This window comes from Hydra vulgaris, chromosome 13 (genome assembly GCF_038396675.1).
Source record: "Hydra vulgaris chromosome 13, alternate assembly HydraT2T_AEP".
NCBI lineage: Eukaryota > Metazoa > Cnidaria > Hydrozoa > Anthoathecata > Hydridae > Hydra > Hydra vulgaris.
In genome coordinates, this window is record NC_088932.1 from 50,191,849 (window position 1) to 50,263,937 (window position 72,089).

General features: G+C 29.1%; 2 protein-coding genes and 1 long non-coding RNA gene across 3 annotated transcripts; 2 read left to right on the top strand and 1 right to left on the bottom strand.

Annotated features, from left to right (window-relative positions):
- Nucleotides 1–12,433: 12,433 nt before the first annotated feature.
- On the top strand, nucleotides 12,434–15,179 carry LOC136089977 (uncharacterized). The gene is made up of 3 exons (XM_065816080.1): nucleotides 12,434–13,601; nucleotides 13,763–15,077; nucleotides 15,149–15,179. The coding sequence occupies exons 1-3, from the start codon at nucleotides 12,434–12,436 to the stop codon at nucleotides 15,177–15,179; spliced, it is 2,514 nt and encodes an 837-aa protein (XP_065672152.1).
- A 3,468-nt stretch (nucleotides 15,180–18,647) lies between these two features.
- Nucleotides 18,648–51,341, top strand: LOC100204118 (prostamide/prostaglandin F synthase). The gene is made up of 6 exons (XM_065816565.1): nucleotides 18,648–18,747; nucleotides 39,744–39,948; nucleotides 40,156–40,207; nucleotides 40,493–40,556; nucleotides 44,978–45,143; nucleotides 51,124–51,341. The coding sequence occupies exons 1-6, from the start codon at nucleotides 18,700–18,702 to the stop codon at nucleotides 51,189–51,191; spliced, it is 603 nt and encodes a 200-aa protein (XP_065672637.1). The 5' UTR covers nucleotides 18,648–18,699; the 3' UTR covers nucleotides 51,192–51,341.
- Nucleotides 37,117–37,427, bottom strand: LOC136090134 (uncharacterized). Its single transcript, XR_010643196.1, has 2 exons — nucleotides 37,397–37,427; nucleotides 37,117–37,172 (listed from the first exon to the last, which is right to left on the bottom strand). It is a non-coding gene; the product is annotated as an uncharacterized LOC136090134 (long non-coding RNA).
- Nucleotides 51,342–72,089: the final 20,748 nt, after the last annotated feature.

A 72,089-nucleotide genomic window follows, 5' to 3' on the forward strand; every position in this document is an offset into this window, starting at 1 on the left:
CCCAAGAGCGAGTCCCTTGGTTTTTAAGGCATTGATCACTGAACTACTTCCTTTTTCAAACAGTTTTACTTTTTTTAAAAAATAGAGGACAGATTTTATGTCCCTGGCAAAAAAGTTCGAGTTGTCTGCGTACAGCTGTAGTTTAAGGGGTTTCATTGTTCCTGGTAGTAGGAAACCCTCTATTCTGCTATCCACTCTAACCACCAAACCAAGAGCTTCGGCGAATAGCAGAAACGTATAGCAGAAGAGAGAGTGGGTTGCTTTGTATGATTCCTCTTTCTGTTGGAAAGAAGACCGACAAAAAAACTGCAATTCAGAATAGATGCCGAAACTTCTGAATATAGGGTGTTAACAAAAGATACAAAACTTTCTCCGAGATTGAATTTTCGGAGAATTTGCGGCATAAACTCACGATCGACTTTGTCAAACGCCTTTTCTTGGTCTATTGATAAAATGAAACTAGGAAGATTTTTAAGTTCTGCGTAATCTATAAGATCACGGATAAAATGCAAATTTAAAAATATTGTTCTACCTGAAATTCCGCAAGTTTGATTTGGTTATGTCATTTTCCCATTACTTTTGCAAGTCTTAGGGCAGCGCTTTTGTGATTATTTTGTGATCAGCGCCGAATAAGGATATGGACCTCCAATTTTTGCATTCAGTAAGGTCTCCTTGTTTTAGAATTAGTGAAATTACTGATTTTTTCATAGAGTGGCTAGTTTGTTTCTCTACAAAAAGTAAAAATTTCGAAGGCAAGTACTTCAAAATCTTTTTCTAAAATATATCAAGAAGTTTTGTAAAATTCAGCTGGAAGTCCGTCATAGCCCAAAAATTTTCCGTTTTCAAATTTAAAAAGGGCTTCTTTTAGTTCCACGCCGGTTAAGCAGGTATTTAGAATTTGGTTTTCATTATCACTTAAATGTTTAGTGATGTGTGACAAGACATAGTTTTAACTGTCTTTGCATAATTTAGATTTGGTATAAATATTTTTATACTATGAAACCAGAGTGTTGAGTATTTCACTAGGTTCACTCATCAATGTGCCGTCATTCTTACGAATTTCTGCAATTGACTTGAGTTTTTGAAGCCCGCTGTTGAATTTTTTCCAAGTTATACAAAAATTTTGAAGGTTTTTCTCCTTCTTCGATTAGTTTTTTTTTGTGCGAATAAACGCTCCTCCAAACTGGAGCAAGAAAAGAGCGTTGCGTTTTTCTTTGATGCTATCTAAACTTCGGTTTGCATTTTGTCGTTTCCGTTGGATTTCGTTTTCAATCCTTTAGGTGTGTTTTTATTTTTCGCACTTTCCTGTATCGATATATGTTGTAATTCAGCCCTAACAAAAAGTTTGCAGTCGTCCCACCATTTTAAAATTGACTTACAGGACCGTTTTTTTCGTTTGCCAATCTTGAATTAAGAGTTCAATTTTCTGTCTATGCACCTCTATTTCCAAAAAGAGAACAATTTAATTTCCAGTATCTTGGTCCTCTCCTAGTTTTACTAAAATTGACGGTTGTTGTCACGAACTCATGGTCGGAAAAGGGATTGGTGAGAATTTTGGTGTATGTTATATTTTTGGCAACTTTCTCAGGGCAGTAGATTCGGTTGAGTCTACATTTTAACTTCTGATTTCAACTTGCGAATTCTCTTTTATTAGGGAATTTAGAACAAAAAACATCAACTAGGTTATACTTACTTAGGAAGTCCCCGAGTTGTTTGATCCCGTAAGTGTGATATTTAGCGTTGTTTTATCCTTCTGTGTCGAGAGGCAGCTTTCAACCATGTTGAAATCTCCACCAACAGGACGGGCAGTTCTCCTGTGTCCTGATAGAAGTCTCCAAGATCGCCAAAAAAAGGCACATTAGGAGCGTAAATACTCAGCACCTGTATTTTGTTTTCATCTATTTTTATCATGATATTTAATACTCTCCCGTTCCTTATAATCTAATATTCTCTTGTGTCCCATTTTTAGTTCGTTTAAAGAAGTGTTGGATTTAGAGAGAACCGCCACCCCGCAACAGCTGTGACTTGGACCGGAGTTCCAAGTAGACGCGCTAGTCCATTCGTCTTCCCGCTGTTTGACAGTGGATGGTCCAGATTTTTTTTCCAGGAGGAGGATGAGATCAAAGGAGGATTTTTTAAGAAACCCAAAAAATTTGTTGAATTTGTCTTGGTCATTTAGACCGTTTATCTTGCATATTAAAATATTAATAGTCATGATGGAGAGGATCAGCTTTTCTAGTTTGAAAACTCGTGTACCTTAAACAGAAATATAATAATTTTAAACAGATGGACGAACTGGACCATAAAATTTCATACAGAAGGGCGTCCTAAAACAAGATGGATTATAACAGCTTACGCGCTGAATAAAAAATAGAACATAAATTTTTTAAGAATAAAACGTCAAAGAACCAAGAAATTATAAAGATTTGAGAAAAGAAAGAAAAAAAAGTTTAAAAAATAGGAAAAGAGAAATTTAAGAAAAAAAGAATAATAAAATAAAAAAGTAAATGTTACGACATCTTCTCCGCACAATTTAAGGTATTGTAACTTTCAAAGTTAAAAATTAATTCTTGGTCGTCTTCGATAACACTGTCTGTATCCATCTTATTTTTTCCAACCAATTCCACGATATTTGTTTCTTCAGTTTCAACTACGCATGACCTATCACTGCTGCTTTTTTTAAGATTTTCGTTTCAAAATTTTTGTTTCCTTGCTACACTCCTTTTCGTTGTTTATTAATAACGTTTTTAGTTTCGTTGGCTTCAACGTCGGTCTCCACAATTTCGGATTGTGCACTTGACAAATATTTGTTATTTATTCGTTGGTATACTCATTTCAATAGAGACTTTTTCTGAAACCTCTATATTTGTCGGTGCCCTAGAATTTTCAGATTTTTGGTATGATTGTGGTTGCCCGTTGTGTCTATTAGGGTAGACCATTAAAAAAAGTTTGACTTTAAATAGTGATAACTTGGCTATAAAATTTAACCTTGATACCTTGTAAAATGTTGCTTGTGAACGATAAAAGTTAAATAGGAAAAAAAAACTCACTTTTTTTTTGTCTTCATTTGTTGCTAAAAGACAAGTTGTTATAACATTATTTAGTAATTTTTGTTCTAAAATTATTAAATTTTGTTTTAAATTGTGATAAATTGTTATTAATGGATGATATAACAAAAAAAGAATGGTAACCAAGTTTTTTTTGGCTTTCTTTTTCCGTTGGGGGACTTATATTGTGCATTTTCAGGCTTTTTATTGGTATTTAGGCATTGGTATCTGATCATAATTTTTTCAATGTTTTCCAAAATAAAGCTATGGCTGGATTTATAAACCAGTATTAAATTATAAACTAATTATCTATGAGTAATTCAAACTAGCTCTTTATATTATTATTTATTTATTTTAGGCATTTTTAGGCTTTTCTTATTGTTTTAAATTACTCAGTAATTTACTATTTATCACTATATAAATTGTAGCGATTCTAACTAACACTTTTTAAAAATATTATTTATTTAAAAAAATTTGTAGAAAAATTTACTATTTATGAGTATATAAAGATTAGTATATTATTAGTATGTAAAAATTGTTGTATTATTAATATTATATAGATTACCAATATCCACATATACAGTACTGTGAATAAGTTTTAGACCACTTACATTTTTTCAAAAAATCCCGGAGAATTCTTCTCTAATATTTAAGTTTATAGTTCTAAATTATAAACTTATTAAAACACACGTATTTCACACAAAATATGGAACAATTACAAACTTTTTAAGGTCAAACTTCTTAAAACTCTTAAAATTTACTATGTCCTCCTTTTGCCTCAATCCCAGCCAATATTCGCCGGGGAATAGATTCATACAAGTTAGTTATAAAATCCTGGGTTAAGTTGTGCCATTTTCTTTGAAGTAATTCAAAACATTTTTCAGCATTTCGGGGAGCATGTTTGACCTTCTTTCTGTCCAGGTAATCCCAAATATGCTCAATTATATTCAAAACTGGACACTGGGGAGGCCAGGTCATCAATTCCAGTACTCTTTCCTCCGCCATTTCATTTACATAATTTTTTTCCACTTAGGAACAATACTTTGGATCATTTTCCTGCTGCAGAATAAAACTATTAGTCTCATTCCGGATGATACAGCATGGTGCCTTAGGATATCCACATAACGTTCCCCGGTGAGTCTCCCCCCCCCCCCCCAATTTTAATCAAATCTTCTATTCCAGATGAAGATAAACAGCCCCAAACTTGTAAAGAGCCTCCTCTGTGTTTAATAGTAGGGTTTAAACACCTGGGCAGATAGCATTCTTCAATTCTTCTTCAAACATATTGGCGTCCTTTCGTTCCAAAAATTTCGAATTTGGACTCATCGGTGTACAGAGCCCGATTAAACATTTCCTGGGCCCAATCTTTGTGTTGTTTTGCATATTTAATTTGTTTTTCTTTATTGCCACACCATAATAATGGTTTTTGAATTGCAACACACCCTCATAATCCCGATTTAAGTAGGTTACGTCGAATAAAAGTAGAGCTGACATTTTTCCCAGTTGCTGTGTTAATGTTTTTTGCCAGCTCGGTTGATGCTTTTTTTGTATTTCTTAAAGATAAGGTTTTTAAATATTTATTGTCATCTTTTGTTAGCTTAGGAGGTCTACCTCTTTTTTTTTTATCTTCAAGGGAGCCAGTTTCTCTAAATTTTTTAATGATTTCTGTAACAGCATTCTTCGAATATCCTGTTTTGGATGTAGTTGTTATGACACATCGTTTTAATAAATAAACAAACTAATCCCTCATGTTTCCTCATCAGTTTTGTTTATTTATTCAAAATAATATATTCTTTCAACTTTTCTTATATATTATTAAACTTAAGTACGCTTTAAAAAAATTACATATAAAAAAAATTGTATATACGTCTAATTATACAAGTGGTCTAAAACTTATTCACAGTACTGAATATTAAATAAATGGACTTTGGTTTATGATTTATTGAATTTAAATCTATTTCTAGAACTTTGTTTTTTGAAAACCGAATAAAACTAAGCTAATATTTAGAAAATTTAAAGTATTTTGATTTCTGTGGCAAACTATGGCTGTTACTAGAGCACAGCTAACTTGTCCTGTTTTTGGAATCAAATACGAACTTACTACTCGCAAACTTCCAAGTATTAAGGAAGACATGCAGCACTATTCTTTTGTTAATTACAACTTCCTAGGACTACCATGTCAAGCACAATAGTTTCTAGAGTTTCTGAAAGTGTTATGAACGATTGAAATCTAGTATTCCAAATGTTACAATGGGAAGAGTGCAGCAGAAAGTAGAATCTTTGCATAATAATTTGAGAATGGTTCTTAAAAGAAAAAGTGAATCAAAGACTTCAGCAATTGCTAAGATGAAAATGTTTTGTTTGACATTGCAGCATAAGACAATGACATGTCATTGTCTTATTTTAAGTAATTGCACATGCCCGAGAATATCAAAAGTGACAGTACTTGAGCATGAATTTTTAATGGATCAAAGAAATGAAAGAAATATGGTTATTAGTCCTTTAGATAAGGAGAAAACTTTTATATTAACCAAAGAAGCACAAAGAGACAGAAATGCTATGATTTTTTTTTCGTCTCATAAAAGCAGTCTGGAAGCATCAGCTAGTATCACTTCTGATATAGATGCAGAAATTAATTCTGGTGAGGAGGAGTTTATAAATGACACTCAGAGCAATGTTGATGACAATCATTTGTCAGATTTCTGTGAATTAGATAGTGAATCTGACAAAAATGTGATAAAGTTTCCAACCATTGCCAGAGAATGTGACAGATATTGTGTTTCTGATGTTGCTTGACCTGCAATTGCAACTTTTAGATTACGGAAGTATAAAAAATCATAGACCAAACCAAGTTTGGTCTATGATAGCTTATCTAACGAAGAACCATCTGTCAAAAACCGTCTGATTTCTGTCAAAAAACCGTCTAAGACAATTGCTTAGAAATACATTATTACACAAAGCAAAGTTAGCTATGTGTTCAGTAGGCTCAAAATCAAATTTCTTTGATGGAAGAAAAGGTAAAACTTTTAGTGCATTAACAACTAGCAGTAAAAAGATAACCACTCAGGAACATATCACATTAATTGAAGATCCTCATTCCGTTTTTCTTGGTCATATTTCTTTATCAACATAGATCATCCAAGTCATATTTTAAAAATCCGGAACGTTGTTTGGATAGAATATGCGGAAAAAATCCGGATTATTTTTTCCCTAATTTTCATTTTAATTTTGCTTTTAGCTGAGTTGTTTCTAAGTCTTTTTTCAAATTTTTTTTAATTTTCCTTTGAGTGATGAGTGAAAAAGCTTAAAAAATAAATACATTAAAAAAATGTATACCTAAACTTTCATGTGTTAAAATAATTATCTGGAATTTCGGAAATATCCAGAAAAAGGTAATCTCTGCATCAAGTGCATCATCAACAAATATCAAGAATGCTATTATAGATTTTTTTGATGAAAACAAAATATCACTTGATAATGTGTTAGCTATTGGCGCTGATGGAGCTAACGTAAATACTGGTGTGAACAATAGTATATTAAGATTGCTGGAACTGTATTTAGGATATTTAGTTCAATGGTTAATGTGTATGTTCCATTTTAATGAGCTACCATTGAGAAATTTAGTATTGCATTTAGATGGCACCACATCAGAACCTATTACATTTAGTGGCAATATTGGAAAAGCACTTGCAAAATGTAACGAATTGTCAAATTTAATGCCAGACGGAATAACTTACCGAGCGTTCTACATGAGATTGTGACAAACAATATTAGTAAAGATCAACAGTATCTGTATAACATATGTGAGGCAATAGAAATAGGTGAGGTGAAAGAAAGCCCAAAAAAAAATCCTAACAACAAAGTTATTACATTTTTTGTAGAGCAGAAACTTTTATATATCATATACTGTAATATCAAAAATGGCTTATTTTCAGTTAGACAGCGGCAAGGGAAGGAGATAATAACTTTAATTTTTTTTTTCTTTCACTGATATTTAGATGTTAGAGCAACATTATTTTGCTATCCAAACTAATTTGAACGAAAAAAATGCAATGACGATCTACCCTAGTGTCTATACCTCAAAGTGTATCCATCAACGTTTTGGTATCTTGGTAACGGGTTAAGATGGTTTTGGCAATTCTTGATTACAATAATAACGTTTCCAGTAAATATATTTACACCATAAACATATACTTTTTGAAAGCTGAAGGATTCAAAAACACCTCTCCGAGCAGCGAGATATTTTCCTAATGTAGTTAAGGCGGTCGAACCTCCATTAACTAACAGGCCGATAAGTATATTTTGAACTAAAACATGGACACTTCGAGTAAACTTATGGGTAATTGATAATGTAACATTTTTGATAACTATTTCTGTTTCGAGAAAATCATTTACTTTACTCGGATTACTAACGACAAACTCAAAGAAACAACTGTTGTAATGTCTAGTAACACCCCAGACATAACACAGAAGACTTTTTTCGGTAAGAGCTTCTAAAAAATCTTCAACACTGCAGTTTAGATCGACATATCGACAAAGCAATACAGGATAAGGGTTGTTAAATGATGTTGATTTAAAAAAAAGATTTACTCTACCAGTTTCACTACGGCTTCCTAGCGCCACCACACTGGCATAACTTTTAGCCATTTCACACAATAAATCAAAAAAATTTTCAAAATTTTTAATAAAACTTGTTGTTAACAAATAAAACTTTCTTCAAATATTTTTCAAATCTTCTTCTTTATGAAGCCTACATTATTAACACAAATAGAACTGTTAGTTTTTGGTGTTTTTTTTCCGTATAATTACTACAATTTAATTCAAAACCGCAAAAAACTGGCCTTCTATTTATTCTGCTTTTGGAATTTTCGAACCTATTCCTTTTTTCACATTTTCGATATTATTCCGGAAAGTTCTTTTTCGACTTTAATCCTTTTTTCACAAAAAAAGGATCTAATTCCGTTTTTTGGATTTTAATTTTTTGGATCTAATTCCGTTTTTTGAATTTTCGATACTATTTCTTTTTCACAATTTCGATATTATTCCGGTAAGTCCCTTTTCGATTTTAATCTTTTTTTTAGCTATTTCGAGGTTATTATGCTTTTCAGGTTTTCGATACTATTCCTTTTTTAACAATTTTAATGAATTCTCTTTTTTAATATTATTCTTTTTTTTTTACAATTTTGATTTTCGATACAATTCCTTTTTTTACAATTTCGATGTTATTCTCTATTTCGATGTTATTCCGGAAAGTCCTTTTTCGAGATTAATCAGTTTGGTAAAATTATAAAATACAATGGCCGTGAACAAAAACTATAAAATTTATATTTTAACACAAGAAATTATATTTCTTGTTTTAAGATATAAGTTTCTTAATCTATGGACAATGGATTCACAATTTTGCTGTGAAGTCAATTTAAAAGAAGGCATTTCTCGGAAAGCTCAATCTTTTACATGATTTGCTAAAAAGACTTGATAAGTATAATTAATTGCAATTTCATTATAGTTTCGAAAAGCATTATTGTGAATTTATTTTGAAAATTTTTTTTTTGTGTGTGTATATCTGGCCCTTGATAAAATGCTAAAAATTTTATAGTTTTTGTTCACGTTACATGGTATTTTACAAATATGTTTTTGACGAAAAAAACAATTTATTTTTACCTAGTGATCGCTTTACTTTAAATAAAAATAGTAAAATACTTTTACATGAAACTTTACGAAGTAGCTTGTAACCTTATGTAGGTTTTTTTTATTTATTTTTTTTTTATTTCATTTAGGTGCCCCAAGAAGTCTTTACGGTCTTATCACAGAGCACCGCGGATGAACTTACTTTTTTATATTATATTTACTAAGTGAGTAGCAATTAACTTACTAGGTAAGTAGCGATGAATCCGAACAAAATATTTTATTGCTTAATATAAACTTTGTCGTGACACTATACATCATCTTCGACGGAACGATGGATGTATCACATATCACTTTTATTCTTTTTTTTTTTGCACTTCGGCTTCAACTAGAAAAGCTAGGAAATAAAAAAACGTTTTTCTTGTGTCAAAGACGTAGAGAGAGAGAAAACCGAGTATTGTTAATTTACGTATAAAAGAAAGGTTTGAATTGAAAAAATGCCGTGGCCAAGTTTACTACAACGGTTTAAATATCTGGAACTTTTTATGTATAAGTTTTATTAATTATTGTAATAAATAAACAAAATGTAAGACTTTTTTTTATTCTTCAGCTGGAGTTCCGCTAGATGAAAGCTTTACAAACTTTGCGATACCAGACGCTAAGCTCAGACTGCCAATTGCAATACGACCACGGGAATCACTGCTGCCTTAAAGCCATTGCTTTAACTTTAGCTAAAATATTGACCCATAATAAGCAGATAACTTTTTTTCTTTATTCTTAATTCAGTTTTTTCAGTGTTGAGTTTCTATGACCATGTAAAGAATAACCCCCCCCCCTCAATTTGAGGGGGCCAAAAACTTCACATGGTCATAAAAACTGAACACTGAATAATTTAAAAATAAAATTTAAAATCTGTCGATGAATACATTAGTAGTTTATATTTAAGAAAAAATAAATTATGCAACTCATTGCCCTCACGTTTAGGGTGGGGAGGGGGGAGATTAGATTTTAGGGTTTCTATTTACTATTCTCCTATCTCAGTAATTTTTTTTTGTGAAGAATCTTTCGTCATACATATGAATGTAAAAAAATTTGGAATACTCTTTTGGTTTAAAAGTTGGTTATTTCAAACATTTAAAAACCTTCCTACGCACTGTATATATCAGAACCGTAACTACAATTTCGATATTAGGGGGGTCAATATTTTTTCATTTGCAGATGATTTTGTTTTAAGATATTTTATATAAAGCTTCTGTTTTATTTTTGATGATTTTTTAAATCCCCTGGTCACCCATGGGTTGTTTATATTTTTTGGATTTAATTTTTTTACAATGATAGGAAAATTAGCGTCATACACGGAATAAAATGTTCCAAAATTAATTATCGTAAATTTTGTCTGCATTATCATTAAAGTTAATATGCGTCCTTTGTAGGAGTGATAATTGGCTTTTAAAATGTTTTTTATTGGTTTGGTTAAAAGTGCGTATTTTAATTTGAATTGATCTGGTTATATTTTCAGAGTTTGATTTAACCAACAAGAATATTGGAAAATGATCAGATATATCCGATTTTAAGATACCTGCTTGGATATCATTGTCGGATATACCTGTTGTAATAATATTATCAATCAAAGACACTGAGTTTTTTGTTACTCTTGTTGGACGATTAATCAAGGGTATTGCTCCAGTTTCGAAAAAAGAATCGTAAAAGTTTTTAATTTTATTATTTTTATTGTATAGAAAACAGTTCGTATTTAGGTCCCCAAAAACAAAAATCTTTTTTCTTTTACTTTAATACCTTTTTTAAAAATACTTTGTTCAAAAAAATGCTCAAGTTCTCACTCACGCCGTCGGGTGGTCGATGACAACAGCTTATTAATAAGTTTTTTGATTCATTGTTTATTATTTCAATTGGTAAAATTTCTTTATCGCCGTCAGATATACTTAAATCATTCCTAACATGATAAACATGATGTTTTCATTTACGTATATAACAACTCCTCCGCCGCGTTTATCTCTGAAGAGAAATTAATTTAAAATGAGAAATATAAAAGTTTAAAGTATTATTTAAATTATTCGAAATTCACGTTTCAGTAAAACAAATTATATTAAAACAATTTTTTGTTTCCTCTAACAAATTGAGAAGTTTTTCAAAATTATTATTAAGGCTTCGAATGTTTACTTGAAGAATTCTAATTTTATTTAAATTTTTGTCGCAAAGTTTTTAAAAACAAACCCTTCTAATTCGCTTGGATAGAGATATGAGCAATCCATAAGCGTGTCGTGGAAAAAATTTATATCGGGTTTTAAATTTTCATTATTATTTATTTCAGAAAAGTTGAAACTTATGGATTCAAATCACTAGTACCAGCCATGCTTTTTTTTTTTTTTTAAGGGGCAATTATTTTTAGAAATTTTTTTTTTTAAAACATAATGTTTGGGTTTCTAAATTCCCTGCAAAAAATTCTATCATATTTTAATATAGTAATAGCTTGTACTTTAGTACTTGTCTTCACTGCGTAGTCTTTTTACTTCCTCCCATAACTTTTTACGACTCTCAATAGTTTCTTTCGCAAAATCTTCATTAATAATATACCAGCTACACGCAAGTTTTTCACGGCCTTTAGAATTTTGTTTTTATCTTGATAATTTAATAGCTTCAAAACTATTGTTCTTGGTAGTTTACTATCTCTTGATTAGTCTACTCGATGCGCTCTTTCCACAACCACTTTTCGCCGATTTTAAAGATGGCAGTCGTTTTTTTGTGAAATTTAATAATAATAAAAACAATAACAAATAATAACTGGTAACACAAAATCAAAGTTTATATTACATAAACATTATTGGATATTGGACTTTTTATTCCCTGTGTAATAATAATAAAATGACAAACCTCACCAAGGCGATGCTTGACCAAATTTTGGCAAGCTACGTCACAAAGACAACGTTAGACAAAGCACTAGCTGAGCATGCATCTGAAATACAAACAATGAAAAACTCAAATAAAAGTATTTTAGATTTGTATAAATCAGATTATGTAAAGGAAATAAATCAACTAAAAAAATGAAAACATACAATTGAGAACACAAATGACAAAACATGAAACAAAACAAGCACAAATTGAAAAGACAGTTATTAGCGAACCAGTTGCATGGTCATCAATGGTAAAGAACAAGAAAAAACACCTAGTAAATGCAGCAATAAATGAACAAAAAGAAAGAAATAAAAGAAAGAAAAATTTAATCATATCAGCAATCCCAGCAACATCGAATGGGACTGATGAGGAAAAACAAGCAGAAACTGAGCAACAAGTTAGCCAAATATTAAATCATATAGGAGCAGTCACCAACCCAGTACATGTCAAAAGACTGAAATTTTTTCAAAGAAGCTCAACAGCAGGCCTACAAACCGAACCACCAAAAGCACGTCAGGAAAAAATATTAGTTATACTAAGTGACGAGTCAGAAAGAAACCCAATATTAGCCAAGGCAAAGAAACTTGGGGATAAAACAAACCCACAGTACAAAGGAGTTTATATTTCAACAGATATGACACAAGCAGAGCAATATGAAAATATGGAGCTCAGAAAATTAAGAGACACCAAAAATGCAGCAAGAAGACAAGATGATCCCTTTCGATATGCTATACGTGGAACCGGACTTGTCAAGTTTAAATGTAACGTTGAGAATAAAAAAAGAACTAAGCAGTACTAGCAAATACCTGCAATGTTTATACACGAATGCAACATCGCTTGGCAATAAAATGGAAGAATTTAAAATCTTGTGTAAATTAAAAAAAGCTAGTATAGCTGGAATCACTGAAACATGGTTTCAAAACTCATCCATTGTACAGATAGAAGGTTACAGGGTGTACAATAAAAATAGATCTGATGGACGGAAAGGTGGTGGAGTTGCCTTATACATTGAAAACAATCTCACATCATATGAAATAAGTATTGGTAATCAGGACAGCAAAGTAGAACAAATATGGGCAGTCGTTGTAATTATGAATATTAAATACCTCATTGGATGTATATATAGACCAAACGAACAAATAGACATGAATGATTTTAGACAAGTTATACACAATGCCAAAACTAAAGTAGATGTTAAAATGTATGCAGATATACTAATACTAGGAGATTTCAATTTTCCGAACATTACCTGGAATAATGGATATGTTGAAAACGTAAATAGCAGTGAAATTTCAACAGAACACATTTTCATTGATATAATAAATGACGAATTCTTAATTCAGCACGTTAACTTTCCAACTTTTCAACTGTCAGACACAAAGGTAAAGAACGCACTGGACTTGATTTTTACCAAAGATAGTAACAGAATATATGAGCTCCAATCACATGAAATTCTGGGTTGTGCAAACAAGGGGCACTTAGTACTTACATTTAAACTTGAATTAGACATAAACCAGACAAGCAGAACACCAAAATATAAATTTGACTACACCAGAGGAGATTACACAAAAATAGACATAAAAGTTAATTCGATCAACTGGAGCTTCTGTTTTCACAATTTAACAACACAACAAATGTATGATACTTTTATATTACACATAAACTATCTGAGTAATTTATATATACCAAAGATTGATGTTAATGCAAAACATAAACACAAACGAAATCCATGGTTTAGTAATAAACTTAGAGCACTAGTACGAATGAAAAAAGATCTAAGATACATAAATCTAGCAAACAAATGGAAAGATGCAGTACAAGTCAATGCGTACAAAACAATAACAAAATTAGTATCCAAAGAAGCCATATTAGCTAGAAAAGATTATGAAAGAAATCTGATTATAAAATCAAAATCTAATCCAAAACTTATTTTTAAATGCGTAAACAGTCAGAGAAATACTAAGCAATCAATAAAAGCCATTTTGAATTCTAATGGTACTGTAACAAATGACCAAAGTGAGATCGCAGATATTCTAAACGACCAGTTTCACAGCGCCTTTGTAAACGAAAGCAGCATTATGCCAGAAATAGCAGATAAACTTATAAGTTGCACACTTGATCTAGACGATAATACGACTACATAGATATTCAGAATCGTCTTGAAAAATGAAATACAGACAAAGCTTGTGGTGTGGATAGTTTACATCCTATTTTACTAAAGCATTGCGCAAAATCATTGGCACTACCACTTACATTAATCTACAAATCATCTTACAATACAAGTAACCTTCCTCTACTATGGCGTGCAGCAAATGTGACTGCAATTTTCAAAAAAGGATGTAAGCTAAACGCATCCAACTACAGACCTGTGTCAATCACACCAATAGCATGTAAAGTATTTGAAGGAGTTATAAGAAATGAAATGCAAAATTTTTTTGACAACCATAATATAATCTCAAAATGCCAACATGGCTTCGTAAAACGGAGATCGTGTACAACAAATCTTTTAATGACACTTGATTTTATCACACAGAAACTAGCAAAAAACATACCAGTAGATGTTATAATGCTAGATTTTGCGAAAGCATTTGATACATTGCCACACAAACGACTTTTATTAAAGTTGAATGCTTATGGAATAAAAGGAAAATTTTTGAACTGGATTGAGGCATTTCTGAATAATCGAATTCAAAGAGTTGTCCAGGGTGAAGCGGTGTCAACATGGAAAAAAGTATCTAGTGGCGTTCCACAGGGATCCATTCTGGGGCCATTCCTTTTCATAACATACATAAATGACTTGCCAGAAAAAATCAAAAATATGGTGAAAATATATGCAGACGACACTAAAATCTTATCAGCTGTATATTCAATTGAGGACGCAAAATTAGTTCAAAGAGATTTAAATATTATAGAAGATTGGTCAGAAAAATGGTTAATCAAACTGAATGAAAGTAAATGTGTAGTTATGCAATATGGAAAAAACAACATAAATTTTAATTACATAGTAAATGGGTCAAAAATTAATAATTCTACGCATGAACGTGATCTTGGTGTAAATTTCGATACATCACTGAAATGGAAGAAACACATAGTAGCGTGTTCATCAAAAGCTAATGCAATAATGGGAATGATAAAAAACACTTTTGTCCATTTGAATCAGCATCTTCTCAAGCAACTATATACTACTTTTGTTAGACCTCTGATTGAATTTGCAGCGCCAGTTTGGTCACCAAACTGCAAAGGTGACATTGAAATATTAAAAAGGGTGCAACACAGAGTGACAAGGATGATAAAGAACTTAAGAAGCTTGCTGTATGAAGACCGTTTACAGATACTTGGTTTAACAACATTGTCAGAAAGAAGGAAGAGAGTAGATCTTATTCAAATATTTAAGATTTTTAATGAGATTAAAGCAGTAGACCTTTTAAACAAACCAGTATTTTCAAAATCATGCAGAGGTCACAGCAGAAAATACAGCAGAGAGCAAACCAAGTTTGTGCCAAGATATGAATTTTTTTTAATTTGTTCATTATTATCTTTAGTAAATTTTTGTATATTTTTAGATTGTCAAAAGCTGTCAAAGTGAGTTTTTAACTCACTCGCTGTTAACACAGCTACAGTTTTAAATACTACTACTACTACTACTACTACTACTACTACTACTACTACTACTACTACTACTACTACTACTACTACTACTACTACTACTACTACTACTACTACTACTACTACTACTACTACTACTACTACTACTACTACTACTACTACTACTACTACTACTACTACTACTACTACTTCGCTGTCAAGTTTAAGTTGTTTTTTGAAAATATTTTTTACTGTATTATCACAGTCACTCCATGTTTCGTTAGGTTTTTCTTTAACTCCATCTATTCGTATATTATTTCGACGAGATCTGTTTTCTAAATCGATCGTTTTTTTGTATAAAATATTTAAATCCTTATCAAAACACTTTTTAATTTGTACAATCTTTTCCATTAGGTTTGTTTCTTGGAAGTTTAGAGTTGTTTTAAGGTCACTTATATCTTTTTGAATATTCATCACATTAGTCTAATGTGATAGGGTCTAAAACAATAACAAATCTAATGATTAGATTTGTTATTGTTTACATAAACAATAACAATTTTTAATTCTGTCCGTTAATATTTTTAAGTTTGTTGGTAATTATTTTTAATGTTTATAATTGAAATCTCCATATTTGTATAATAATTTAAACACGCTGTAGAAAAAAATACGTCTGTTCGCTTCGATAACTTTTAATCATTTTTATATATATATATATATATATATATATATATATATATATATATATATATATATATATATATATATATATATGCATATATATATATATTATATATATATATATATATATATATATATATATATATATATATATATATATATATATATATATATATATATATATATATTTGGGCCTGTATGAGTGCCTGTGGAGTTGGCGTTTTTCATTTATTCGATGGTAGACTCAACAAAGAAAGGTACATCGATATTTTGGAAAACTCGCTTACTCCTAGCATTGATTTATGGCAGTTGCAAGATGGATTTATTTTCCAGCAAGATATTGCGCCGTGTCATAAAGCGCATGTTGTTAGCGATTGGTTCAATTCTAATAAAATTCAAGTGCTTCCATGGCCTGCCAATAGACCAGACTTGAATCCAATAGAGAATTTATGGTCGTGGCTTGATCACAAGCTTGGTAAAGAACAACTTTACAATTTAGAAGATTTGAAATCTTCTATCTATCATCATTTGAAAAATTTGCCTGATGAAGTAATCAAAACTTAAATGAATTCAATGCCAGAACGAGTACAAGAGTGCTTGAAAACAAATGGAGGAACAACACGTTTCTAAATTATTTTTTTATTGCTTTTTGAAATATTTTTGAAACTGGTCCTAAAATTTTGTCCAATTTTTTTTCCCATTTATATTTTTTACTAGTCAATTTTTAATTTTTTAACATTATTTTGTAAAAAAGTTATAAATTCTTTTATAATAAATATAAAATACATAAAAAATTCTTTCTAAAAATTTTTTTATTTTTTTTTTACCTTTTTCAAAATTAAATTTTTAATAAGGTTAAAATTAATTTTTTAAAAAAAAATGAGTGGTCTATATATATATATATATATATATATATATATATATATATATATATATAAATATATATATATATATATATATATATATATATATATATATATATATAATATATATATATATATGTATATATATATATATATATATATATATATATATATATATATATATATATATTTATGTATGGAACAAACTTCTAAATTTGATATGTTTATACTTATGTCAAATAAGGATGCTTAGCAAAAATTGCAATGACTGGAGTCTAGGAACAAACAGCCCTAAAAGTTTGGCCGCAACTACCCCAAACAAGAGACCAACAAGTTGATAAAATATTGTTTGTATTCTAAAATAAATTTATATTCATCAATAAATTCTAAATTTCATACAATATTTTCTTAGTGTTTAAAAGTTATGACTAGACAAAGTTTGAACCCCCTCAATTTGAGGGGGTTACAAATTTTATAAGGTCATTTTTTTGAAAACTAAAAGATTATTTTATGAAATATAGAATTTATCAATGAATATAAATTTATTTAAGAATAGTACAAAAAATATTTTATCAATTTATTGCTCTCTTGTTTGGGCCAGTTGTGGCCAAAGTTTTAGGGCTTTTCAGTTTCCAGACTGCAATCATCGCAATTTTTGCAAAGCATACTTATTTGGCATGAGTATATATATATATATATATATATATATATATATATATATATATATATATATATATATATATATATATATATATATATATATATATATATATATATATATATATATATATATATATCGTCTTTATTTATTTTAAATAATTTTATTTATTGAAAGTTTTCACCTGCATAATTTTTATATTTAAAATTATTACTTTGTTTTTGTATTTTTACATTTAGGTTAAAATTGAAATATTCACTGAATTAGGCAACATATACTTTTTAACTATTTAAAAGTTAAGAAACATTAAAAATGATACTATCGTCGGAGGCAGGTTATATTTTTGATGAAAAAAGAGCTTGTTTGTTGGCCAAAACTGGATAGCAACTCTTTTTGCACCACAATATTTCTAAACGTTTAGAAGTCTTTACATAAGTGATTACTGCAAATAAAATTACGCAAGCCTACAGATATGCGGTCTAAAATAATTTTATTTTTATGGCTTGTTGCGCTTTCGCGTTGAGACTTGCTCAAAGTGGTAACTTGCTCAAAGTGGTAACTTTTTAAAAAAAACAAAGAATATTAATTGGCTTTAGTACATACATCGGCTATTTTATAGCCTGCTGCTACAAGGAAGTGTTACTACATCGACTATCTTATAGCCTGCTTCTACAAGGAAGTTCTACTACATTGACTGTGGATTTGGCATAGAGCAGCAATCTTTTTTTTTTTTTTATTCTTTCAATTAAAATTTCTGCTGGTTAAAAACTCCGCTAACGAGAGCGCAGTAAGCGAAAAAATAAAATTATAATAGAGCGCTAAAATTACATTGCATTTTTTAAGAATTTCGTATTTTTTTATCAATGTTTACCCATAGTTCTTAATTGCCCTGTTGGACAATGGTTTTTTATTTAATTTACGAAGCCTGTGTCACACGTCACACGTCTTATTCAGACCGGAACCGGATTGACCTAAAAGTCACGAATTTCGGTACATTCTCAAAGAAAAGTTAATTTTGAAATACCTTAAAAGTTAATTTTGAATAAATTTGTCAAATCTTGAATGTTTGAAATAGTTAAGAATATTAAAGAATATATAATTATAGTTTATGTAACTTAATGCAAGTAAGTGCTATGTAATTAAGAATCTTAGACTTCTAAATAATTAAGGTTACCTGAGTTGAAGATTTATTTGATTTGTGTTACAAAACGACAAACCTTCCTTTATTAATTTAAAAAAAAAGTTGTTGTATTTGAGTATTAAATGTCCTTATTTTGCATTTCATATAGTTTCTTAGTTGTCATTTTCAGAAAACAATTACAGTTTTGTTATGGAGAAAGTGGCAAATAATTTAATAAAAAGTGTGTCTTCTGGAGAAGTAAGTTTTGTCATATTATGTATATTAAATATTGAGAAAGATTTATTATTGTATATAACATATATATATATATATATATATATATATATATAAATATATATATATATATATATATATATAAATATATATATATTTATTTGTGTGTTTGTGTGTGTGTGTGTGTGCGTGTGTGTGTGTGTGCGTGTGTGTGTGTGAAAAAATGAAAATGAAAACAAAATGAAAATATATATATATATATATTTTCATTTTGTTTATTTCACACTAAATAAATAATAAGTCAAGGCATAGATTTTACATATTAAGTTATACATTAATATTCAAATAGAATGCTTAATTTACCATTATAGTTGCCTTTATTATATTATCATAATCATCTACCATTACAGATAACATAAATTTTTTGCATTCTTTATGATTTTCCAATTTCTGATCCAAGGCTATTGGAAATAAACAGGGATTCATAATTTTGGGATTTTAATAGACTGACCAGAATACTCTTTTTTTTTTGTAGGATAGCACAACATCAAAACTTATTAAACTTAATTTGTTGCTACATTCTCCTTTGTAAAAAAGAGTATTCTGGTCACCCTAGCTCTTAGTAATATGTGTTTTGTTAGATTGTGTTGAAGATCTAACATGTTATTAATTTTATATCTCCATTCTATAAAAATGATTGAACACATCTCTTGTGTTAAGATAAGCATTAGATTAATGCAATTTTAGTAACACTATGTTGTACATATGTGTTCATTAGATATTAAGTTTAGTGTATGGCATAAACTGAGATGCCAAATTACAGCATGTTGACTACAAAAGCACTGAAGTGCTTTAGCAATATTTGCTGCAGAATTGACATTACTATTAAAATGAAAACCAAATTAAAATATACAATAAAAGAATAAGATAAATACAAACAAGATAAATTAGTTTAAACTAATTTTTTAGTTAAATAAGCTTAAATTATAGATGTATGCAAAAAAATATGAACCTTTTTGTTTTTGCCAAAACAACAAAGTTTGTAATTTTAGATATTGAGTGATACACAGTTTACAAAGTTAATGATTCTTTTTTAAATGAGATATTATTATATAAACAAAGAATATAGATAAAATTTCACCTAAGTCAGCTAAAACATTTCTACTTTACAGCTTCTACATTTTTGTTTTTTTTTAAATTGTTATTAAGATCTTTGTATCGTTAGCATAAATTTTTTTCTATATTTCAAAGGCGTATGTCACTTTTCTATGTCTCAATGTTCTGTCTAAATAAAAAGAATTTTTCATCAATCAATTTTTTAAAAAGTTTTTACTAATTATCTTTTGCTTTCTTCTATATATTGTATTTATATTCAGTCAGATTATTCGCTAACTCGTAATGTTTTTTGGGGTCCCTTTGGCAAAAAACTTTGCTAAGCTGGGAATTTTAATTTGAATTGCATATAGTTGTATATAATAACAAAACTTTCAATACTTAAATTCTATTGTAGTTCTATAAGCAGAACTATAATAGAAAAATACATAATACTATAATAAATCGACAAAGGAGAATTATCTGTATTTTTATCAAATAAGTATGGCATTCCAAAGCAAACATTGTATGGATAGTCAAAAGAAAAATACACTATATATTTAGAAGTAAAAAAAAATTAAACTTCTGCAAAAAGAGTAAGGATACAAGTCTCCCTAAACAAGAATTCGGATAAAACATATTACATGTGGTCTTAAAATACTCAAATCATTAATCTGTCATTCTGTGTTGATAAATCTCAAAATCTCAATAAGTAGGCATTTTCTAAAAGTCCATCATAATGAGTCAGACAATGTATATATATCTCTATAATTTTGGCAGCGGTACCCCGTGCCGATGCCAGCCGTAAGGATATTCTCTTATGTAGGCATTTTTTTGCGAAAAAAAAACAATATTTGCTGTAAAAAAAAAAATGTCCTCCACTTCTGAATTTGAATGGTGCCCAAATACCGTCAATGCTGTTGAAAAACATGGTCTAGAATAGCCCTGACCCTTTCACAGTCCAAGTTAACAGGATTCAACTGTATACATATTCTTTTTTTTTTTTTAATTTAAAGGTTTACATAAAAAATTGTATATGCATATGTCTGTCAACCTGGTTATATAAAAGTTTAACAATGTCAGTTTTTATATAAACTATTATAAAAAGAAATGCATTTCAGTTATCGAGAAGCTATTTGTTTTTGAGATATTTGTTGAGAAATTATGAAGTTAAGATATTACTTGATATTTGCTTCTTAAATTATTTTAGTGAAGGTTCTTTTATGACTTCATTAGGAAGAGAGTTCCATTTATTAATTATTTTTATAGAAAAAAAGTTTGTACGCATATTTAAGTGGGAGGAATATTTTTTTAGTTTGAATATATGACCACAGGTAATGAGTTGGTTATCCATTTCAAAAATTTTTTTATCATGATTATAATTATTGCACCATTTGAAGACATTTATTAGATTTAATTATCCACAAATCAGTCTGTATTTTGCACTTGTCATATTTAGTGCCAATAGTCTTTGTTCATATGAAATATTGTTTAAGACTCGTTCGAGATCGTTAAGATCTCGAACTTATTAAGATCTTCTGAACTAACTCATTTAGAAGATCTTCCTAATACATTTTCCATTTGACGTTTGATATGAATTAGGAAAACAAGATGAAGAAAGCAAATTCCAAAGGACTGATGTTCAAGAACTGATGCACAAGATTGAATTTTAGTAGATGGCTTAGGAGACGCTAACTCTTTAGAGCAATGCCCATTATAGTATTTGTAGAAAAGAGAAAGAGAAGCAAGACTACAACAATGTGGTAATGATTGGAGGTTGGCTGGAAGAGCAGGTCCAATTAGAGTGCTGTCCATCATAGACAACTTTTATAATTCAATTGGAAAGGAAGAATTCAATAATCTTAAAGATGTTACCAGATACACCATAAGAAGAAAACTTATGAAGCAGACCAGCAATTGTATCAAAAGCTTTAGAAATGTCAAGAGTGATATCCTTAACCTCTCCACCTCCTTCTAATGCATAATAAAACTTCTCGATTATTACTGTTAGCAAATCAGCTGCAGAACAAAATTTTAGATTCAATATGAGAGATTAAGTACTTGTTAATTGGTGACTCAAAAACCTTGCTTATGGTATTATCCCAGTCAGCTTAATGGTAGTTGTAAGAGGTATGATGATAGGGGGATTCTGATGATAGGGGGATTCTGATGATAAAGAAGGATGAGATAATAGTTTTAGAGAGATCAAATTGTGATCATAAGCACCTTAGGGTGAATGTGGAAAAACTGAGCACTGACTAAGATTAGAAACATAACATAAGTCGAGTAGAAAAGGTAAATGATTCAGGTTGTCTGGAAAGTAAGTTGGAAAGTTGACTGTTTGAGTTAGAGGTTGAGAAAGGCAAAAGTTGTGGGCCTTAACGCCTGCAGAGTCGCTGACACTAGATCCAAGCTATTCAGTGTGATGAGCATTAAATTCACCATATATAAAATAATCTTTTTATCAGACCCGGTATTTGTGTTGCTTTGTTGACTTGAATAGTTATGTGTTTTGAAAATAATAAATTCGAGTCTGCGTAAACACCTTAATCCTGTTCATAAATTGTAGGCTTAATGCTGACTTTTTGTTTTGATCTAAATCATACATAGTGTATATATTGTACAGAGCATTTATCATTGTTAAATTTTATTTCCCATTTTTGAGAACAAGAGCGTCAATATTGTTTTATAATTCGTGCAGAGATTGAGTATTTTCAAGAGAACAAAAGAATTAGGTATCATCAGCAAAAAGTGCTGCTTTTGACTTGATTACTTCAGGGATATTGTTGACATAAATAATAAAAAGAGAAAAAAATGCAGAGAGGACAAAGCCTTGGGAAACTCCACCTTCAGCGGAAACCCAGTTTTATCCAACAAAGTAATGGTCCATTTATACCATAAGCTTTAAGTTTCAAGATAAGGGTCAAATCATTATATTTTAACCAATGGCCTATGGGTCACCATCTTTGATTTTTCTGAATTTTACATATTGTTATGTGCATTATTTAAATGGGTTAAATTTGAAATTTCAGACTTCCAAGTACAACGGTTCGGAAATTATAGCCTTAGAAACATGACACAGTGGCCTCCTTCGATTTACAAATGGTTAAAACAGGCTACTTTAGAGGTGTATAACTTGTTTCTCACTTTCAACAAGTGTCTCATTTTTTTAAGAAATATTTTCTAGATAGTTCTCCCTTTAAAAAAGTGGTTTTTATTAACTTGTGTTAAATTCGAAAAAAATTATGACCTCCTCAACTTTGGAAAAAATCCTAAAATTGCTAAAATATACCACAATGAAACAAACTGTAGCATTATTCTATTCATCTACAAGTCTTTACAGATAAGTTTTCTGATTAGCCACTACTGTCTGCAATAAATGGGCAAAATATAGGCAGCTAGTTGCAGTTTAGAACTCAAATATACTTAAAAGCTAAATCTCCACTCGCTTAAAAAGTCCAATTTTCAGTCATTTTGAGATGCTTGTAAATTTTTCTAACACTTTGTTTTGATCTAAGATTAACAGCATTTAAGACTATTAGACCCAGCTATCTAAAAATGCAAACATTATAAACTTGTCAAATCCACACCAAAAATGCCAGCATTTTTAAATAACCCTAGTTTTCAATTATCAACAGTTAAATAAGTTACTAGAAACCAGTGCCCCTCTATTCTGCCAACTGGCCTATGTGAAGGGTTCAACTAATTATAAGTCATTCCTTAATAAAAAGAAAGATATGTTGGTTGTCCTGTTCATTATAATAGGTAGGGGCACAAATAAAGGAGGCAGTAACTTTTTAGAGACCTTCATTATGGTTCAAATGAAGGTCTCTAAATTAATTTAGATATTTAGATACTTAATATCTAAATATCTAAATTAATTTCAAAATGAAACCATTATTTCTTTAAATTGTATTTTATTATAGGTAATCGCAGGTCTTGTTACGAGATTTCGCTGCGTAACGTTATTTAAATAATGCGTTAAAAATCATACAATCAGTTTTTTTTCCTCACTATAACTAAAGTTACAAATAAAATCTAAGTTCCTATTTGAAAAATCATTTTTATTATTTTTTCAAATATGAACTAAATTTTATTTTGAAAAAAATATTTTTTTTATTATTTATCAGTTACCAATAACATTTGTGATCATAATTTATTTTCATAATTAAATAAACGTCATGAAAACTTTACGTCATTTAATTAACAATTAACAAAATATCTTATTAATAAAATATTTACATCACAATAAATCGTGCATTTTTTAAACTATTACGACAAAAAATAATTTTTATATTAAAAAGGAATTTATATATTTAATTCCTTAAGATAAAACTTAAAACACGTTATTTTTTTAAACTAATTTTTAACAACAACAAAAAAAATTATTAAGCAAACTGTTTCTTTAACAAAAAATCTATTAGTTTACAATTGCGGTTAAATGCTTTTACTTTATTTCTTCTGAATAAACGTCACGTTAACAACATCAAAAGATGATTAAATATTCTAAAAGATAAAAGTTTTTGCGTAGCGCAAAACTGCTGAACGCGTAGGCAAACTGCCTTTTCACAGAAAAAGCAAGCTGCGTAATGCTTCTTAACAAGGCCTGAAATCGGTGGTCTGGACCCTCTCCCCTCCCCCCCCCCCCCCACACACACACACACACTTCCTAAGGTAAGGGTGAGAGGTTTGGGGTGGCACCAATCAAAAGGGGAAGGGGGGCAAGCAACATATAAAGATACAAGCATTCATTTTCTAACATGAAACATACATCATTCATTTTCTAATGAACATACAATTAAGGCCATTAGATCCCTATTACATTTTTTCATGCTTTATCATAAGATTCAAATTTTGATAGTGACTATCAAAAATGTGTGCCAGATTTTTCAGCAAATATACAATGTTACGGTTTTAAAAGGGAATTAACAAAAGTTAATTAAATTACTAATAGTTTATTAAGTATGTAAAATTTATATTCAAAAAGCTGGTAATTGTTTTGTTATGTTTCTATTTATCTAGTGAAGTAATATTTTTGCTAATATTTTACTATTATATTATTATTATCTGGTATAGATATATATTATCTATCTATATTGTATATCTAGATAGATGTATTATTATCTAGTAATATTTTATCTAGTGAAGTAATATGATTCTGTTGGCTTGACCACTCTAATTAATTGTAGCCTCTTGATCTTAGTTTTAGTCCATTTAAGTAAAATAGTTGTGTAAAAAATAGTCCTGGAGAATGTCGATTTATGATATTTTAAATTAGTATTTTATTTTTATAAAAGAAGTTTTTTTTTAAGGTTTTTTATGATGTCTTAAAATATCTACAAAATAAATGCTTGAATTGTTAACCCTACTTTAAGTTACAAATAACTTAAGAATTTAGATTTTAGAAAATTAAGTTATTATTTTGTTTGTACATTTTCTTACAAGGTCTCTGTTTTGAATTAGTCTTGTACTATTTACATTGTCACTTCATAAAAATATTATTGTAATATTTATACTATACTAGCAGTAAGCAACCCGTAATACAGGTTATTAGTAATTAAATCATTTATAACAATAAAAACACATTAATAACTTGATATATTATCTAAAGAATTAAATACAAATTTATCTATAAATAACATTTTAAATTTGACTCCCAATCAGCAATGTCATTACTTATAGTTAACAACATAAAAACTGCATTAACATCAGCTAAGTTCTTTTTAAAATCTGTCACAACCCAGCAGGTACCAGTAAAGGAAAATCAAGTAAAGCCTGCAAATACCTAAAAAAAAGAATTGAAAAAAAAAATTACAAAAGTATTTGCATTTTATTGTTAGTAGAATTAGGATAATAATATTTCAGAAAAAATAAAGAACAAAAAAATAGCTATAACAGCCTAGTTCTATCAAGACAAAACACAATAACAGTATTGCATAGCAATATTGCAAGATATTTGTAAGCACACATTACTATGTGTTTCCAGAATAAATAAAAAAGAAAAGATATTAAAAAGGATAGACAACACAACGTAATAACACCACAACTTAATAAGATATTTGATTAACTAATATACTTGAACTAAAAAGATTTTATTTTTTACAATATTTGAACAATCAAGGAACAATTATAGTTATTAATTTGAAAAATTATATAAAATAGCAAGCAACTCGTAAGATATTTCTTATAATTGATCATTTTTCATTGTGGTATTAAGAAATACGTAAGAGCTCAGTAATTGCATAAGTTTTATTAATTCTCCCTCTTATCTAAAAGAGAGGCAGAGTAAGAAAGTGTTTTCAAAGTAGAATGTTAAAAAAAAGTAAAAAAAAAACACCCAATAGATAATAGTATTATTGGTTTTATTATGTTACCAGTAAACAAAGTTATTTTTACCTTGATTAAAAGGTAAATTACCAGCATTTCTTAATTAAGTTCCAGCTTCTCTCTAACAGTTGACTAATGATTAATAGAGTAAACTTAACATCATATTAAATTTACAAAATTGAAACCATGTTTCAACAGTAAGTAAGCTAATCAAGTGATAACAAAGGCAACTAAAAAAAAAAAAAAAACATAATTATGTTTGAAATATTAAAAATATTTAAATCATTTATGTTATTAATTGTTTGTTTATAAATTGTTGTTATAAACTGTTATTAATCTAAATAATACTATAAATATAGATACTATAAATCACTCAATATATTACTATAAATATATAAATAATAATACTATAAATAGAAAAATTCTTGACTTTGTTCTCAAATGTCTAAAGTAAAATCAAATTAACAGACATTAACACTGCTTGACACTGAATTCTTGACACTGAACTGCTTGACACTGAATTCAAGTGTTAAGAATTCATTCTTGAACTGCTTGACACTGAATTCAAGTAAGTTATCTACTCGCTGAGCAGCATTTCTTACATTTCAACAATTAATTTTATCCTACCTAGATCTCTCTCTTTTGTTTGACAACAACTATTTTTAAGTCACCTATTACCATTTACACTAATAACTTTGAGCCTAATATTATCCATTTCAATTTCACTATTATCATTAAACATATTACCAATAATATTACTATTGTTACAACTGAATGATAAGTAAACATAAAAGAATCATACAAATTGTGATCTTTTCTAATCAAAGACTATATTTCAACTTAAAATTTTTTGTAAAACTGAGATACAATTTCTAACCAATGTTGCATGTTCAGGTTTGTGCACGAATTATGCCATCTCTTGGGAAAAAAAGTGATAAACCGTAGGATCTAAGTTAGCTGACATTCTCAATAAAACTTCTAAATGACCTTTTGGGTAAATAACTTCCCTGGAAGCAGGTGCAGCACCATCTCCAGTGAATACAACAGCAACTTCACTAACTATAGTTTGCAACGTTAAATTTGAAACTAAGTTAAGTTTGAAACATTAAATTATGTAAGCAAAGTTGATTGCGATGTTATTGCTTTCTAAAATTTACTGCTGCAAGTGGGTCAGAGATATACAGTTGATAATGTTAGGGGAATATCTTGATCTGGCCTAAGATTACCTACACAATGAAAAACTTGACCACATTTTAAATTATGGCAGCCTATGATTCATAGGTTAAACCACATTATCAGTAAATAAAGGAAAATAAAGACAGACAAAAATTGATATTGGAATTATGATATAACTTCTTGTAAATTAATTGCGTTCACCTGATATTGCCACTAAATGCGTTCTACCTGATATTATACCTGATATTATACCTGATCCACTAATTGCGTTCTACCTGATATTGCCAACAAACAGGTTGATCCATTGCTTGACATTCATATCACTCCAGCATCTGTATCTAAAGTGATCTCCTGCCTAGACTCTTCTACAGCTTGTGGCCCAGACAACATACCTGTTATTGTCTTGCAGAAGTGTTCTCCGGAGCTGTCGTCTATACTCTCAAAACTATTCAACAAGTGCTTATCAGAGTCTTGTTTTCCAGCCTGCTGGAAAGCCGCATCTGTTATCCCTATCTTCAAAAATTCTGGGGAGCGATCTGATTCGTCTAACTACCGTCCCATAAGTCTTCTTCCTATCATAAGCAAGGTTTTTGAATCTTTAATTAACAAACACTTAATTTCTCATCTTGAATCTAATAACTTACTTTCTGACCATCAATATGGATTTCGATCTTTTCGTTCTACAGCTGATTTGCTAACAGTAATAACTGACAGGTTTTATCGTGCATTAGATGAAGGTGGAGAGGTTAAGGCCATCGCTCTTGACATTTCAAAAGCGTTTGATAAAGTTTGGCATGCTGGTCTTCTCCATAAGCTTTCTTCTTATGGTGTATCCGGCAACATCTTTAAGATCATCGAATCCTTCCTTTCCAATCGTAGCATAAAAGTTGTCCTTGATGGACAACACTCTTCTTCTTATTCTGTAACTTCAGGGGTTCCTCAAGGTTCTATCCTTGGCCCTATACTCTTTTTAATTTACATTAACGATCTTCCAGATATTCTCACATCTAAGGTGGCATTGTTTGCTGATGATACTACCATTTATTCTTGTCGTGATAAGAAACCAACACCCTCTGATTGCCTGGAGGGGGCATTTGAGCTTGAAAAGGATCTCACTTCTGCTACAGCATGGGGCTCACAGTGGCTGGTGAACTTTAATTCAGATAAAACTCAATTTTTTTCAGCCAATCGTTATCGCAATAATTTAGATCTTCCTATATTTATGAACGGCGATGTACTCGATGAGTCACCTACTCTTCATCTTCTAGGATTAACTCTTACTTCGAATCTTTCTTGGAAACCATATATTAAATCGGTTGCAAAATTAGCATCTGCTAAGGTTGCATCTCTTTATCAAGCTCGCCACTTTCTTACTCTAGATTCTATTCTCTATCTCTATAAATCTCAAATCCGGCCTTGTATGGAATACTGTTGCCATATCTGGGGCGAATCTTCTAATGATGCCCTTTCTCTTTTAGACAAGGTGCAAAAACGCATTGTAAACATAGTTGGACCTGCTCTTGCAGCCAACCTTCAACCATTATCACATCGTCGTAATGTTGCTTCTCTTTCTCTTTTCTACAAATACTATAATGGGCACTGCTCTAAAGAGCTAGCATCTCTTGTGCCACCTACTAAAATTCATTCTCGTGTTACTCGTCATTCAATTAAGTGTCATCCTTTTTCTGTGACTGTTCCTAAGTGCTCCAAAAACGCTTATTCGTCTAGTTTTTTTCCTCGAACATCAGTTCTTTGGAATTCGCTTCCTTCATCTTGCTTTCCTGATTCATATAATTTGCAATCTTTTAAATCGTCCGTCAATCGTTATCTTGCTCTACAATCTTCATCTTTTCTCTTCCAGTAACTTCCAACTTTAATTAGTGGCTGCTTGCAGCCTTGTTGGAAGCGAAGATGTTTAAAAAAAAAAAAAAAAAAAAAAATCTTGCAGAAACAGTGAGAATGGAAGCAAAACTACCTTTCTATTATGGCAACATAAAAATGTGTTTTATCAAGAAATTTTTTAGCAAAGCAATGCTGATAGATCTGGCTCATTTCTCCTAAATAATTATAATCTAGAATAGTATCACTTCTTGCTGTACAACATATTCTGATTGTCTAGCAGTATTTTGTTCATTTTGAGAATGATTAATCTCTTTTATTTATGTGATAACTCTCAACTCGTCTAACCATGATGTTCTAATTTAGGTATAAATTAATTTCTTCTTACCAAGCAGCATTTCCTAAATTTTGATGACAATTAATTTCAGCTTGCCTAGTTCTAATAGTTTCACTAAATTATCAATTATTTTTAAGTTAATAGTATTTCTTCTAATAATTTATTTAAGCCTAATATTGACCATCCAAAAAAAAAAGAGAAAAGAAATTAAATAAAAGTATCAAAATATTTATAGTCTAAAGTGGTAAACATAACTACAAAGTGGTAAACATCAACAAAAAGATAATAATGTTCAAGTAAAAATCAACAAAAACCTCCAATCCTAATAACAAAGATATTATTTGGTAATAAAAACACAATGTTGAATCTTACTTGGTTTCTTATCTATAAAACAATTTTATTCATCTATTTAAAAGAAAAAAGAAAAAAAAATCAAAATGCCTTAACATAAGCAATATATTAAAAAAAAAAAATCAAATGCAATTAATTTAGAATATATATAATACATAAACCTCTACTATTAAACTCATTAGCTTAACCACTGGTTTACCATTGAGATCAAAAATTAATAAACAAAAATTAAAATAATTTATTACAATTATTATTCAAAATAACAATTTTTAAAATAAAAACCTATAACAATTTAATTTAGGATTTATCAATATCTATATTTTTTGGCAATGTCAGTTAATATATTTTTATCTAAACTAATAAAAAAGATGAAACCATTTAAGAACAAATTTAAAAATATATATAATAAATATATAACAAATTTAAAAATATATATTCAGACACCTTAAAAAGAAGCATAACACAACATTCTTTTGACAACTTCCTATATAATTTTTTTTACTTTCTACTTCTTTTTTCTATATTCTGTTTAACTATTTTCTATACCTTATTTTTGTTATCCAAATTAAAATATACATATAGATACAGAGAAATATAAAATATACTGAAATATACGCAAATTTATGTAAATACACTTACATGTCCATTTATTCTTACATGTCCATTTATTCTATTTTATTTAAAGAAAAGGAAACAGGCTATAAAAATTAGAAAAATACACACAACCAACAACAAACAAACATTTATAATTTTATAGTAAAATTAAACAATGAATAACATCAATTCCTCTTGAAACTAAAAATTTATCAGCTCTAATTCACTAGCATTCCTTGCTAGAATTGATCCGCGTGTAGAAAAGCCTAGAAACTTTTTTTTTGAAAAAAGTTTTTATTGAGATTAAAATTGATGTCACGTATATATCTATTTTTAAAAATAACACGATGTTTTTTATTCTTGACATGTTTCATAAAATTTATTTAAATTTTCAAAAGATTATTTTACAATAATAAAAAAAATCTGAAATAAATATTAAAAAATAGAAGTCTTTACAGAGAAATATTAACGGACAAAAAATTATACATAATAAACCAATATATTTATTACAAAATAACTCGTAAATAACCAATCAAAATAACCAACTGTCAAAAAAATAAATAAATAAACTGACAGTAAAATTAAATAGATAAGTTTATAGCATAATGTAAAGTTTGTTTATTAAGTGAGGGACTTTCCCATTTAATGTGGAGGGCTTCTTTTATCTTTAATTTGTGTTTGGTTGGGGCATTATCCAAAATTTCAAAAGAATCACAGTTAGCCAAATTTTTGCAATTAAGAGATAAATTTAAGTGTTTAAATATATGAGATTGTTTATCACTTTTAAGGTGCTCATTTATTCTAGTTGCTAAGTGTCTGGAGGTTTCTCCAATATAACTGGCATTACAGCCAGCGCAAGAAAATTTGTAGACAACATGAGATTTAAGCAGTTTAGGAAGTGACTCTTTTAAGCAAAAACAATATTGTAGTCTATTAGTAGTAAAAATTAATTTTATTAGAACATTCTTGCAATATTTATGAACAATTTTTGAAATTTTCATTTTAGTGTAATTAGAGTACATTCCAATGTATGGAAGCTTAAAGTATCTTATATTTAAGCTATTAACAATGTTAGAATCAGATGGGTTCATTTTATTATCAATATAGGATTTAATTTCATATTCAATAATTTTTTGTGGAAATTTATTATTTTGTAAAACTAATAATGATTCTTAATATCTTTATCAAAACCAACCCAAAAATTATTAATTTTAAATGTACGATCAATCAAACAACGAACAAATCCAAATTTGTAGCAAGAGGAAATAAAACTAAAAATTTTTTGTAAAAGACCTGTATACGTTTTTTTGTGTTTATATATACGTTTTTTTTAATATTTATTTCAGAGTTATTATTGTAAAATAATCTTTTGAAAATGTAAATAAATTTTACAAAACATGTCAAGAATAAAAAACATCGTGTTATTTTTAAAAATAATTACTAATCTTATGCTATTACGACGTTTAAGAAATATATATATCAGGCAAAAATACAAATTTTTGATTGTGACCTCCTCTAAAATTGTTGCTTTTTTAATATGTATTTTTTAACTATATATACTAAAAGCTTTATTCCAAAATATTTAAAAAAAATATTTGTTGGTTCTCTATATATTGGACTTTAAAGTATGACTAAATTTTCAGAAATAATGACTAAATGTTGTTGAAAACATTTTTAGACTTGAAAATAAATAAATTGTATACCTTTCTATGGGTATTTAACTTGATTATTGTTTATTGGTTCAGAACTAAAATGAAAAAGAGTGTTTATAGTAGTTCAGAACTAAAAATGATAAAATAAGTATTTTATCCTGTCAAAATTTCATGCTTCAAAAGTACATAAAATTTGATTTCATTTTTGGTCATTTTTGATCTTTATTTTCACTTTAATCCACAAGTATTCCATAATTTTTTTTGTTATTATAAAACTTCATATAGTATAGAACCTAAAAATAAAAACATAATTATGAGAAAGTGTTTCAAAATCTAACTAAAAAAACAGAATTCAAGTCGATATGCTAAATTTTTGTGACTTTACATGGCTAAAGCTCTGATTTTATAGTAAAAATTTATTTTTAAAAATGGGCATTGACTTTTTATCTACTATATTTATAAAAAGTACCTATGGGGTATTGCATTAATAAAAAAAAACTAACATATATTTAAAAAAAACAACAACATATATTTTACATAATTTCTTTTTATCAATATCCATCTTTTATACAAATCAGACAGAGCTCAATAGTGACCTTTAAAATTGTTATTATTTTTTGTTTGTTGTTTCTATTCATACTAGATTAATTCAAGAATATTTGTTTGTTTTCTAGATACAGGACTTCAAAGTTTGACAAGTATTTTAGTATTATTGATCAAATTGTGACAAATGCATTTTCTAACTTGAAATTAAAACATAGTCAATACTTTCCCCTGGTTATTTCATTTCATTGTTAAATATCATGCTTCAAAAGTAGACAAATATTGATTTTTTTTTATTTTCAATCTTTATTTCCATCCAAAACCTTTGGTAGCCAAACATTTTTTTTAATTATAATTTTTTATTCAGCAAAGTACCTCAAAATATAAAATATCCATGGGAAAGTAAAGGGTAATGACTGTTCATGAATAATAATTTATATTTTGTTTTTATTTTTAGGTACTATACTAGATAAAGATTTATAATAATAAAAAAACATGAATACTTGTTGAATTTAAGTAAAAATATAAAACAAAAATGACAAAAATCAATTTTTGTATACTTTTAAATGATATGTATAATAAATGATTTTGTATACTTTTAAATGATATGTATAATAAATGATTTTATATACTTTTAAATGATATGTATAATAAATGATTTTGTATACTTTTAAATGATATTTAGACATGCTGAAATGTTTATTATACCTATTTTATCATTTTTATTTCTGAACTAGCCGATAAACAATAACAAAGTGAAATACCTATTGAAAATTATATAGACTTTGTTTTATTTTCAAGTTTAAAAATGCTTTTTAACTACATTTAGTCATTATTCTGAAAATTTAGGTAAGCTTTGAAATCCAATATCTGTAAAATCAATAAATAAAAAAAACCTTTTAAAATCATTTTTTTTTTGAATTTGTTTCAACAAAATTTACAAGTTTAAACCTATTTTTAAAATTTTTAATAAAATATATTGTTTTTTTAAGTTAGACAAGTTTTATTAAAAAAAAAAAAATCATTAATTTTTTTTTTTTTAGTTCATTTTTTCATTTCCTTTTAAATTAATTCATAACATGATAAGCAAGGTCATTAATTATTTTAAAAGTTAATAAAACTTTCTAATGTCTGTTGTTCTTGCACTTTTTTACAAGATATTTAGCCCGATTGTTATGTCATTAAGTTTTAAAATCTAATATTTATTTATTTTATTAGGTAAAACCGTACATTTACTTGTCGACGGATATTTTAATATTATTTAAGATAAGAAAGTTTATCAGAAGTTACACATAGAAAACTCTAAACAAGTTGCTATATGTCAACTGAAAAGTTATTGAAAAATGGAGTTTAAATCCTGCAGCTTTCAAACAGTTGATTAATACTCTAGTAATTTTATATATTTGGCCGTTAACAATATCTTCACCTAGTGGTCATTAACTAAATTTGTGTTTCGAATGTTTCATTTGAATATTTTTTCTATAAACTAAAAAATTTAAAAAGCTGATGAAAATAAATAAAAAATGAAAATTTGTTGTTGTTATTAAACAACTTTGGAACTATAATCTCAATAAAACTTTTTTATAACAATGCTTTTATAACATTTACCATTTTATAACAAAATGGAAAAAGTTGAAAGCAAAATTTGGCCAATCTGACGTTGGCCATGGATAACACTCTTGTGCCGACCTGAAATTCTTCAGACTTTGGGGGCTACATGAAATAAATTATTGAATCAAAGTTAACTTAAATCAAACAAAAATGATTTTAGAATATCACCTCAAGAAATATTTAAAAAATATAAATATCCTTTGCATCTCAAATTGCACATCAAAAATTTAACCTTGTTGTGACTAGTGACCTGTGCTGCATTCAAAAAATCTGTTCCTAACTGCAGTGCCGGATTAAGGCTTTGTTGGCCCTAAGGCACATTTTAATAAGTGGCCTGAAAATACAGATAATACGGACTTTCCTACAAAAAGAAGAAAAGTAAAATTTAAAAAAGAATATTTATTAGGCAAAAACTACATAATTTAAAATTTTGGCGCTTTTATAACTGCAAATTTGTCAATTAGTTCTTTGAAGTTGACCTTGTTGAGCAAATCACTTTCAATGCACAGAAGTGAAAGTACAGAAAGACGCCGTTGAGCCATTGTTGATCGTTTTGCATCTTTAATTCTTTTCAATTTAGAAAACAAACGTTCTCCTGAACAATTGGTTGACATTAGACATAAATAGATCCAGAGTGCTATTTCAGTATTTGGAAATGCTTGATATACACCAGAATTGTGCAGCATTTTAAACATCTTCTGAGCACTTGAATCAACTTGATTCTGTGCACTTGATCCTTCTTCGTAGTTTCTCTGTTCTTTATACCAGCACATAAATTGTCGAAATTCTGTTGGAAAATCAGAACAAAGGTCTTTCGAGTACACAGTAACCATTCCTTTAACAGCAATGTCAATATCTTCATTGGTTATGAAGTCATACTCATTCAGAACTCCAAATCTCTGCAGCACAATTGAGTAAGCTTTAATATGTTTCTTTAATGCATTTTTCAGCTTATCGATGATGACATAGAAGGTATTGACCTTGAAGTTTTGCTGGCTTGACATCCCTTCCATAGCATCTGCGGCATCTCCATCATTGATTTGTCGTTTACGCTTTGGTTGTCTTCGACTTTCAGATTTATATGCGCTGTTGCCACAGCGATCACCTGCCTTCTGATAATAATCATCAAACTTTTCTCGGCATTCATCCAAAAATATATGCAAGCTCTTCAGCAGACCAATAGCTGGAGTTAATTTGATTGTAGAACTTTGCAATAACTTGCTATTAATGTTGAACCTCTGCAGAATGTCATTCCAAAGTTCACACAATAGGGCAACTTCAATAGTATCCATGTGTTTGGCCAATGGACCCGCTTCATTCCTTGTGCTACCACTCTGATTACAATCCCCTGAGATCTCCTGAAGAGCACTTTGTAATTGGTGGTACCCCTTGAACACTGCTTTTGCAGCATCAGCTCGAGCAGACCACTGGGTATCTGATGGGTATTTTTGAACAAGGCATTTTGGTTGGTTTTTAACATGGGTCATCATGACATCCCAACAATGTGTTGATGCTACAAAGAAAGTATACAGGTGATTCAATATGTTAAAAATGAAACTGCTTCAACTCAACAATCCACAGCTGACTGGCCAACTAGGTTCAACGAGTGGGCAGCACAAGGAATGTAGTCCACTAAACTGTTTTTGTTTTTCAGGATTTGTTGCATGCTATTATGTTTACCAGACATATTGCTGGCATTATCATGTCTGACCATGGCAATTTTTGTAGTCGATGTCTTGATCTGACAAGTACTGAAGCAGTGAGTCAGCAAGATTCTGCCCTGTGTGAATGGATATATTGATTAATGTCAAAAAACGCTGCACAGGCTGGTAATCCACCATATTAATATAACGAAGAATGATGGTCAGCTGGTCACAATGGGTAATATCAGGAGTGGAATCTACTGAAACTGAAAAATACCGTGACTTTGAAATCTCATCCCTTATGAAACCCATAACTTTTTCACCCATCATTGCAATTAATTCTTCACAGATTGTTTTTGATAAATATAATGTGTGACCGTGTCCGCAATTGCCATGAGTACAGATGTGCTGGGACAAAAATGGATCAAATTGACCAATCAGCTCCAAGATGCCCAAATAATTCCCATTTTCTCTGGAGCCGACAACTTCATTGCTACCTCGAAGAGGGAGACCTCTCTCACAAAGAAAAGTAATAGTTGCAACACAGCGTTACAGGACATTTCTCCAGTAATTGTGCTGCTCCAACATATTGTTGTACAATTGCTCGTCAACTCTCCCAGCAACAACACTTCTTTGACATAAAGTGAGAACTGATTGTATGTGCTTTTCACTGATTTCATGGGATTTTAAGTATTGTGTCATATTCTTCCAATCCTTAAATCCTGAGCAAGACAACTGTGACCGGTCAGATGAAAACAGAATGCAGGAAAAGCAGAAGACACATGTCTTGGCTGGAGAATAAACAAGCCAGTCACGATCAACGATATCACCATTTGGCAAAACCCGCTTGAAGACACTAGAATTTAGGACTGATTCACTCCACTGTATTCCTGCTTTGTTTCTGGATAACTGTCTGCCAAGTTTCAAAAATGGATTGTTCCATGGCTGATGCACATGTTACGCACATGATCTGTTATGTCACCAAAACTCCCAACATCATTGGGAATAGTTCCTGAACCAGTATCAGCTCTGTCTTCAAATTTTTGAGTATGTCCAAGTTCAAATGCAATTTTTGCAGCCTCTTCCTTGTGATCAATACCTACCTGAGATGTTGATGAGGATGGTGGGGAATCGAAAGTAATATTATCAGTAGCATCAACCTTGTTCGTGGCAGTGAAAAATGAATTGATTTTGGGTATTTTCTTTAACAGTTTATCTTCATCATGCATTTTCTTCTCTAACTCCTTCGCTCGCTCCCAACCACCTTTACGTATCGACATTAATCTAAAAGTAAAACATAAAAGTGATCTTTAAAAACGTATTTTTATGTATTCAATAGTATAATTATTTGATTTAAAAATAATTAATTCATTAAATCATATCATAAAATGATGTAAAATTTTAAAAATTGATTTCTTGTGAACTGCATGATAAGAACATACAAAACCTATATATAAAATAGATTTTAATATTCGAAATAATAATTTAAAATCAAACTACCAATATACCAGAAGAAAATCATTTGATGAATTTGGTTTTTAACTACCAGAATAAACACCAATTATGAATTCAGATGATTGGATTTCTAAAATGCTCCCACATATAATCCAAAAACATTTCACTGTGCTGTTAAAGAGAGGTAATCCATCAATAAATAGACAAAGACTCAACTTGGAAAGATCAGAATTTATATTTTGTTCAATTAATATAACAATTACAACAGAAATCTAACAATAATGATGACAGCGTCAACATAATTCATTAAAATTTATAGATTCCTATAAGTGAAGGATTTTATTTTTGTTTATTTCAGGAGCATGGTGTTCAAAAATTCATGCAAATTACTCACTGGGATTGATTGTTTGACTTATTAATGATCTGCTTCTTATACCCCTAGGTCACAGAACTGAAGTTCTACATGTATAGTGTATATACGTTTTCTACGTTATAGCAAGAACTAATTTATAAATTAAAATAATATTAATTAGAATATGTAAAATGGATATGTGATATAATAATGATTAATCATATTGTTTTATATATATGATAAAAAATCATACATATATATATAGATAATAATGTATGATAGTGAAAGTCAAAATGAAAGTCACTCAGTATAGTTGAGATGCATGAATCTAATCCATATTATATTAGTGAGCTTTATTATATTAATATCAACAATAAATAAAATATGTGACAAATATGTTTTGATAGAAACATTTAAAACATGGCATGTTGAACAAAAAAACTATACTCAGTTTGTTCTGCAGTAAATGTGATGCTTTTTTCTTCTTTAAACCTACTAATAAATTTAAAGGATTACAATTTTATAACAATAGTTATATCTAAAAGTATATTCATTTGCTAAAACCATTAATTTTATTACTACGCTTTGTTATTGTTTACGAAAGAGTTCCACTGTTTAAAACAAATGTTACCAAATTTCAAAAATATAAAAAAACACAATATTTTTCGAATATTTTATTCGAAATATTTTAAATCGATATTTTAGAAGTAAAAAATTATCACTTATAAGAATGAATTAGTTACAATTTTTGACATCGTAAAATTGATATATGAACAAAATGTGTATAATAATTGGAATAACTATAATAGTTTCATCAATAAAGATAAGACAAATATAAATTTATGTATAAATTTTTTGTGGCCTGGATTTTTTGCTGGCCTTAAGGCATGTGTCTTATTTGCCTAAGGATTAATCCAGCACTGCCTAACTGATGAGTGACACACATAGCAGTTTATCAATATTCAAATATTCCAAAACATCTATAACAATTAGGCAAAACTTTAAATATATTTCTTAAATGGCAATAATATCTTAAAATGATCCTTAAAACCATTTGTAAATTGTATTTATAGGTCGCTCAAAAATCAATTTAAAAAAATAATTAATAGAAATTTTGAAAAAACTCTTAAATTATACTGATATAAATGAGATAAAATTAATTTTTTGATGATAGTTGTGGAGAAAACAATATTGATCTTGATGTCTCTTGTGAGTTTGAAAGTATTTTCGAATGCATAACCAAGAACTGCTACCATGTCTGAGTATTCACGAACTCTAAATTTAGTTTTTACCTTCACCATCCATCAAAAACAACCCTAAAAATCAAAAAAGTTTCTGCATTTTCATCTTATTTCTGCAACTTAGGAGCAAGCAAAGAGTATATCGGAATATTGAATATAAGACTGAAAAGAAAATTTACAAAAAGTTATCTAGTAACACCAATATGGTATCTGATTGTGAAATGGAAAATTAAATTCATTTACTACTTTTTGTTTTTGAGTTGTTCCCCATTTTTGGGTGTTTTTACAAATACCTTTTGATTAGATTATCACTTTTTTTTAAATTTTTTTGCTTGTTTGATTACCACTATAAATGCCTATCTATTTAATAATGAAAATGATGTTTATGTATTTCTCCTTTAATTATTTAAGGTTACATAAAGAAGCTATATATTTTATTTATTTCAACATCGTATAAATTTAATCACATAACCAAGATAGTATTTATGTATATATATAAATGTTCTGAAAGCAAATTATCTGACAAATCAAAACAAGTTCTCGTTTGTGAAATTCTGACTAGTAATTTTTATTTTATACTCTTTCAATTGATCATGATTAAAAATTTTTATTTAATGCACAGTCAGTGCGTTAAATAAAAATTTATATACATATTTATATAGCATATAGATGTTTTTAACTCAGTTTTGAAACGGTTTAATAATTAATAAGCTATATATAATATCATATTAAAATATAATATAAAATTAAATAATTACATGTTACTGTTTTCAATATATAATTTTCTTGATTTAATGATTTATTTAGTTAGTCCAGCTGAAATCCTTGTGGGCAAATAGTTCTATTGTATTATCTTTTGTTCGACGCTGGGGATGAAAATTATGCCGTGCCTTAGCATCAGAATTGAGTTCAATAAAACCTCTTTTAGATGCTAACGGCATTGGCTTAGTTGCAATTGGTCTTGAAGAACTTGGAGTAAAAGCTTTTGTTGATGGCCAATACTTTAAAGGAGGTATTGTAAATATTGATTAAAGCTGCAATTTAATGCATAATAGTTTGGTACTATAGTTTGGTGTATTTAAGTACTAATGTTATGTACCTTATCTAAAAAGATTTTCTAATGTTTCAAAATGTTTTAAATGAAAACGAAAAAAAAGAAAGAAGCTTCTGAGTTTTACTTCACTTGATGAATGCATAATATGTTTTATTTTTTCTTTAGATTTATACATTGATCAAGATTATCACACTTACAAAGGACTGTCTTTAGGAAGGTTTTTGTTTTTTTTAATATTTTTTATAAAGCCAAAATTAATAAGTACATATATACTTATAAAAAAAAAAGTTTTTTTTTAGAAATAAGCAACATATTTTATCACATTTAACTTTAGTATATATTAAAGTTGATATTATATTAAAGTTGATGTTATATGATAAAATATGTCACTTATTTCTAAAAAAAATTTTTTTTTTTGTAATTTAAAAGTTTTAAATGAGCGATTTTCCTACACAGAATTTATGTAACAATGTAAAATTAAAAAATGATATTTTTTATTTAGAGTTGGTCTTCTTAGTGTTCCTTCACAGATTTTGTCTAGTTCTACAAAGAACTTAAATGCAAAGGTAATATTTTAGTTGGAAGGAGTACTTTTTTATATTTGATTCAAAAGGTTTTTGCATTTTTTAATTGTCCATTGTTTTATTATTTAGTTTTTGTCTTTTTTTTAATTTGTTTTAGCTTGAGAACTTCAGTAAAAAGTTTTATTTGAATAGATACTGTGTATTATTGCAGTTTTAGAGCCTTATTACTATGTTTTAATATCATGTCTTCAGTCTCACAGCGTCCACACATTGTTTCAGTTCTGTAGCTTTAGCATACTATTTCATAGATTTAGTTTCAGAAATTTAACAAATGGTTTCAGTTTTTAACATATTTTTTCATAGTTTTAGTTTTATAGCTTTTAAATATTTTTTTTATTCAAATTCACTCCAAATATTAAGTTGGAATTACTAGAAAACAAAGGATGGAGTTAAAGTACAAGGAAACAGTTGACAGAAGACTTGAAAGTTGTAGGTTGTATGAATCAGGAAAACATGAAGATGTGAGAGAGTTCCAAAGGGTTAAATCGTGGGGAAAAAAACTAGGCAAATAAAAGTTTTAAGAGCATGCAGGGACAGATACAGTAAAAGGATGTGAATTCGCTAAATGACGAGTCAAGCAAGAAATTTTGGTTGATGGAACTAGAGACAATTTGATTGATGGAGACAATAGCTTCTTTGAGCAGCAACCATATAAGTATTTGTAGAAAAGAGAAAGGTGCAACTTTACAACAATGAGAGAAAGGTGCAACCTTACAACAATGAGAGAGAGGTGCAACTTTACAACAATGAGAGAGTGGTGCAACTTTACAACAATGAGAGAGAGGTGCAACTTTACAACAATGAGAGAAAGGTGCAACTTTACAACAATGAGAGAGAGGTTTAAGCTTGACAAATAAAGCAGTTTTAACTACATTTACAATGCATTTTTGGACCTTGTCTAAAAGAGAAAGAGCATCATTAGAAGGACCAGCCCAAATATGACAACAGTATTCCATACAGAGACAAATAAGAGATTTAAAAAATACCAATAATATTATTTCTTAGAAAATAGAATCAGGAGTAAGATAATGGCGGGCATGATAGAGAGAAGGTACCTTAGCAAATGCTAACTTTGCAATCAATTGTATATATGGTTTACATAAGAGGTCAGTAGTTTCCAGTAGAGGACTCAGTGAGTGTGTTGCCATTTATTGTAATAGAAATGTTGATAGTTTTGGGATAGTTGTTTGCAGTAAAGAGTTTTGTCGAAGTAAAAGTTCACAAGCTATTGGAAGCCCTAATCTGTTACAGAATCGAGATCAGATTCAAGATTGGCTGTCTGTTCTAAGTGATCAAAAAAAGAAGACTTTTTGTCAAGACTGGACTATCAATCAAATTGTCAGCAAATAGAGTCACTTTAGATGTAAGATTGTCAGGAAGATAATTAATGTAGATAAAAACAAGGATAGAACCTTGTACCTTTGATGATGACTACAATAAAGCAATTAGAAAGAAATGATTTGATAATCTCAAAAACTTTTCCAGATAGACCATATGAAGCAAGCTTATGGGGAAGACCAGCTCTACCAAACTTTATTGAAGGCTTTAAATATAACAAGAGCATTAGCCCTTGCCTCGCCGCCTCTAATGCATGAATCTTTCAGTCACAGCAGTTAGCAAGTCACCTGTAGAACAAAAAGATCGAAAACCGTATTGATTGTCTGACAGTTATTTGACTCGTAATGGAATGTTAGAAATTTGTTGATCAAAAACCTTGCTAATAGAGAGAAGAGACCTTACTAATAGAGAGGAGACTGGTTAGATGGTAGTTAGAGAGTTAAGAATTTTCTCCAGAGTTTTTAAAAATTGGAACCATAGTTGACATTTTTCAGCAGGCTTAAAAACAAGATTCAGTCAAGCACTTGTTAAATAGTTTAGAGAGAATTGAAGAGAGTTCTGGAGAACACTTTTGTAAGACTATGACAGGAATGTTGTCTTTTGTTGACTTTGCTAATATCAGATAAAAGACTGATCGGTTGATGGTTTGAGGGGTTAAAATGTTCTCCAGAGTTTTTAAAAAGTGGAACCACCGATGCCATTTTCCAGCAGGCTGGAAAACAAGATTCAATCTAGCACTTATTAAATAGTTTAGAGAGAACTGAAGAGAGTTCAGGAGAACACTTTTGTAACACTATGACAGGAATGTTGTCTGGACCACAAGCCATAGAAGAGTTTAATTAAGATATGATTTTAGCAACAGAAGCTGGAGTGATTTGAATGTCTAACAATGGGTTAACTTGTTTAACTGGAATGGCAGGAAGAGTATGGCTATAAGATTCAAGAGTCAAATTAAAAATATTTTTTTGCAAATAGTTCTGCTTGGGAAGAGGAAATATGATTAGTTCCATGAGTTAGAGATGGAATGTTAGACTAACCTTTGTTAACCTAATAAATAGGCTTTTGCTCTCAAGAGAGTTGTTCTTTTGAAATAGATTTAAAAAATGATTACAATTAGATATAGCAGCTACACAAGATGGTGAAAACTGTGGAATAGAATATGGCTTGACTTGGAACCAAAAGGATAAATAGTTTTAATTTCATATATTCAGTATGTTGTTAAATTGCTTCTGTTTATAGCTCTTTTGTATCGTATATTTGACTCAGCTTTATTGTTATATTTTATTCAGCTTTATTGTTATATTTATATTTTTTTAGTCAATGAGCTACACATAAATGTTTAGTTTCTATGCTAAAGCTTTAGTCTTGTGGCTCAGCACATTTTTTTGTAATCTTAATTTTTGTTTTTAATTAAATTTAAGAAATTTTCATTCCCAATTAAAATGTTTTTGTATATGTAAAGGTAAAAACACATTATACTGAATGTATTTATTATACAAAAACATATTTTCATATATATAGGCCTAGTGTTGTCACGGTACTTGGTACCGTACCAACGCGGTTCTTTATTAAAATGGTAGTTACAGTAAAAGTGGTTCAAAGTACCAAGTTTATTGGTACTAACATTAGTCACGAGCAATTTTAATAGTACAATATCGCTATTTATAAAGCCCGTTCTTCATTCAGATATTTTTCAGAATTACCATCAATAAGTAAAGAGTAATAGCGTAAAATAATGATGTAATAGCGTAAACAATAAGGATGATTTGCAATTTAGTTGATTGACTCACTTTTTTGAACACAAACAACTTGTACTAGTGTTAAATTTATTATTTATTTTTTTTATATTTTTTTTCTTTAATCTTAATATAGTGTCTAAAGATAAATTGACAATTCCAACTCATTGGCTTTAATTTTCAGCAACTAACCTAGTCAAAAAGTGTTATAAGAATCTATGAGAATTTGAAACAAAAAAAATTTCAAATTTGAACCTCATTAAAATAAAAACACAGTTAATAAGTGTTTAACTGTGTTATCAAAGTTTTGTCTTTTTTTGTTCCAAAATCCTATAAATCCTACAGGACATTCTGACTAGGGTAGCCCACAAACTTTTTTTGAAAAGAATAGTTTAATTTTAAAATTTTTTGACTCTAAAATTAGAAGTAAATCTTTTAATGAAAAAACCGTTTGATATCTTTTTTGATGGCACCATAATCGTCATTTAAATCCGAATTTGGAATGGTTTGGAAATTCCGTGGGTCTCTGATACGTAGGAGGTAAGTCATTTCCAAAAAATTGTTTTTTGTATTTTCTTATTATTTTCTTTTTTTGTAAAATAACAAAAATATGGTATAGCAATTTACATACAGCAAAAGACTAAATTTTTAAAGTTTAAAAAGAATTAAATAAAAATTATAGTCTATAAATCATGTATTTTGCGTACTTCTAGCCTGTTTTCCTAATAACTTCCTGAAATATAAAAAAAAATTTCTGTTGCTTGTTTTGATTTAAAATCAAAACGAGCGACAGAAATTATTTTTTTATATTTCAGTAAGTTTTTAAGAAAACAGACTAAAATACAAAAAAACGAGTTTTTGCTAAAAATGCAATTTCATGATGTTGTAAATTATGCATGCTTACAATTTGGTTTGTGGCCAGTGTAATTCTTCCTTCATTCAAGTACCAAATTTGGTACCGAGTACCGAGTATTTTGATAGGTATTGGTACCTAATACTGAAATTTCAGTAGGTGACAACACTATATAGGCCTGCATTTAGAAAGAAAAAGAGTATGCTTCTTTTCAACATTTTGTAAAATTTTGAAAATCAAAATATTTCATATATTTTTAAATTTTAGCTTGTTTTTTTAATTTTATTTTTTAACTGTTTTTTTTTGTTTTTTTTTTTTTAATTTTTAATCTATTGGTTGAATTAGGTGGTTGCTTAATTTAATTTATTCAATGACCTCCGAATTGTTACGTTACTTAAATGGCTTCTGTTATTCGTTTATAAATTTAGTTTTTGTTGTTATTAGATTTTAAAAATTTGTACTTGTTTTTGTAATAGGCAAATGCTCTTGGAATATCTGGAGATCTTAAAGGAGATGGTTTTCAATTAGGTGGAACATATGTTGTAGAAAAAGGTGGAAAAGTGTTGTTTGAACATAAAATGACAGGGTTCGCTGATCATCCTTCTATTGAAGAATTATTAAAAGCTTTAAATATTAAATCTGGTTTGTAGCTTTTTCTGAAAATAAATATACTTTATACATTTTACACATATATATAAAATTATTATACAGTAATAATTTTATTTATGTGTACCATAGTCAGGTGCTATTAATCTTTCAAGATAAACTAACTTTTATGTTATAGTTGTACCTTATGTTATAGACCTAAATGTAACTAGTTGTCATGGCACCTATATTAATTGTTATATTGTTTTTAATTTGCCGAAAACATTTAACAACATAAAAATACTTTAAATTGTTTCATTTTTAAGAGCTATTTGTATAAACCATTTTAGTGTTCCATGCATTACATAAAAGATTGAGATAAATTTGCATTTGTTACACACTCTAAGAAAAAATCCGTTTTATACAACGAACTGCACCTGTCGCTATTGCATCAACGGGTTTTCCGTTATGTTAATTACGGATTAAAATTTTAACGGATTGAAGTTCGTCGATATTAGTCCGTTGAAATTACGGATATATTCCGTTCGTGCAACAAACAATTCGTTAAAAAAAGGAATTATTACGCTGGGCGGCTTTTGCTGTTTTGGTAAAATGAAGAATTTACTACGTCATCATATTGAAAAATTTATTATTCCCTTTATTAAAACTTAAAAGGAATTAAGCCAGATAAAACTGAGATTTCATTACAAATTAGTCCTTATTTTTAGTATATAGATTATTTTATTATGATATTCAACATCTGATACAAGCAGTACTACTTATACAAACTAACTTGATCGGGAGAGATTTTTTAGCAAGCTTTAAAAACTTTTTAACTTTTTAATTGAAAACTAATTAAATATTTATAATATTTTAATTCAATATAGAAACTTTCAATTACAACAAAAATTAAAAAATTTAAATAAAGTTATAAAAAGTTTCTTAATATATATTTTATTAATACAGTTATTATATTCAAGGTCAAAAAACATTTATATAAAAAACACAGACATGTATACAATTGTTACTATTCTAGATTTCAATTTTTAATACTGTTGTAAATTCATGTGTGTGCACATTTCAATTCCAGCAACCTGTTGTCGGTTATTTAAAGATAAACAAACCTTAAAATACAATAAAGAAAATATTGAATATAAATGATATTAAATGATGTTTCTTACAGCGTTATTATTACTAATAACGCTGTAAGAAACATTTGTTGCTAGTTCTTTATTTCTGAATTGCTAATGAAAATTATGTTATTTTATTAGTTCTACATTTAAATGTTAATAATAATAAAAAAAATAGATTGACAAAATTTTTATTTTTTTTTCTATTTTTTTAACTAACTACTTTAACACCTTTAACATCTAAATATCATCTCAAAAGTGTGTTTTTAGGTGATATTTATTAAAAGACTTTGTCATTCTCCTATTTAATATGCCATTTATCTGTCTTGTTTTACAAGTTCTTCAAATGTTCATCAAATAAGTTTAATAATTGTTCTTTAATGACTTATAATAAGCTAAAATAAAACTGAAAAAACTATTTAAAGAAACATTTTTCTAATAAAATACAAAGACATCATAAGTAAAGGAGATTTGTCTTTTTTTTGTCTTTTATTAATAATAATTTTTTATTAGTAATAATAAACACGTTGAAAGTAATAATATTAGGATTTAAATTTGATACCTCATGCCTGAATGCCATATGTCTAAAGTAGCAAGTTCTATACAAATATAAACAAGCAAGATAAAAAAATTGCAAGAAAAAAAAAATAGTTTTACAACTAATTTAAACTTACTGTGTGATATAGCATGACACGTGTCTAAAATAGCAAATTATAAAAGCATAAACAAACTTAAATATACAAACTATAACAATCCATATATAAACTTTCCTATAACTAGCCTAAATAAATACTCATAAAAAAAATGCAAGTAAACATTTTACAACTGATGCAACTTACAGTGTGATATTGCATGCCGCGTGTTTAAAATAGTCAATTATAAAAGCATATAAATTATATGTAAACTGGCTGAATAATAGTCTAAATAAATATACCCATAAAATAAATGCAAGTAAACATTTAAGTTTGATACCTCATGCCTGAATGAACCATGTCTAAAGTAGCAAGTTCTATACAAATATAAACAAGTAATATATAAACTTAGTTGCAACTAACATAAAAAAATTGCAAGTAAAAAAAAAAATAGTTTTACAACTAATTTAAACTTACAGTGTGATATAGCATCGCACATGTCTAAAATAGCAAATCATAAAAGCATATACAAACTTAAATATACAAATTAAACAATTCCTATATAAACTAAATAAACACCCATAAAAAAATACAAGTAAACATTTTACAACTGATGAAACTTACAGTGTGATATTGCATGTCACGTGTCTAAAATTGCAAATTATAAAATCATATAAACTAGCTCTGTGTAAACAGCTGCAACTAACCTAAATAATGATACCCATCATTAATGGGTCTTTTGATGGCATCAAAACAAATGTTAACATTTTTAATTTTATAACTGATTTAAATTTATACCGTAAGTTACTACTGTCACGTTTAAAATAGAAAATTACACAAGAATATATACAAGTTATATAGTCTTAATTATAGAAATAATTGTTCAGCTAACCCTTTAGTTTATCATATAAAAAAATTAGAAATACATATAACAACCTTCGAAATTACAAATAACAGAGTGTAATTTAAACTTTGTTTATCCATTTGCTTTCTCTACTAAAGTTTAGTAAAATAAGCAAATGGATAAACACAGTTTAAATACGCTTTTTTCAAATAGTTTCACATTTAGTCGAAATGTGAAGCAATTTAAAAAAATGGCAAATTAAACTTACTGCAAAAAATTATCTACAACTTTTATCTACAACTTAAATGTGGTTTAAGAAAAAGGCCTTTTAAAACTTTATCATTTATAAATAAAGAACTATAATATATTGACAAATCTAAATCAAACAAACAAGACTTAAATATATAATCTACAGAAAAAACACTTCAAAATTTCTTATAGAAACCCTTTTTAATAAAAAGTTCAGTTGTTTTTCGACGGGTTTGAATATTTAGTCCGTTGAATTAGCGAAATTTCGAAGAATCCGTTAATAGTTTGATTTAGTGATCGACCGAAACCGAAATTTAAGCCGAAACCGAAAGTACCGAAATTTCGGTTCAGTAAAGCCGTAGCCAAAACCGAAACCGAAATTTCGGCCGAAATTTGAAAATGAATCTTTAAAATCGCTGAACCTTTTATGATCACCGAAGAAAGCAGGAGATCCGAAGCTTGTTTCGAGCCTGGATCTCCTGCTTTCAAGGCAAGCGCTCTGACCACTGTGCCACGGTAGCACAAGAAACTTTAGACCTTTAAAGTTTGAAAGTTTTCAATATTTGAGATTTATAGGACTGCCGGTAGTTGTGTTGCTTTTTCAGTTAGGATATTTTTTAGAGTAAACCACTTCTTAAATGTGATGAAAGTCCGCTAAGTGATTAAAGTTTTGGATTGTGCGATCCACAAGATATTTTCAAATTGCAAGCTCCGTATTTGAAATCACTAACTGTCACGGTAAAATGATTCCATAAACCAGTTTTTTATCGATTATTTTCAATTGTAAAATTTAGCACTGAGAAAATTTTGATGAAACTATTGGTTTGGGTTGCTTTACTTAAATGTTAATTCATTTTAAGAATGATTTTGAGAATAGTATTTTAAAACTATTATGTAACGTGATTTCAATTAAAATTTTTACAATTGTTATAATTAAAAATTGATTTACTAACAAACAATTACAATTAGGAAACCGTCATGATCCCACTCTATATTAAAACTTGAAAAAAATCTTTTAAAAGTTTCGGTTCATTTCGGTTGCGGTTTGAACCGAAATTTCGGCCGAAACAGGAAAAGTAAAAAAATTGTTAAAGCAGAAATTTCGGTTTCGGCCGAAGCCGAAAGTTTCCGTTCACTAGTTTGATTTTACTCCGTTAATTTTGTGATTTTTGGTTACGAATTACTTTGTTAATTTAACGGAAAAAAGAAATTCGTTGCTTTTTCTAACGGATTGTTTTTAGAGTGCACTGCTGTTGTGACCAAGTATTGTACCGTTACTTACATAATTTTTACAATTTAAGAGTTTTCTAAGAAAACGACGATTATATCGTCGCTGCAAAACAAGACTTAAGTCCATTTTTGCCATTCTGAGAAAAAGGCATTTAAAGTTTTAAATTTATCAATGCGTTTGATCTTTTGAATCCCCTTTTGAATGATTTTAGTTTATTTATAGCAAATTTTATTATTTTTTATGAATAAAAAAAAAAAATTAAATTTATGCAATTTAAAAAGTAAAATTGACTAAATATAGAAAATTTCACAAATTAAATATCTTAAGTCTATAAATTTTAAAATTATTTAATTATTAAACTCTTATTTTATTAGGTTATTTATTTAGCGCTAATAATCAAAATTGTTTTAAAATAATCATTTAGTGATGGAATCATTAACATGTGACAAACTTGAAAAACACTTAAAATAAATAAAACAAAAGGTGGTACAAGTAACAAAGCTTTCATTTTGTTATGTCTAGCTTTTACTCAATTTTCTAAATGGTAGAAACCGGCTCTGCATAATTTCTTCTAGTTGTTTGATGACTTGTTTTGTAATAACATTTGGGTTGTTAATTTGGTTTTATCTTTGGTATTTCATCAGCAGCAGCATCCTTCATACAACTGGCTCGAATCTTAAGGTTTCTGTAGAAATGATGGTGCTGTTTTGAAATATAACCTTTGTTGCATAGGGAAAGAAGATCCTTTATTTTCAGTGCACTAATACCTCTTGGAGCGAGATGCTTCTGCATTTGTAATTGTATATCGGCTGCTGGTTTTGTGCGACCGGTCGTTTTTGATCGAAAAATACAACTTTTATATTCTTCTTCATAACTGTAATTGAAGTTAAGAACATCCGGATATTCTTTTAAAACTTTTAGCTGTACAATACTGGCCCACATAACATTTTTTGGTTTAGATTTCTTTGCACCTTTTGATTTGGTCGAATTTGACATTTAAAGCATTTGTTTGCTATTACTGCAGAGTATGCTGGAAATGCTTTTTCATTTTTAAAATTGATTATGTCATGATTTAACACAGTTATCACACAGGTGTTTTTTTTTTAAAGCTTGTTCAGTTGTTTTTTCCCATTGCATAGGTGTATAGATTGTTCGATTTCGATATTGTTTTTCAATTATTGAGTGAGCTGCATCATTTTCACTCTGACTATGTCCAGGTACAAAGAATGTAACCTCAATTAAATCTAATTTGAATAAATTCAACGCATCTGATAACATTATGTTCATCATTCTATTTTGATTTGTATATTATACAGTTTTCATTAAGAAAAGCATAATATAATGAAATTCTATAAAGAAATTTTTTTAAGAAATTTTGTAACGTCAACTTTGTTAAGTTGTCACAAAACATTTTATTAGTGCATATATACATTTTAAAATAAAGACTTATTTTAATAAACTCAATTATTTAACAGTTTAAATATTTTATATATTTTTTTATTTGCCATGCTATTTATATTTTCTTATTTGCCATGCTATTTAGTTCTTTTCATGTCAAAGGAGTAAATACTTGTTGAGCTTTAACTCTTGCCATCCCTTTTCAAGTTCCTTTTACTCTATTAATTTTGTTTCGAACACTTTTTACAGCATTAGCTTCTGACGAATTTTATTTATTAGTTATTTATTTGACTTGTAAAACAAGAAATATCAATAACACATTAAGTGTTTGAAATGTTCGTGCTGTCGTAGCTTTGTAGGTTTTCATTTATTTTGCACTTGTTCTGGTGTTGAATGTTGATGAGGGAATACTATTTAGTTCTTTTTCTATTCCTTTTAATTCAGTTTTATTTCTCTGTAACTTACAGACTTGCTCAATTTAAGCATTGTTTTTATATTTATACAATTTGATGAAGATTTTTAGATGATTTAATTTAGCTTATTTTCTATTTAGATGCCCTACCTTCAACTTCAAAAAGTTCAGGAAAGATTACTTGCAACGAAGATGCATGTCAGTTATAATAAAATAAGTTTTAAATTATAAAGTTATAATTTAATTGCCTAATTGAATTTAAAGTTATAGTAATAACTTTTAAATTCAATTAGGTATCTAAATCAATTTGGCTATTGTGATTTGCGTGTCTTTATAAATATATATAAATATATATATATATATATATATATATATATATATATATATATATATATATATATATATATATATATATATATATATATATATATGTATATATATATATATATATATATATATATATATATATATATATATATATATATATATATATATATATATATATATATATATATATATATTATATGTGTGTGTATTATATCTATCTGTGCGTGTGTATTGAATCTAATATAAATTCATGAGACAAAAAGAAAACGTAGTAGTTTTTTAAATATTTGTTAAATTCTGTTTTTACTAATTGTTTATTCACATTTCGGTATTTCGAAATCTTCAATTATGTATATTTTTTCGTAATATATTTTTTATTATAAAATATTATGAAGTTGTGAGAGGCTTTCCGCAAGGAACTCTTAGCGACTGATGGAAAGTATATGGTAAATAATATATTTGTAAAAAAATACAATTAAATTAAAGTTAGCGATTTTTTTATTTTATATATTATATATCAGAGTTGAAAATGCCTCCTGGCACCCACGTATTTTATCAAATTAGGCTGCCAAAACTCAGTCTTATAAAACTTGCAAATAAAAAAATATTTAAGTAATTTTGAGTAATCGGTGTATATTAAAAACACTAACTGCAATAAGCTTTAATATTAAGCCGCATGATACAGTGGTTTTCGTAAATTTAGACGCACTCACATTTGAGAATAGAAATTTTTAGTTTTTTTAACGATAAAACAATTTTAAAATATTTAAAAAGATTTCGGTTTAGTTTTTCTTCTATTTATTAGATAAATACATACAGAATACAAAATTTAAAAAAATTTACAAAAAAAAAATAAAAATACTAAGTAATAATTAGGTACAACTACATGGTATTAAAAAAATAAGACGAAAAAAGTTATTCATAAATTTAGACGCACGATACATTAAGAGGCGTAATTTATGAACAAATCAACATTTTGTGTATCCGCCTTTGGCTTTAATATAACTAAGAACTCTTCTAGGCATAGACTCAACAAGATTTTTGCACATCGCTTCTGGGAAGCGATGTGCAAAAATCTTGTTCTGGGTCTTTTTAGGGAAGTCCTTCACCTGGCCAAGTGTGGAAATTTGAACCTTTGCCAATTCACGGTCAATCCATGCCCAAATATTTTCAATCGGGTTCAAATCAGGTGAGTATGGAGGCCACGGTATTGTCTTGATATTATTATTGGTGAACTACTATTTGTATTGTATGCAATATATGCAGTAGCGCCATCTTGTTGAAGTTTCCATGGTTTATCATTGAGCATAAGAAGATCAATTGATGGAATTGTTGTTGTTTTCCAGTACTTCTACGTATATTCTGGAGTTGATTCTTCCGGTGTATGTTTGGCACATACTAACACCTTTGTTATAAAAGCATGACCCGATTCCTATCGAGCCTCCTCCACTTTGTACAGTCAGTCTAATGTACCTGGCGTAATACTTTTCGTGAGCCATTCTTTTGACTATTATGATAGATTTGCGATTGATAAGCTCAAAGTTACTCTCATCACTCCACATAATGTTTTTCCATTGTTCTATTGTTCAATACCTTCTTTCACGACACAATTTTAGTCTCCTTTGTTTATCATATGGACGCAGGATTCTCCTGCATTTTTTTTAAAACTCCTGCATTTTTTTTTAAGACTTTAAGACTCCTGCATTTTTTTTAAAACTGCTCCGATTTCTCTATTACTTTTGGTTCCTTCTTCGATGTGAGCAATAATTTGACATCTTTCACCTTGAGTGATACGTCTTTTGCGCATTATTCGCGTCTCTTTAGTGCAAAACTAACTTAACTTTTGTTTATTTATTAAATAATGATTAACTTATTCCATGTAAGTCATATTTTTATAAGGTTTTTTGACAAAATCAATTAATTTAGGCCTATTAATGAGAAATATAGGAAAAAAACTACTAATTAACTATCAATTAACAAGATATAAGACTTTTTTGATTGTGCGTCTAAATTTATGAATAAAATAAAATCAAGCTCATCAATTAACTTTTTTGTGTTAAGTGGTGTAGAATGAGTAATAAACATAATGTAAAAAAAATTAAGGTACTCTATAATAGAGTTTCACTTCCTCTATTAAATTATATATCAAACATAGCGGTAGCACTTTTATTTTATTTTTATTTTAAGTATTTTCTTACATATATGTAAAAAAAAATGAGTGCGTCTAATTTATGAAAATCACTGTATAAAAAAAATTGATCATTAATTATTGTTTATGGGTCGGTTATTTTTTAAGTAGTTATCAGCATCGAATATTGGTTAATTAGAAAGTATTTCAAAATGATTAGTGATTTTATTTATGTTGGTTATGGTGAATATATTTAAAAATTTAATTTTATATATAGTACTCAATTCTGTAAAAATTCTTTTTCTTGTTTTTTGTAAATTTCCTTGCAGGTTATTGGTATTAGTTACAAGCACTTTGAGATTTTTTTAAACAGATAGGCTAAAGTTTTAATTTCAATTATGTGTATAAATTACACATTTTGTTTTGGCTCCATAATTGTAAGTTAATTCTTTTTATTTTTAAATGCACAATAGGAATTACCAAAGGGAATTGTTGTCTAAATGAATTTTTTTTTTTCCCTGTGTGTTCTTATGCGCTAATTTAATTCACGGGAGGGGATTTCTATTAATTTTCGGAAATTTTTCTCACCCATTTTATTATATATATTTTTATTTATGTATTATTATAATAAAAATAGTTGTGACTAAGATTTTATTTACGCTTTAGTTCGCTTATATTTTTACAGAGTTTACAAATTTTTTCTTTTTTTCTTTTTTTTTTCTTTTTCTTGTTTTAAAGAGTTTTGTAAACTTTTCATTTTTGCTCGTTGTTTAACCGCCAACGTTTAAGCGTGTAAACGATTTTCTAATCTATTGTTCTATTCAATAAGTTTCGAATAAATTTTTAACCTTTTTCTATATTTTTTTCCGCATTTTTTGTGCCTTGACAAAATCCAAAATTTATTATCAGTTAATAAATATATTTACGGAAAATTTATCACTATATATTTACTTATATTTGTAATCAAATTACTAATATTAGTAAGTTATATACGTATAAATTTATTATATTAAGGTATATTCATATAAATCATATAAAATATCAATTTTATTGAAATTTTAATTAAATTTTAAAATTTGTAATAAATTGTATCAAATATTAAAAAATTTAAAAACTTGCAATTGCTAATTGCATTTCATTGCTAATTATGTCAGCAATCGAAGTAATAGCTACCAACGCTTTTAAAGCGGCAGTAGATCTAAAGGATTTAAATACTACTCTCATGAAAAGTTACCAGAACGATATTGCTCTTATGATCAAGGCAGCTCTACTTGTTGCACTAGCGGAAGAGAAACGATCTAGTGAATTAAGAGAAAAAGCCCTGAAAGACAAAATTGATTTACTGGTAAAACAAATTAATGAGTTGAAAGAAATAAAATCAACAGCCACACCATCATTTGCATCTTTGCTTAAGGACAAATCGGATGAGAGCAAGCAGCAACGGCAGCAGTTAAGTACTTTTATCGCTGTTCAAAATAAAAATATTCGAAGTCGCGAGTTAAATGTCATTGTAGTCGGTCTTAATAAGTCTAGTACTGTAGACGATAAAAAGCTTGTTGAGGATTTTTTTGTAGCAACAGGATTGGAGGATGCTACAGCTATCGCACGTGTTAACCGCCTCAAATCGAGCAAAAGCAAAACAAAATTGTCAAACTCGAACATTATCCAGGTTTCGTTATCAAATCTTTCATCTCGAGCGGAAATACTCAAAAAATGCGCACACCACAAACAAGAGATATACAAGGGTGTCTACGTACGCGAAGACAGAACGCCAGAGCAACAAACCGAGTTTAACACCACACGCATCCAACTCAAAAAGCTTAACGACAAACTTGCTAACATTCTCGATAATCCGTTTCGGAATGTTATACATCGAAGAACAGGTCGCATCTGTTGCATCGATGTCATCGAATCAACGTCCAATCAGTGCTACGTATTTTCATCCCCAGTCAGAGCTCTGTCAGACTACGCTAACCACACAGCCGTTCCTAACTCAGAAATCTCCACTGCCAACTAGACGTCCTAGACCAATAACTAAAGCAAAAATAAAACCGATACAACCCGACGCTTCTACAGTCTCACCTAGCCATCTAAGTTACTGGGCAAACAACCCATGTTCACTCAACAATGAAAAACGCCAAGAGCTTTTTGCTAGACTATCAGCTCTACATATATTCAGCCGGCCACACGTCATATTTTTTGCGGAAACTTGGTTCACAGATTTATCAGACGTTACCGTACCCGGCTACCAACCACATCGCAAAGACAGAGACAAGAGGGGCGGTGGAGTTGCAATTTACACAAGCGACGGTATCATAGTCAGCGAAGTTAGTTCTACTCAGCTTAACTCAACATCAATTAAGCAAATCTGGCGAAAAATAAAACTTGGTCAAGAATCATTTCTCCTCGGCTGCTTACATCGTCCACACGACGAAAATGATCAAGTTCTTACTCAGTGTATCACATCAATCACTACCGCTCAACAGATACTGCCTAATATAAACTGCTCTGCAATGCTACTGTATGGCGACTTCAATTTCAGCCATACGTCTTATGAGTCTATCGAAGTTAACGGCGGAATTGCAACTGCTACTCACGTGAGAGGTGAGCGTCAAGGCGACATCAGGTTCCAGAAGTGCCTTGATGAATGTCACTTAACTCAGCTTATCACATTCCCAACCTACCGTTGTAGTCGACACGTCGAGCCTACTAGCACACTCGATCTTATTATAACAAATGAGCCAGACCGTTTAATCTTCATTAAACAAGGCGATTCTCTTGGTGACACTCCAATGGGCCAAGCACACTGCTTCATCGAAGGTCAATTTGCTGTTGCATGCCTCAACAACTCGCCTACTTTGCCGCTAAAACCTCGACTCATTTGGAGTCGAGCAAACTACGCAGCAATATCAGCACATATTGCAGCTGTTGAATGGGAAACAGTATTCACTGGGCTAAATGCAAACGATGAGTACCAGCTTCTAGCAAACGTGTATAATGAAGCCACTAACCTACACATTCCGTCAACTACCACTCCCTTTACAGAAAAACAGGAGCAATGGGTAACACCAGAACTTATTGAGGCGGTCAAAGCGAAACGCACCTCTTGGGCCAAATACATTAATACAGGTCGAGATACGCACAAATTTCTCAAAATATCGCATCGCACTGCCTGCAAAAAAGTTAAAAAAATGGTCAAAGCTGGCAGGCAAAAGTACGAAGAGCTACTCGTCAGGGATTCCGAAAGCAACCCTAAACGCTTACATGCATATGTAAGAAGCAAGCAGAGCGTCAGTAACAACATTACATCGCTTGAAACAGTCAATAGCAACATCACAACCGATACCGACGATATATGCGCATCGTTAAATAACTATTTTCAATCAGTCTTTGTTTTAGAGACCGAAGGTTCAATGCCAGGCTTTGAAAGTCGTACTGAAGCAGTTTGTGTCATCGATCCAGCAAGTTTCTCTATCGATATAGTACAAAAATGCCTAAACAACCTTGATGAAAGAAAATCAACCGGCTACGATGGATTACATCCAAGGGTCCTTAGTAAATGTTCAGCTACCTTTGCCAAGCCTCTTTCGCTTATCTATAAGTGCTCGTTTGCAACTGGTGTAGTTCCTGAATTATGGAAAAAATCGAATGTAACACCTATTTTCAAGAAGGGGAGTAGGCTTAAAGCATCCAACTACCGGCCAGTCTCGCTCACTTCCATACCTTGCAAAATTATGGAAAGTATTTTACAAAAAAGAATAATGGAACACTGCGTTGCTAATGGTCTAACCTCTCCAAATCAGCATGGCTTTGTTCATCGTAAGGGATGTGTATCAAACCTTTTAGAAACTCGGGATATCATGACGGAAGCAACTCACTGCAGACATGCAGTAGACGTCATTTACACAGACTTTGCAAAGGCGTTTGACAAAGTACCACATAAACGCCTTCTTCATAAGCTGAGAGCGTACGGTATTCAAGGCGCTCTTCTTGACTGGATCGCAGCTTGGCTAAGCAATCGATGTCAACGAGTGGTTATAAACAGCATTACTTCTGAATGGAAAGCAGTCACTAGTGGAGTGCCTCAAGGCTCAGTCTTGGGGCCATTGCTATTCGTAATCTTTGTAAACGACCTGCCGGACAGTATTACTCATCATATGAAACTGTTTGCCGACGACAGCAAAATAATAGGGATAATTAAAAAGGAGTCGGACAACATCACTCTCCAAGATGACGTTGACAAAGCAGTGAAATGGTCACATATTTGGCTCTTGCATTTCAACGTTGAGAAATGCAAAGTAATGCATGTTGGGCGCGGATGTAACAAGTCAACGTACAAATACTCAATGTCAAACGTCGACGGCACCCGTCGTCCTCTCGAAGAAACCGAAGTCGAAAGAAACCTTGGTGTGATGGTCTCGAATGACCTTAACGTTAGACCGCAAATAGAGTCAGCCGTATCAGTAGCGAATAGAGTGCTAGGGCGATTCAAAAAAACATTTCGCAGTCGCAGTTTTTATTTATGGCGCACTCTGTATCTCACTTACATTCGCCCCCATCTTGAGTTTGCTGTACAAGCCTGGTCACCGCATTTAAAATCAGACATTGCCATTCTCGAGCAAGTCCAACATCGAGCAACAAAAACAATATCGACTATTAAACACATGACCTATGAAGATCGACTCCAACGGCTCGGTTTAACAACTCTTGAAGAACGCCGCAAAAGAGCAGATCTTATCGAGCAATCCAAAATCACTCGTAAACTCGAGCTTGTTAGTTTTGTTGTCCCGCAAAAAATTTCAAAAAGTAAAGATAAGTATATTCTAAGAGGCCATAACCATAAACTAGAACGTCAGATGGTAAAAAACTGCGAGGAGCGGTATAACTTTTTTTCAAATAGAATTGTCGCCCCATGGAATGCGCTTTCGCAAGAAGCAGTGAACGCTCAATCCATCAACGCTTTCAAAAACAACATAAGAAAGTAACTTTATAGATACAATTGCTGCTTTGTCTGTAGCTTCTGTATCTCCATGTTCGTCAGCATAGGGGGGCCTGGTGTAGCACCTCTTCTTCAAATTATAAATAGATTATTGTATTTGTATTTGATCACTGAATAATAATATTGAATATAATATTGAATATATCTCAAGTTTTTTGAGACCACCCTCTCACACCAAACACTTGTTTATTAGTTTTTGCTTGCTATCAAAAAAAACATCTCAAAATTAAAAATAAAATCAGTAAAAATATATATCAGTCACTGATAAGAATAAAAACTTTTGGTATAATCAGGCTTTAAAAATTGTCGAACTTTAAAAAACCTTGTAATTCTCGGTTTGTCAAAAACTAGGTTTTTGTTTATTTCTCACCATAGAACAGTATGCCAGAGTTTAGCAAAAAGGTCAAAACGGAAGGTCGCATATAAACTTTTTCAATCATTTACAATTAATATGCATACGTCAATTGAAAAAAATGTTTATTTCATAATGCACTTGATCGATTTTTTATACCCTCATACCATACGTGAAATACTTGTAAATATTGGCAATACAGCTGTGACATTTAGAAATAATCTATCCTGGTGGAATTTCAAAATATTTATACATATTTACTGATAATTTTATAATTGAGATTATAAAATTACAATGAGAAATAGAGATTTTAAAGTAGGTTTTTTTACATTTGTGAGGCACATTTTTGACAGTTTTACATGTAAAACATACTTTGCGGTGGGTTTTAGTGTTTGTAGCATCACGTTGAAATGAAATTAACTTAAAAGCATAATTTATTACCTTAACTAACACTTAATGAAAAGATTGTGTGCCCCACTTGCACACCCCCCCCCCCCCCCACACACACACACACACACACACCTCCTGTTGCAAAATTGACTACAAATACCAAATTTAACAAAAGTTTTTATAAAAAATTGGTTTTACTGAACTATGTATGTATTAAGATTAAATATTTCACAATTTACATTTTTTGTGGTAAATAACATTTTCAACAATTTGTAAAGAATTAAAACCATAGCAATGATAATGTTTAGCAAAAGAATTGCGGTGATTAGTGTCTGGGAAAAAAAGTACCCTCAGAAGTTGGCCCCCTTGCCCTGTATCTGAAGACTTAGAGTTAATAAAATAAATTATTTTACTATCTAACGCTAAATTTAAATTTTTGAAGAGGTTTTAAATTTAATTAAATAATCTTTTAGATTTCGAAAGTTTTTTGGAGTAAATTGCTTAACTTTACGTGAATAAAAATTTGAGCGATTTTACTAAAGTTTTTATTCATGTAAAGCTGAACAATTACTCCAAAAACGCAAATGCTTATTTTTATTTACCCGGCCTACCATTTTTTATTTTTACGCTGCATCTTGCGAGAGTAAGGCCTATGTAGGCGGAAGTAAGAAGTAAGTAAATTTTTTTATTAGCGATAATAGTTTTTACGTACAAAATGGAAATATCAATGAGGAACATCAAAAAAGTGATCACAAATAAGTTCGAAGTACACAAAAAAGTATGCTCAAAGAAACTGAACGATTACTTAAAGAGCAGGAAAAATCTTTTACATTGATGAGTGCAAAACTGAAAACTATTACTTATAGACTCGACACGATAGAGAAAGAAGCTAATGATAACAAGTCGAAGATATTGAATATTGAAAAAGACCTGAACGACATAAAGGACAACCTTAGCTTTCAAGAGGATGAAACGTTAGAAAATATATCACATTTAAAAAAATATTACGACAACCAAATAAATATACTATATAAAAAATAAATAGACTATGAAAATTGATCCGAAGAAATCATTTAAGAATAGAAGTACTAAAAGAGTCTCAAGGAGGAAACTGGGACGAATTTGGAAAAGCGGTAAAAATTTTAGTAAACAAATTAAAATATCAAATGAAATTTTGATAGTAAGAGCTCACCGTATTGATCAACGCGAAGATAATAAACCAAGAAATATAATTTTAAACCTTTTAAATTTTCACGACAAAAACAGAATACTCAGCTCAGTAAAACATCTTAGAAAAACTGGCATTTAAATAAACAAAGATTTTGCCCAAGAAACCATCGAACATCGAAGGAGGCTTTGGGAAGAAGTGAAAAAATTACATAGCGAAATTAAATACGCGCTTTCAAAAGTAATTTTACGCATATCGAATTCTATTTAAGGTGGTCCTATACTAAAAAAGATCAAAAAAATCGATTTTTCAATAATTACATATTTTTGAAGCCCAAACGTTCTACATTCTAAATATAAATAGATCATTATAGGAAGTGAATTTAAAAATGCTCTAAAATAGCAATTCTCACAGTGAAGTTAAATAATTTTCTTAGCAACGGCCTTAGCAACGAGTTGTTTATATTAGAAAAAAACTTCTCAATCGGAAATCACTAACTCAACTAAATCAAAAATCTTAACATCAACATCTTCAAAAAAGTTATCACGTAGCAGTAAAAATAGTAATGCAAAAATTAATGGTTCAAATAAATTTGATTGGAAACGATAATAACGATAAAGAAAAACGATGAAGAATAACGATAAAGAAAAACGTTTATGTATTTTTATTCTAGATTGAAAAGCAAGGTCACCATTTAAAATAAATTCTGTTGTTGCCATGAGAGAGATAGGAAAAGGTCATTCTGGTTTGGAAAAATTTTGTGGTCACGGTTAGAGTTAGGGTTTTTTATTAGCGACAAAAGCTTAAATAGTATGTTAAGTTATTTGATTTTGGCAGGGTGAGTGTAATCATCTGATATTAAAAAGCTGTGAAAATTTCATGATTATACCATTATTAGTTTACAGGCTGTTTATCGCAGCGCGTAGTTTAGGGTCCATGGACCCGAAATTTTGACCAAAAAAAAAAACTTCAATTTTTTTTACTGTGCTTTAAATATGAAATACTATTTCTTATATAAAAATCATAAAATATGAGTGCATTTTTAAAATTTTGCTTTTATAAGACCACCTTAAAAATTATTAACTTAATTATGCAAACAAGTTGTTTAACATCACGCTTTTAACATAATAGGCCGGGTAAAAAAAAAAAAAAATGCATTAACCAAGCGTTTTTGGAGTGATTTCTCAAATTTACGTAAATGAAAATTTAAGGAAAATTGCTCAAATTTTATTCACATAAAGCTAAGCAATTTACTCCAAAAACCCTGAGGAATTGTTTACGTGAATAAAAATTTTTTACGTGAATAAAAATTTGACTAAAAATGCCGAAAATTTTATTCATGTAAAGTTGAGCAATTACAGAGCAAAAACAATTGCTTTTTATTATTCACCCGGCCTAATGACTAAAAAACGGCCTAATGAAAAAAAAAAAACATTACAAAAGATTCGAAACGCTAATAAAGTCTTCGAAACCGCTAATAATAATATTTTATAAACAATTTGTACGTAGCAGACGCACAAGTTTTTCAAGAAATTAATTTTGATTCGCAATATTTTAAAACAAAAACTTTCAAAATAGAAAGTGAAACTTTAAAAAATAATTTTACTGCAATACACATAAATATTAAAAGTATAAATAAAAATCTTGACAAGCTAAAACAATTTCTAATAGATTTCAATATTATTTTGCATGATCTGTTTAACAGAAAATATGATCTGTTTAGCAGATCTGTTTAACATTTGTTTAGCATGATTTGTTAAGCAGTGTTCTGATGAACCATCTCAAATAAATTTTCAAATTCTTAATTACAAACAAAAGGAGGGAAGGAATGCTACAAATATTCAAAATGATCAAACATCTAAAATGAGAAAAAACTCACAATCTCGAATGCTGGCAGTGAAGTCTTTACAATTGAGATAAAAAAAAATCCAATAAAAACCAATAAAAAATCAAAAAAATGCTTTACTTCATTCTTTAGTTCATTGTCATCCTACGCTAATATTATTTGAGCTAACACACACAAAACTAAATTAATAAGATTACAGAGCTTACAAAACCACGCATGTAAAGCAAACCGCGCATGTAAAGCAATTAACTATTTAAAGAGATTAGAAAACTATGTCAAAATTCTAAATTATTAGCCCAGACCCGTCATTATGAAATCAATTAAAAAGTAACAGTATAAAAAATTTCAAAAGCACATTCTCTTTTAGACGACAAATGAAATTGAGGTAAATAATTACCGAATGCGTCATAACAAGTCAAGATTGTCGTCATTTGCTTTTTATTCAATGGTGCTAGCTTTTTAGGGTTTTTTGTTCCTTTTCTACAAATAATTTTGACTTTGCCTTAATCAAATTGCAAACCAGACTCATCACAGTTAAATATTTGAAACGGCTTATCGCCTAATTTATGTTCATTATATGCTACTGCTAATTGCTCAAACCAATTGTCAATTATAGCTGGTTGTGTGGCCATAGCTCTAATAGTTTGCATACCGCTTACTTTTCTTGGGCAAATTTCTTTACGATATTTATTTATGAAACCGGAGTACCATTTTCTAGTCGGTTTGCCGTCTTTGAATAGACTACGTTGGTTTGATTCTTTTTAATAGTTTTCAACAACAATAAACACGTCTTTTCTATCACTCATAAATTTTAATAAATCAACAATAATAGCTTCAGTGATGTTGCTCATCTTTCTTAGCACTCCTCGATTATTAGATGATCTTTTGTTCTGTCAAAAAGCGTAGATTTTGCCACATTATAACACTTAGGAGCTTTAATACAGTAATACAATTAACACAAATGCGTTAACTTTATGGATGCTAAAAAAAATAGCTGTATCTGGATTAGTGTCAATTATTTTTTCCCTGGTGGCTATTTTATTTTTTATTACTTTCATGAACATAATATATTATATTATGTGCATAAAAGTGATAAAAAATAAAATAGCCAATTGTAATTAACGGTATCCGGGACTCAAAAGTGTATTTGTTTATTGCTGCTGGCTAATTTGTTTATTATTATTATTAATATATAATAATTTATTATTATATAATAATTACCTCTATCCGGAAGTAGGTGTCTTTTTTTTTTGGCTGGTAGCAAATTTGTTTTTCATTTTTTTCAATTATTTCAAAAGGTAATTTAGTTTATTTCTGGCTAAAATAATTAGCATAAAATTCTGCACAAAATAGTGTTTTTACTTTTTTAATTTTTTTGTTGCAAATCAAAGTTATTTTTTTCCTTTTTTTTGTTTTTTTAGTTATGAGAGATTTCAAATTGAAATCTTTCATGATTGCATTAGTTTATATAATTTTTTTTTTATATTTTTCGATTTGTCTGGTAAAGACGTTTATTAATTAAAAAAAATTATTCATAAATTCATTATATTAAGGGAGTTATGAAACTTTTTACTAAAACCATCCGGAATTAGGTTACATCCGGAATTAGGGTTTTTTACGGTATGCGAACTATATATCCAACATAGTAAATCATATACCAACACATTTATGTGTATCCAAACAAAATATTTGTTTAAGATTAGCAACTTTTATTGCATTTTTTTTATTTTTTTTGGATTCTTTTTATTTTTATGCTATACAAATTGACAATAAACTGAGGACATTGTTTAGTTGGATGACAAGACTATCAAACTTCTGCAAGTTTCCCGCGTTTTTTAAAAGTTATGACTCGTTACTATATTTTTTTTGTTTATTACAACATTTGTGGATTTTCATTATATATATATATATATATATATATATATATATATATATATATATATATATATGGCTGCTCATATGAGCAGCCGTGGCGTAGTGGTAACGCACTTGACTCAGAAACAAAGGATCCCTGGTTCAAACCCCACCTATGAGGAAGTTTTGCGACTTCGGTTAGGGAGGAGGTATGAACTTCCGATTAAATGCTCATGTGGGGGGCTCTGTGATAAGACTGTAAGGACTTCTTGGGGCAGCTAAATAAAATTTAGATCCAGCATATTTTGATCTTTGAGATAGCAAACTTCCAGACATGGAGCTAACTCCAAACATTTATATGTGTTTATACTTACATCAAATAATGAAGGTTTGCAAAAAATTGCTATGGTTGGAGGCTGGGAATAAAAAAACCTCAAAATTTTTGCAACACCTGCCCCAAACGTGAGAGCAATAAGTTGGTGAAATATTTTTTGTACTTTTCTCAACTAGACTTACATTCATCGATTATTTTTATGTTTCAAATAGTGAACGGAAACTTTCGGCTTCGGCCGAAACCGAAACCGAAATTTCTGCCTCAATAATTTTTTTACTTTTCCTGTTTCGGCCGAAATTTCGGTTCAAACCGCAACCGAAATGAGCCGAAACTTTTATAAGATTTTTTTTTAAGTTTTAATTTAGAGTGGGATTATGATGGTTTCCTAATTGTAATTGTTTGTTAGTAAATCAATTTTTAATTATAACAATTGTAGAAATTTTAATTGAAATCACGTTACATAATAGTTTTAAATTACTATTCTCAAAATCATTCTTAAAATGAATTAAGATTTAAGTAAAGCAACCCAAACCAATAGTTTCATCAAAAGTTTCTCAGTACCAAATTTTACAATGGAAAATAATCGATAAAAAACTGGTTTATGGAATCATTTTACCGTGACAGGTTGTGATTTCAAACACGGAACTTGCAATATCTGCAATTTGAAAGTATCTCGTGAATCGCACAATCCAAAACTTCAATCACTTAGCGGACTTTCATCACATTTAAGAAGTGGTTTACTCTAAAAAATCTCTTAAATGAAAAAGCAATACAACTACCAGCAGTCCTATAAATCTCAAAAATTGATTTAAAGTTTAAAGAAGGTCAGAAGTTTCTTGTGCGACCGTGGCGCATTGGTTAAAGCGCTTGCCTGTTAAGCAGGAGATCCAGGATTAAAACGAGCTTCGCATATATTTTTGCGTCACGGTAATGAAAGAGGCGTGAACTTCCTGGTTAAATGTACTTCCGCGGTGCTCTGTGACAAGACCTATAGGTCTTCTTGGGGCGCCTAAATAACAACAAAAAAAAAAGTTTCATAGATTTATATTTGAAAACAACATTAAAAGCAAAGTTTGGTTTGGCAAAAGTAGCAAAGAGATTCCTTAGACCTCCACCAACATCTGCCGAAGTTAAAAGGTTGTTTTTAACTGCTGGAGAAATTCTTTCAAATGAAAGAAACAGACTTTTGCCAGAAAACATGAAAAAATATGTATTTCGCAGAGAAAATACTTCAATTATTACCTTTAATTATTGAAATGTCTTGACATATTAGAGTTTTTATGAAACTATGTTACATGGTGATTGGCTAGATATATGTAAAATAGTTTTTTTTTTGCTTTAATTCGGTGATCATAAAAGGTTCAGGGATTTTAAACATTCATTTTCAAATTTCGGCCGAAATTTCGGTTTTGGTTTCGGCCGAAATTTCGGTTTCGGTTTCGGTTACGGCTTCACTGAACCGAAATTTTGGTACTTTCGGTTTCGGCTCAAATTTCGGTTTCGGTCGATCATTAGTTTCAAAGTATTATCTCTTAGCGTTCAAAAATTATGACCATATAAAAATTACAACCCCCTCAAATTGAGGGGGGTTTAAACTTTATATGGTCATAATTTTTGAACGCTAAGATATTTTTTTTTTTTTTTTTTTTTTTTTTATTTAATATTTTGCCGTTTAAAAATATTACAATAACCAATTATATTTTACAATTTTTACATTAGTAACGACAGGACTTCTAGAAGATCATGTGGATCTTGTCATGAAGCCCTTTACAATATATGATTAATTTTTGATAAAAATACAATGTCTTAAGTGAAATAATAATAATAATACAACTTTATGCAAAAACATGTAAAAACCAAGATAAAATTTTAAAAAGCCAAGATTAAAAAATAAATAAAATATACAAATAGAACAGCAGCGAATAAACAAACAAACAAAACAAAAAAACAATTAAAAGCAAATCAAAATATTTTCAATTAAAAATATAATTCTTTTAAGTTTTTGTTTGAATGAGGCAAAAGTCAGTTGGGTAGAGAAATCAAAATTTGGTAAGACTATTTTGTTCCAGAGATAAGGACCTCGATAAGAAACAAAAAACTGGTCTTTGCTTTTATGGCAAAAAAGGGCAATAAGATTGTTATTAATTCGAAGATTATATTTGTTTTTAGGTTTCATACAATAAAGATTTTGTAATACGTTTGGCAACAAATTTTCTCTACATTTAAACATGAAACATAAAATGTTAAAGACATTTTGTTGATATACATTTAAAATATTCATTTCTTTAAAAAGTTGTTTCGTATGAAAAAACCGATTTTTAAAATTTATTGCGCGAGCTGCGTGTTTCTGATGAAGGTAAAGAGATTTTAGTTTTGTTCTATGAGTGCTTCCCCATATAATATTCGCGTAGTTTATATGACAATGTATAAATGAATAATATAGTTGTGTTAACTGGTGTTTACATAATACATTTCTTGCTTTATAGAGAATTCCAATGCATTTAGCGATTTTATTGGAGGTATTATCAATATGATTTCTCGAAGATAGATTCTAATCAATATATACTCCAAGAAACTTAGTAACTTTTTCTCTTTTTATTATTATATTATCAATTAAAAGGTCTGGCATGATATGAGGCAGTTTCTGTTTTTTTGAAGGTGGATAAAAAAGTGTCCATTTAGTTTTTTCTATATTTAGAGACAATCTATTTTGTTTAAACCAAACAGATACTTTTTTTAATTCATTTGTCATATTAGTAAAAAGCATATTAATATCTTTATGAGACAAAAACAAGTTAGTGTCATCTGCAAAATTTATTGTTGTTAAGTTTGATGATTTATGAAGATCATTTATGTATATTAAAAAAATAAGTGGACCAAGTATGGATCCTTGTGGAACACCACATGTTATATTCATTAATAGATGAGATATAGAATCTTTATTGTAAACAAACTGTTTACGATTAGTAAGATAACTTTCAAACCATAATAGGGTTTTATCTTTAATACCATATGATATTAGTTTTTTTAACAGAATTTGATGATTGACAGTATCAAATGCCTTTGACAAATCAATAAACACTCCTAGTGTAAAACAAGAGTCTTTAAAAGAGTCAGTTATATTGCGCGTTATAATACTATGAAACTTAAAAATTATCGATGAATGTAAGTCTAATTAGGAAAAGTACAAAAAATATTCTATCAACTTGTTGCTCTCGCGTTTGGGGCAGGTGTTGCAAAAATTTTGGGGTTTTTTTGTTCCCAGCCTCCAATCATCGCAATTTTTTGCAAACCCTCATTATTTGACATAAGTATAAACATATAAATGTTTGGAGTTAGCTCCATGTCTGGAAGTTTGCTATCTCAAAGATTAAAAAATGCTGGATCCGCCATTGAAATTTATATATATATATGTATATATATATATATATATATATATATATATATATATATATATATATATATATATATATATATATATATATATATATATATATTATATATATATATATATATATATATATATATATATATATATATATATATATATTTATATATACATATATGCTCAACGAATTTGTATTAGTTTAAAGAAAAAACAAAAAATAATAATATTTTTTTGTTTCCTGGCCCCAACCGCAATTTTTATTTTTCCCAAAACGGTATCATTTGATATAAACATAAACATACATAGGTTTTTTTATAAACATGCATAAATTTGCACAACTTATAAAAGTGTCAAATTTGTAACCCTAAAAAGTTGTTGTTATTTCAATGGCTTTTATTCGCGATAACACTTTCAGGCGTTGTGCAAACATCAAACTAAAGTATGTTTATACTTATGTCAAATAATAACGTTTTGTAAAAAAAAAGACGCGTTGTTTAGAGCCTAGGAACAAAAAAACTCCAAAGTTTAGGCCCAAACCCTTAAGGTGAGGGCAACGAGTTGATGGCTTTATTTTATCTACTAATTCATACAAAATTAAACTTTATTGCCAGGTTTTTTATCAAATGAAATAATCTAATAGAGTTAATTTGTTATCACCATTTAAAATTTATAACCTCCTCATAAAAGTAATTACTCAGACGAAACAAATAAATGTAATTACTCAGAAGAGCAAATAAAAGTAGTTAAGCGTAGTTTATCGCAATTTAGTTCCGATTTGAAACCACGATGGGTAATAGCAGACAGGGATTAAAGTTTTTTGATGAAAAATAGTGATTGACTTGAGAGGATTATTGCGATACCTGTAGTACTGCATCAAGGGGGTAGGCTAACGAGGAACTTTAAAGAATTAAGCAAGAGAAATCGAGGAAGGAAAACAGCTGACATACGTTATATGACTGATTCAAAAACATTGATTTGAAATTCTAAAGGAAATCATCAACTTTCCAAAGCAGAAAAAAAGTGTATGAAATTGTATACTTTGTTTTACTGGAAAACACAACTATCAGTAGTCTTCGACAAAAATGGCTATGTGTGTCGAAATTTGTCTTTCCAGAAGACAAAATAAAATTGTTAGAAGTTCTTGTAAAGTACAATATTCTAACTACAGTGTCCGGCAAATGTCAAAAACAGGTTGTTATCCTAACGAAGAATTGTATTACATCACTGAAGCTTGTAACGCGGTCAATTTACAAAATTTATTAGATCATAGAGTAACACGATTGTTGATTGGTTAGTTTATTAATAGATGGTTAATAGTTTTTCAGTCGTATAACGTTGATTTTGGTATGCAGTAGAGTTGAGATGCGTCTCTTAAGTTCAACTCACCATTTTTAATTTTTTAAAAATTTTTTATTGTCTCCTCAGTGTAATGCTTAGTTTATTTATTTTTTCATAATCATCAATAACTAATTAAGATACAGATTTACAGAGATTTTTGAAATTGAAGAAGTGATGTACTTTTGTTGCTACTTTGAGTACTTTTGCACTTTAAATAATGTACTTTTATCGTAACTTTGTGTACTTTTGCACTTTAAGGCGAGCAAAAGATATAATTTAATAAAAACTAAAAATATATATATATTTTCCAATTATTTATTTATTTAATCAGTTACATAAATATAATAAGGTATCGAACAGTTTTTTATTTATTTTTATGTGTATATATATTTTAAATTATTGACCACTGAAATAAACTAAACCAAACTTGTTTAAATCCTTTAACTCTAATCGCTATAAAGCAGAGTTGTTAAGTAAAATAGTTTATAAAAAAAAAATTAATATAAGTAACACCTTTTTTATGATAAAAGTTAACTTAATATAAAATTTAATACATTTCAAATTAATAGTTAAAAGTAATACTTTCAAATTAATGAATTTTACTCAAAGAAGCCCAACCTAAGACTATAACCTCAATTAGCTCAGTACAACCATCCCTTTCCCCGATTGGCTTGATTATGTAAAATTCTCTTTAATAACGCGACTTATATTAAAACAATTTTACTAGATTAGTTATCTATTTTTAAAGTGACTCATAGGTTAAAAAACACTAAAAAAAATTAAAATTTTGTTTTTTATGTTTTCTTATCTGAAATTTATTTTAGATTCAGAAAATATATACCTTTACATACATTTAAACTCAATATTATAAGTAAATTTGATTTTTTTATATAAACTGTTTTTAGACTCTATAGCAACGCCGTTAATAACGGCGATTTCCTGTCTTTTTTTTTAGTGAACTATATTCCATTAGTACTCAATTAATTTAGTACCTAATCGCTTTTGCAATCTGAAAACTTGATAGTGTATCAGAACCTTTATATATTTTATTTATTTTATGTATTTTATTATATGTTTTTAAATGTGTTTTTTACAGAGTTATTTTTTTCAATATTGCATAAAACTTAATATTTTCTTAAAAACTTTAAAATTTTGTAGCTTTTAAGAGAATCTTAAAACTTGATTTCATTTAAAAGCTATTAACTTGAAATTTTTAGGGTGTGCTGCATAGCAATTACTTAAGGAACTGTAGCAGAATTACGTGAAACTCATGATAAATATTTTAAGTTTTAAATAATCGTTTTGATCCGGCATTTTTGATAAAAAAATTTTTATAATACAATTCAGCTACTGTCACTTTGCTTCTGAGAGTCGTTTTTTATAAGAATGGGGCAAGTTGAAATAGTTGAGTTATTGAATTTTCTTAAAAATTTCAGGGATTTCTTCACATCATTTTATGAGAAAATTTGAAACCATAATTCAAAGCGGTTCAAAAGTTATTGCGGTTTGAATTTTTATAAAATGTTGACTTTTTCTAAAAAAGATTCAAACCGTTTTTTTAAAGTTTTCCATGTTTCGATGTAGCAACTTCATGCAGTTAAAAAAGTAGTTTGAAATGAGAACTTCTTCTCATGAGTTTTTATAAACGAACACAATATCAAGTTTTAAACATTAGGGAAAAAATTAAGTTTTTAAAATATCTACAACATACTTTTTCCCTTTACCCAAAACTACAGAAGGGGCGTTCAATAACGTAAATTTTGTACTTTTGAGCATCAAATCTCTGGTTAATCAAAGCTTGTATTAGTATCTTATAAGTTTTTAAGAAAAAAAATCTTTGTTTTTTAAAAAACTCAATCTTAGTCTAAAAATCATGTCTCAAATCCTCACTTGCTTTAAAAATTGTAAAATTTATGTTAACTTTGAGAAGCAAAAGATTAATGTGCCAACGAGCTAGTCACTTATAGTTTTTTGAAAATGGTTTATACACCTATATGCTTTCAATGAACTAAAAGACTTTAATGGGTGGTTTTGCCTTAATGAAGATATCTTTAATTTAAAATAACTTTTGACAGAAAAAAAACACTGCGATTAGAATCGGTAGCTATTTAATAAATCAAATTTTTCAATTTTGGTTGGTCTCTGTTAGATGTTTAAAACTTAAAATTTGTTTCTTTGCGAACCCTGAATTCAAATATCTTCCTTTTTTTAGCAATAAAAAAAGTAGATTTATAATTTAAATTAAAATACTCAATACTTTTAATAAATAAAAATAACTACCTTAATTTTTTTTTATTAGTGTACATATTATTATAATATTTATAATACCATTCTATAATATATTTTTAATATTATGTATAATTTAACATTACATATATATAATGCAATAGACCGCTATTTTTTATGACACAATTGATGAAAAATCCCACATAGTGGTTACTTATGATTCAACACCAAAGTTGTGGAAAGCGTAAGAACAACTTTGGACATTTACGTGGTTTATGATTTCTATAAATTTACAAATTTTCTTAATTAACTTCTATCAAAATGCAACAAGAGACCAGTATGAAAATATTAATAAATGTTTTCCTGATTCCAGTATCTGGTCAGTTGTGCAAAATTTACAGAGACAGCATGTTTCAAAATCATGACCAAATAGAGAATGATCCTACTTACACACTTGGTTTAGTGTCTCCAGAAAGGTCTTTTTCTTCAGAAAAAATTAATGAATTCTTAGCGACAAGCTAAGAAAAAAAAATTTCGGTTTGATATTGAAAAACTTCGTCCAAAATACGAATGAAATGATTTTATGTAGGTGTCGAAAAATAAAAACCCACCCATGAAAAATAATTATATACATATATATATTGATGTATTATTTTTCAGAAAAGAACGTAGAACATTTATTTATGTGATGCCGACAGTTTTCTTTTGAACTGAAAAAGTTATGCTCATTTAAATGATTCAATTTTGTGTAAATACC

Excerpts from the sequence above, each read along its gene's own strand:
- LOC136089977 (XM_065816080.1), top strand. The coding sequence starts at position 12,434 with ATGGAAGAATTTAAAATCTTGTGTAAATTAAAAAAAGCTAGTATAGCT. Across the intron at positions 13,602-13,762 it reads TACTGTAACAAATGACCAAA|ACAAAGCTTGTGGTGTGGAT; the intron begins GTGAGATCGCAG and ends AATGAAATACAG. Across the intron at positions 15,078-15,148 it reads TACAGCAGAGAGCAAACCAA|ATTGTCAAAAGCTGTCAAAG; the intron begins GTTTGTGCCAAG and ends GTATATTTTTAG.